Genomic DNA, 72,089 nt, shown 5'->3' on the forward strand with positions numbered 1-72,089 from the left:
TTCTTTGTTTGTGTTCCGATTTAAAAAAAATTACACCTCGTCGAGCACTACATAAAACCTCGTCGTAGCTATCAATTATCTCTTATAGCTTAGGAGATATTCGCATTTGAAAATTTAATTTTCAACATTTTTACCCACCCTACACCAGTTTTTTTTGACCGCGGTTCCAATTATTCTCCGATTTTATCCATTTTTGTTTTATAGGATTAACAATAGATCTACATATCAAATAAAGAAAGAAGTGTTTAAAAATCATGACTGAGTCTAAAGTTACATTCATTTGAATATAAAAAAAATAAAAAGGGCGATTTTTCGCAATTTTTTTGGGAAAAAGGTACTTTTATTCTTTTTAAGTTATCTAAAAATTTTCTAAGAGGATGTATAATGAATTTGTACTTTTTGAAAAGCTAACTTTACGCCAAATATTTTAAATGAAAAAAACATTTATAGTTTTTGATACCGACGGGATCAGGTTCATTCAAAAAATGCCTATTTTTTATGTAAAATTCAATTTTAGGGCAAAAATTCTCAAATCGCATACTCGATATCAAAATATGATAACCTCTTTTAGATGGCCCAATAAGTTCTTAATTATCTTGTAAAGGGTTCCGATAACCCCGCCCCTATTATGGATATTATAGCCAAAAAACGAAAAAATCCCATTTTTGGTATTTGCGCATGTGAAATTTCATTCAAATCGGCTTAAGGGTTTAGAAGTTACCACTGTGTGTCATCTGATTTTGCTCAAAATTTCAAATTAGAGCCACCCTAATAGACGTACATTACGAAATATTCTAACATATTATATTAGAACTATTTGTAAGTAACAGAAATACTACAATAAATTATTTTTGTGGTTTTCCTAAAAACAAATCTACAGACAATTGATAATTTTATTCTAAAATAAAAAGTGTATGATGAAGTATTTGATTCATATTACATGAAGTGAGTTTATTTTACTCTATATAGCTACTACGAAATTTATGTCGCTTCAGTTGATTTTATCATGGCGTTTGTAACATGTTGAACTATTGGTCGCAGGCCCATAAAATAGTACATTTCCCCAAATTTAAGGGCTTACTCGCACACACTTAATTCCGACAATATTTGTATGTTCTTTTTAAATTAAATGTACCATCTTCACTGTCTTTTTAAATTCTTATAAAAGTCTTTTGAAAATATTTCTTTTAATCAATAATGAAACTATAAAATTCCACACAGCCCTATAAAATCTTCTTATTGGTTTAATTTGGACATAAGACACCCAATAGATAGGAAGTACTCTTATCGCTTAATTTACACATTAAACGAAAAGAAAATCTAATAAAAAAATAAGTGAAACTGTTTTTATTGGTTTGTTTAGATGCATTAATACAATTGCATTATCTTCTGCGAGTACTCGTATCTAATCTCAACGACAATATGTCTATTTTAGTACATGTTTCACTTGCTACTACAGAATATAATCAACATTATCATTTTCGTAATAATAGTATTTATTTATTTATATAAATAATTACGTTGTAAAACTAAAGATGAGCTTAAGTAAAATGAGTAATGTACGAAGAGTGTTTGAGTGCAGATATTTAAGTGAATGAACGATTAATGATGATGGTTGCCTGACTATTACGATTTTAAAATTGGGATTTAAATAATATAAAATGTGTAAAGGCAAAAATCAGAAAACTAGTTAGTAGGATATTCGAATTATTCGATTTTCCTCTTGTTCGAATAAAACGAATAATTTGAATAAGAGATTTTAACTCGAATAATTCGATTATACGTTTAAAATTAATCGAATTATTCGAATAATTAAATTTTTTTTAAAAAGTAAAGAATGAGGTTTTAATGTAGGTTTTTTAATATTTTATTGTTAAAGAAAAACAAAAAATAACGTTAAAGTTAACCATTCAAGTATTGATAATGTTAAAAACATTCGAAAACAAAGTCCATCATTAAATTTTCATCAGAAATATTCTGATCAGATTAACTCCCGAACAATCTACTAATCTACTAACTAATTCTTTAGTAAAGTAATTATTCACTATTTCTAAATTATTTATAACAAATTGTATTATACCCTCAAGCTCTATCAACGTTGCCGTATCATTGCTTAATAAAGGGGTCTTGGTGAATTACACAATAAAGGGAATCTGTCCGAAGTTTGATATCATTGTCAGTGAACGTGGCTAATTTCAAGTCAGGCAGTGCATGATTGACGCATTTACAAAAAGTTTATTACCATGTTAGACAAAGATGTTCAACGATGTTCAAAATCATGAACAAGAGGAACTCCATTCATTTCTTGCGATTTATTAAATATTTTGCAACACTTTCGTACGCGGTTAATAACATCACTTATGTACACATCACTTATATTCATCTATTTCAATGTATCATTATAAATGTCATCCTCAATATCCCTTTCGATGACCGTATCAAAATCACATTCTCCATCACATTCAACTCCACTTCAATCTAAGTTAAAATTTTGATTATTAATTGCGATTCATCTAATATTTCGCCAGCTAAATAACAAATATTTTATTCTGTACCTTTTATTTTCATTGGTTCAAGTCCTAAGTTAAAAATTTTGAAAGATTTGTTTTTAGAATTGTAACTTCTTGCAGTAATATTTATATATTTATAGAAGGAGCAATCGGAACACTCATCTACAGTGATCGAAAGCCCCTTTGTCTATAGTTATTTGTCGAATTTCAGAAACAATACAATTTTTGTAGTCATTATTACTTATTTAAATTTGAAATTATGAAAAATTTTAAGCATTTTAATAAATTTAAATATATATGAACATTTATTCGTTTTATTCGATTATTCTACATAAAATTGTTCGAATTATTCGTTATTCGAAAATGGCCATTTTTAAATTGTTCGAATAATTATTCGATTAATCGGACGAGCATTACTCGAATGAATACCCTACTATTTGCCAATATTTAATTTAATCTTACCCTCGGCTGCTAATGTATGTGTTCTTAATTTTAAATATCTAGGACACGATTAAAATTTAATAACCAAAAAAAAAAAAATGCCAAATTTTACATTTAAAAATTTTTTTTAGGAAATTTCAAAAGTTTTTAAATTTTTAGTCGAGAAAGTTAGCCATTCGATGAGTGGTCAAAAAATTTGCAAAAACTATGTCGGTTATGGACAGTAAGTCTCCTGTGCATCAACGTACCGATCGGTTTCTTAGAAACATTGTTGCCGTAAACTAAGGTGACCATACGTCCTCTTTTTTAGAGGACAATCATCTATTTTAACTGGCTGTCATCTATAAAATTTGTGTCCTCTATTTGTCATCTTTTTCCATAATCTGCCATCTTTTGTCATCTTAATTTTTAAAAGTATGATCAATCAATATTTATTCTTAAAAACAAAACAAATTTTATTTCACGCCGATCACCGGTTTTTTCTGTCAAATCGTATAGAGAATGTCGTGCCGTGTTTGATATATTAATAAAAGAAAAGTATCTTCCAATGAAAAACACAAAAAAAGTTTCCACATGTTATTGCTGCAGATGATGCCGAAGTGTTATTAATGATTAATTTACATTTTTGTGCTTTTATTGTAAATACTAGACTTTATGCTATATTTTTCTAAAGTTTCATTAAAATTGGCCTAAAAATATATAACGTTTCGTTATCTTTCAATTAGAAATTTCAGATATTGAAAAATTTTCACTTTCACGATTAACACTTAACGTTTTGCGATTTTAGTAAAACTTTGAGAGTATGTGCAAGTGAAGTCAATGACAATTTTTCGAAAAAAGTCATCTTCTCCGATGAAGAGAATTTTCATCTGAATGGCTTCGTGAACCAAAAAATTGTCTAATTTGTTGCTCAGAAAATCCTCATGCAATCCATTAGAAAAAAAGCACCCATAACGAGCAACTTTCTGGTGCGGATTTTGTTCAGACGGCGTGGTTGAGCATTACTTTTTTGAAGATGAGGCCGAAATTACACTGAGTTTGAATGCCATTCGTTACAGGAACATGATAACGGAGTTCTTGTGGCCTTATCTGGACGGCATGGGTCTGGGCAACGTGTGGTTTCAGCAAGACGGCGCACAGTGCTTTGTTTTCATATAGGCAATGGCAATAGACGGAGTTATTGCAGACGAATAAAAATTAGTGGAATATTACCTTTTGGTAAGATTAAGAAAAAATATAATTCTTGAAAAAATCCGTGAAAGGACACGGGTACCTCCCATATATCCTGAATATATAATTTTGAATAAAATTCACAGTTATACTCCTAACATTTTAAAATTTGGTTATAATCATTTTAATAAAGTTATTGTTGTTTGTGAAAATTTGTATTACAATCGCAGCAAGGATTCGGGTGGCTGCCATACATCCTTTTCCTTAAAAAACCTATAAACCTGAATAAAATTATTCATTTTCAGAAATTATTGTTCTCTTATAATATCAGATTAATTTAGTTATTAACATTTCAATTCTAGCAAGGATTTACATAACTGCCATATATCCTTTTTTAAAAAAAATACTGAAATGTTGTATATATTTTCTAAATTCGGAAGGACGGATGGACGGACATTTCCAAATGTTGATAGCCTTATGGTTCAGCTGTAATATTATAAACTGGATGTTGGATTATACTTTAAGTGTTCCTAAGCTCATGCTAATATCTCAATCTAAGGATATGTAGGTTGTATTCAATTATTGAGTTACTTACATTTACGGTAAAAATTTATTGTTTATAGGTGCCATCAAAAATAATTTTATTTTAAAGTTCTAGTCAAAACGGAAAAATAATGATTTCACATTATAATAAAAAAGAGATAGGCATTAGATAAAATTAAAGAAAAATTAAAATTGATTAACATGTTTTTTTTTCAAAATCAAACTTTGGAATTTCTTTTGATTTCAGCGAAAAAACATACAACATCAAGAACCAAATAAAGTCCTATTAATACACAGTAACGCAATATTTCTTAGTTATTTAAAAGAAAAAATGGTATTATTTTATAAAAAACCAAAAATCTGGAGCTCTTTCCCCAAACCATCAAATTGAAAATTTACGAAATGGTAATTTATACATTTAAACAAAAACCAAATTTTAATAGTTTTCATACGAAAGGATAACTAATGATTACATTTTCTTATAGACATAATCAAAATAGATTAACACGTATTTTACTAATATTCCAACAAAATTTTAGAATTTCAGGCTTACAATAAAAAAATTTTAATTATTAAAAATTGCGCAGATTAAACTGTTAAACCTTTTTTGACAAAAACAGTAATTTCCCATAATTCCACATTCATATTCTTTCATTTACAGCCAATCGCGAATTTATATCTTTTAAAACGAACTTTTAACAATGATTTTAGTTAACCTTAAAAAAAATATATTTTTCTCCATAAAATTTATGTTGAAAATGTACTAACTTTAGCGACCTCTAGTGACGACAAGAAGAGATATTTATAAAAAAGTATTTTTTACACGGATGAGTTATTTAGTTGTCTATTGAAAAATATAAATTTCATTAACATCAAAGACATGATCTTGTTTTTGATTTTTGTCCATTGAACAAAGCACTATGCGGTGCCTCCTGCCACACAGCGCATGTAACAATCGATTTATTGCAGCAGCGATTTCCACAACAAATTATATCAAGAAATTCTGCTGGCAACTGACCAACAAGAACATGGTAATCATACGTTCCTGAGCTCAAAACCGAGATACAACTCGTTATTCGGGAGATACAGGCGGTCATTTCACGGATTTTTTATTCCATACTTAATCGGAACATGTCTTCTTTATAATAAAACCCTCACAAGTAATAAAACCTCAACTATCTCAAAAAAACTTGTATTTATTTTAAAATGAAAAAGAGCAGTATTACTGAGACATCATATATATTTGTTGGTTATAGGAGCCTAAACCACTTGACCGAACTGTATGTTCCTATATATCTGGAAGTAACAATAGGCTATCTTTATTTCGAAATTTCAATTGGGCGTGGCACCTACCATACAAAGTGAATTATTGTTTTGGAATATCTGGTGTACTATAATTGTGATGGCCGCAAAACGTTGCTTGATTTACTCCAGTAACATTGTGTGCAGCTTGTCTGGAAATAAGCACGATTGGATAAATGGGCGTGGCAACACCCCACATAGTTGTCTTCATATTTTACACTAACCATTTTTTTATTAACACGTGAAGTCTAACCATAAAAGGGAGGCATCTTAAGAGGGGGTGTGGCACGTCTCATATAATGTTAATAGTAATTTTTCTAATATCTGGAGAACAATAATTGTGGATGTCTTAAAATTTGGCGCAAATATCATCCTTAATATTTTACATAGTTTGGAAGAAAATGGGTGGTATTCCATTAGTGGGCGTGACACATTACATGTAATGTAAATAAAAGAATTTAAACTTTGTATGAATCAATTTCTTATCACTGTAAGGAGTTCGATTGAAAATGGCAGGGAATGGATTAAATAGTTATTTTCGAATATCTGAAGTACTATAATTATGAAAGTTTTTAAACTTTATATGAAACAATTTCATATCACGGCATGAAGTTCAAGGATAACTGGGAAGGAACAAGGGATGAGTCACCTCCAGAAAGTTATCTGTGAAACTTTGTTGCCGCAGTTTTTCATACAATTTTTTTTATGAAGTGAATACAAAATTCGTCTCAGTTGCATTGACTTGATTTAATAATATTAAATTTTTAATTAATATACAAAAAAAAACTATTTATAGATGATAATTTGATTAAAAACAAAACTAAAATAAACACAATACAACAAGAATTAATCACCATTTTTTGTGACCATTCCTAAGTAAACATATTCTTCCCCAGTCAACGTTAATAATCAGTAAATATTTGTCTAGCAACACAGACAAATAAATCAAACTAACGGGTTGTTTGCTTGAGACTGAGACAGATCAAGATGATCATATTTCGTTTTCATTTTCAACAGCCAACGAAAAAACTACGAAGCGCCGCGACGACGAAGATTTATTAAGAGATTAAACTCAAAAAATTAATTACACTCATTATCTGAATACTCTTAAGAAAACGCAAAAAATATGTAGTAAAAGCTTTATAAATAGATTACAGAGACTTTTCCAAACATCATTCAGTCTTTACAAATCAAAGCGTGTGTACGAACGAATTAAACAGCGGTAAAATTAAGAAATAAATTATAAATTACGATTAAAAATTGGGGAGAAAAAAGTTCAGTTACGTTCTAATTACTTTTAAAACGTGAATTTAACTCAAGTTCATAAGAATAAGAAAAAGATTTTGTGAATAAAAATCATAAATAAATTAAAGAAAACGTGAGATAAACAGAGTGAAATGACTACCTCAATTACAAGCCTCTTGCAAACTTTACGCATTGTGCCCATTGTGGGCCAAAAGCAGACAGCTCAACAGCCTCCCCTCAAAGTTCTAACCGCTCAAAAAGCCACTTTACCTGAAATATGTCTGGATGCTGTGGCCCACCATGATGATTATTGTGATTGTTGGGTCGTGATCTACGATCGTGTGTATGATGTAACAAATTTCTTACAAGATCATCCTGGCGGCGCTGATGTTATAATGGATTATGCAGGACGTGATGCAACTTTGGCATTCCATGGCACGGGTCATTCACGTGATGCCATCGAACAAATGCGTGATTATTTAATTGGAGAACTACCCGAACATGAGAAAATATTCCGCTGTACAAATGGTCAAGTTATAAAGACTGGTATACCCGAATAGTGTTATTAATAGTGAATAGAAAACTTAAATTTTAAAAGCTTTATTATCTTAAGGAGCTCACTTTATGGCGGCAAACATATGAAAATTTTAAGGATAAAATTTTAAATTAATTTAAAAAGCTTTAAAGCTTTTTTTATGTGAACATTTGTAAAAATTCTTAATTCTTTATGTTGTTTGCATGTTCTGTGAAGATGGCCTCTAGATGTTAGTATTTTTTTAACGATTGCATTTCTTGTCATTTCCTATTATTTTCTTGACTATATATTTCTTTTTTTTTTTTGCAACTATCATTTCTTGAATTGTGTTATTTTATTTATTCTGTATTTTTCTTATTTTCCTACGTATTTAAGTTATTTACTTAGTTTTTTTTTAATCAGCATTTTCTAGTTTTAAATAAAACTGATCTATTTTTTGTACTTATTATACGCACATGTAATAAATTAATTTTAGTTTTTCGTATTTATTTAATATTTACTGCTAGTTCTCTATAATATACACATTATTTTTAATTGATTATTTTAATATTTAATTGTAGTAAATATTTACTTACAAAAATAAAATATAATTCATTGAATTATTTAATAAATATAAAATTTTTTATTTGTACCAAAGATAAAGCCATTTAATTTTTTTTTTTAACTTTTAATCAGCTTACAAAAAAATAGTGAGACGATTATTTTCAGTGCCCTACTTTATATTGTAAAGAATATTGATTTTTTAAATCGGTTTTCAGCCCTAGTACATAATTATTTTATTTAGCTTCAAGTAAAGAAAGTATTTCGAATATGAATGTGCCGAGTATTATTTATTCGGCACAGCCTATACTTCAAGATAAATATTAAGAAACTATTTAGTGAAAAGAATTTATTGAAAATTTTTGTGAAATAAAAAATGTTGGTGAAAAAATTATTTGTTTAAAAAGATTTTGAAAACAAATGCATGAAAAACAAGTAAGAGTGATACACAGCTACCATCAATATGTATTTTAGTTTACTGTACAGAATTTGATAGAGTGATTAATTTCTTAAAACTAAATAGGACTTCAGTCGAAATTTATATTAATTACAGTCTGCTACAAAACAACAGTTTTTGTCACAACTTGAAAAGCGACCTATCCCTATGTGAGGACATAAAAAATCGTTTTCAATGATTTTGAAATACCCTCACTTTAGTACCTCTACTCACATACATTTTGAAATTTTAAACAATTATGGAAAGACAAAGAATTAAGCTTTCATAAAATGTATGCGTAAAAAATTAGGTAAGTTTTTATAAAAAGTTTCGAAATTTTTTTTTCCTAATTTTTCAAATTCAACAATACACAGTGAGGCAGAATCAACATTTTGGAAAATAAATCGAGTATTTCTAAACATCTGGTTCGCTCGGGATAAAATTTGAAGCGGCCGTAGCCAAGGAGTTTTCGAGTTTAAGATATTAAAATGGGTCCTACAAATGTTCCAGGGGCTCAAATTAGGATACCTTCGACATGTAAAATTTTTAAACACGTTTCCCATCAGATTTCAAAGATTTTTTTCCGAGCATTTCAAAATTTTAATTTTAAAATTTTGCCATACCTTGGGCCAATTTTTTAAAAATATATGGCGTACTTTTGGACCGAATGGATTCGATTTTTTTTGTTCGTTAGACAACTAAATTACCAATGGCATACAATAGATTTCAAAGCGATTATGGATACAAAAATTAAAGATTTTCAATTTAAAAATTAAAAAAATAGTTCTTTAAGAACATATAACAACTTTATGTTTTTCTGTAAAGCATTTTTAAGGAGAACATTTTGGTATAAAAAACATGTCCATGCCTTCCAGGATTTTGACCTATTTTTTATAAAAATTTCATCTTTGGGCCTCATTTTCTAAAATTCAAAAGCTAAAACGGTAAACCGCATTTGAAACCTTGATGTGTTCTCTATTTATACCAATGTACTTTTCCGGCCCCAAAGGAAATGTGGACCATATGGACAAAATTGTAAAAATATCATTTTTGGGATTTTTAGGAATTGCGGGATTTCCTTTTGACAAGTTTTTTTACAACTTGTTATTTATAATGACAAATTTAAAAACGTTGAAAATTTCTTTTAGTTTTTGTAAGAAATAAAGATTTTATTACATATTTATTGAGTTTCTAAAACTACAATTTATATAAAAATTTTAATAGGATTGCAAATATTAGGGCCAATTTGATCAGCATTTATTCTGAACTAATTTTTGGTTTTTTTAAAAAAAATGTCAAGTCAATATCTCAATTAGATTAAAAAAATATGCAACTTTAAAAATCCGTCCTTCAAAAAATTTGCACCTACAAAATTGGGTAAACGTTTTTTAACCCGAATTTTTTTAACAAACATTTTTTTTTTGCCATAATTAAATAATTTGGAATTTTTTTTAAAATTTTGTTTACCTAAAAATATTTAAAATTTGTATTTTAAAGTATAATTTGGTGAAGGGTATATAAGATTCGATACGGCCGAATGCAGCTCTCTCACTTGTTTTTATGAATTTCGTAAATCAGCTCATAAACAAGTACTTATGTATCAGATTATTTGCCAGCCATTACTAAATTACTTATGTGTAATGCAGGTGGTATGAAGTAGTCATTGAAAAGTGAACTGTTCAGTAATTGCAAGTCATTACCAAGTTTTTCCTGGGTAGTTTGTGCAAAGTTTTATCAGGATTGCCGCATAGTCAACGTATTTATGCCTGCTCAATCAGTGTTCCAAGGGGACATTTGTATAGGGGACGGACGGACGGACATAGCCAGTTCGCCAGAATCTTATGAGGACCCTGGTGCATATTCCTATAAACGCACTTAATTTTTTTCTGTAATTTTGTTATATCTCTGTTGTTCTAATCCAAAAGTAAAATTTAACTTTTTTAATAAGAGACAACTTAAGGTACTTTTTTAAAGTAAACAAGTTTTTTTTCTTATTTTTGTTGTTTGCCTTAATTATGCGATCAAATGTTCTTGGTGCTATTTTAAGTGGAAGATTCGTATAAACGCAAACGTGAAATTTGTTTTTAAAAAAGTTACCAAAAATAAAATATTATCAATTTTAGTTTCTTTTCAACCGAAGGTACGTTTCTAATAGTAACATATCAATTTACTGCAACTTTTTCTATTTAAATCAATAAATTTCATCACTTTTAAAGATGCCCAAGGGAACTTTTTTTGTCCGACCAAAAAAAGATTGAAATTAAATTCTTTCACGACCAAGGATATTCCAATAGAGAAATTGGACGTAAAATCGATAGTTCGGAAACCTACAAAGGGAAATGCAAAACTAACAAGAAGACAACTTAATCTAATAAAACAAGAAGCAACCCGCAACAAATTGAATTCCACACAAATAAAGAATAAATTGAATCTTCCAGTGACTTCCAAACACGTTGCACACATTTTACGAAACGATAAAAACATAAAATGGAAAACGCCGAAATCTAAATCAATGCTAAAATAGCACCATAAAGAAAATCGTCTAAAATTCGCAAGAAAATATATGAAATGGACAGATGAGTAGAAAAAAGTAATTTTCTCTGACGAAAAAAAATTAAATTTAGACGGTCCTGACTCATTCATACTCATGCTATTGGCACGATTTGAGATCAAACGATGTTCGGATGTGAAAACGTAATTTCGATGGTGCCAGTGTTATAGTTTAATCAGCGTTTTCTGCAGTTTGCAAGTCGAAAATATGTTTTGTTCCGACAAAAATGAATAGTGCGATTTATAACGAACTGTTGGAAGATGCTCTTCTCTCATTTATGGATGAAAAAATGGATGAAGATTGCATATTCCAACAAGATAATGCTGCAATCCATGTTTCTAAGCAATCGAAATCTTGGTTTAATGAACATATCATTCCTCTGTTGGACAAGCCGGCCAGTAGTCCGGACTTAAACACAATGAAGAACTTGTGGGGATACATGGCCAGTAAAGTTTATGCAAATAATGCCAAGAAAGAAAGCATAATGACTGTGACAGAGCTGATACTAAAAATTAAACAAGTCTGGGAGGAAATTGATTCCGATCTGCTTAAAAAATTACCCTTAAAAATTTCGGTTAGTCTCGAAAATTAAGTAAAAAAAATAAAAGAATTTTTTTTGTAAACAATATTTTAACTGAAGTCTTAACTAATTAAATAAACGAATTTGTAGCCCTCTAAATATGTTCTTGTTTAATTTGTAATTTTTTTTTAAAAAAAAATAGTGTGCGTTTATAGGAATATGTACCAGTGTATGCGTTGAGGGAGAAAATACTAAAAAGCTGAATAAATTGAATTTGATCGCTCCAGGATATATTTATATACCAATATGGGTCTGCGACAAATATGTAGATGTGTTACAAACAGAATTATTGTGGGTATAAAACCGCAAATGAGTAAATTGTTCGAGTGATCACATTTTTTTATCGTTCTTGTTGGATATCCTCTGGTTTCTCTGATATTTACGTTTTAATTGTTTTGTATAATTTCCAATGCAAAAAATCATAACAACTGACACATATAATAACAACAAATACTAATTAATAAATTTTAAATATTATAATTTAAAACCAAAAACAATTTATGTTGCTCTGCGTATGCAAACCCACATAAATTTAAAGTGTGTGCACAAAGTAATTGTGGCATTGACAAATTGAAATATTTAATTTCAAAAAGAGATAATTGAACGCATTACTATACAATCAACTTAAATACTGTTTCGTGTCTGGTCTTTAATTGTTTCATATAAATTTGGCGGTATTCTTTTATATGCGTTATATACGCAAATAATTGTTTTTATTTCTAAATATTTTTATATATTAGCATGACACACATAGAGGGTATCAAAGATTTTGACACGACTTTTTGACAAAACTTTTATTTGTTTTATTTTGTCAAAAAGAAAAACATCCGCTAAAATATTTTCGACGTATCTTTGCTGTCAATATTTATATTTTTTTGTTAAATTATTTATTATATATGTATTTCTTTATACTAAATATTGTTTTGTGACACAAACATTTCTTGGAAATGCCGTAGAAAACCCACAGGAGGCAGATCAGTAGGTGTGCAATGAAATCTATCACATATATAGGTATTTCATCAATTGCATACATACGTATATGCATGTATGGATTTGTTTTAGAAGATTAGGCCAAAAATATTTGTTTATACAGATTTCTAAAGAGGCTTTCATTAAGGCATTCATAAATTTAAATAAAACAAAGTTGGTGTGAGATTTCATCGACATTTTTTATTCGTTTGAAAGGCATATCGAAGCCATTATGTATAGTGTAAAATATTGGTGAGTGAGATATTGGACATCGAAATGTCCAAATTCCCATTACTCTGTCGCATAAATCAGGCTGTATTTGATCGGTGTCATAGGTTTATCTTGTCTTTTAAGGCCCCTGTAGTTCGTGGCTCATTTGTATAGAACTTTAACTTAAGAAAACCCTACAAGAAAAAGCCTAACGGGGTCAAATCATGATCTCGGTGGCCAGTTCACATCATCTCCACCTGAAATGGCCATGCCCTCAAATCGTTCGAGCAGGCCATTAACATGGCTCAGGCCACTAAAACAAGAATTATAGGAACAAAATTAACATAGTTTGAAACATATTAATTAGCTAGTTAGAAAAAGGAAGCCCTTAACGCATTTTTTCGATGTTTGGATGATTACGTTATAGATTTATCAAGACCTAGCTACAGGCGCGGATCCAGAGGAGGGTAATAGGAATTCCCCTGCTCCCTCAAAACTGAAAATTTTTCATATAAAAAAGGAAAAAAAAGAAAAATGTAGAACAAATTTTAAATTTCAAAACTAACAAACCAAACCTCCCCAAATGATTGATCTGGATACGCGCCTGCCTAGCTATTATATAGATAGTGAAAAGTTGAAACCACATATCTAACTAGTTGTGTTATGTTAACCATTTACCATCAATAGATCAACATAAGTCTGGCTTAATAAAAAATATTGTTACATTTGTTGATAGAGTAAAAGAAATTTAATAATAAGTCGGTAAAAATTGACAAAGTTCTAAAATTTATCGAAAATTCTTCAACATCTTAAAGTTTTAACAGTTGTTGTCTAACAATTATAAATGGATGAGGAAATTAATGACGCAAACAACAGATATTTTCCATCAGGTAAAAAATTATAATGTCTGATGAAAAATAACTAATGAAAAGACTGGTAAGTCTAAGAAGGAGTGTATTTATAAAATCTAAAGTTGAAAATAGTGGAAATATTGGTCTCCATAGTATACAACCATATGTTTGTTAATGAAGAGAAACTCTAGGAAACATATAAAAAATATATCGCACTGGTTCCTCTAAAGAGAGTTAACTCAAAATTTTTCCATTTTCACTTTTTGCAAGACATCGATGTCCAATGGTCATACCTACCCATTGTAAAAATCTGCTATCATTTTCTCTACTCTTTCGCCAAAAAAATACAGTTGTATCCGTACAGTTGTTTCATTGTAATGTATTCAAAAAAATAGTTTTTTGCTTCTACTGAACATTTTAAAATTTTGAGTTGACGCTCTTTAGAGGAATTGTGAATTTAGGGTTATTGGGAATTTCTACATCACTATTATCACGTATTCAACTTTTCTATGACTATTATTAAAATCATGGTGGTTATGGTAAAGTTTTCACAAATAAATAACAAATTGAGGAGGAATGGAACTCTCTAACAGTGCTGTTAGGCTTTTTTTGGAAAAAATCGACAAAATTATGACTAAAAATAGTCAAATTCGTCACAAGAATTAAAAAAATCGTCATAAAATCGTTAAGACTTAAAATCATGTTGTATTCATTCAGTTAAATTTTTATAAAAATTTTATTTCTTTAAATAAAAAGCATCAATAAAACACTAAAAACATAGAATTTAACAAAGATAATTTAACAGAATTTGTTTAAGTACATTAATATCATTCAGTACAGTGTTTTTCTTACATAAAAACTACTTTTGAAATACTATTTTAAAAATAAAAATTCTTTAAGGGTTTTTGTAAAACTAACTATTAAGTCATTTACAAAATCACATAAATTCGGAAACGCTGGTTTATTGTTTAATTTCTAGAAAATATTAAAATCGAAAGAACTTGCACTTATAAGCAAAGAATCGATAGAATTAATTCTTAATTCCATTTTCGAACTCAAATTAAACTGTATCTCTTAACCATTCCGGTAATGAATTCATTATGAATTAATTCATAGACTTAATTCATTTGTCCAAATTTATTGAATTCATTCCTATGAGAATCAATTCCTTATAGAATCATTAAAATGTTCCTTAATTCAAATCAATTACAAAATAACTTTAAATATGTTTTGAATTATTACATTTGTCTTCAATTTGATTTTGAATAGATTTGAATTGACAAAAATTTTGTGAATTTGTTTACATTATGATTATAATTACATTATGAATTAATTTAACGATTTAAGAATTCTATTTAAATAAAAGCCTTTGAATTAATTCGAAGCTCTGGGCCGAATTACCGCATTCGATATCGAGTAAAATACATCATAATTTTGTTATTTGCGATTATGGCATTCGAAATTATTTTTCGATACGATAGCTCACGAATGCGGTGATTTGCCCTTGCTTATAAGCCAGTAGCTTAGTTGAATATCAACTGATTTTTAGTATCTCAGCGAATTAAGAAGAAGAAACCTTGAGAAATCTTAATGTATTCTTCAAGCAAAAACATTTTTTTATTGTACTCGACAACATCTACCAGAAAACTAGTTCATTCTTATTTGTATCTACAACAAATTGATTATAAATTTCAATTGTACATTGAGAAATCTTTAGTTTTACATAAATTTCAAGAAAAACTTCCTCTCTTGTTTATATATTTATTTTAATTTCTAAAATACAATTTAAGTGGAAAAATCGTCGGCATGTTATCTAATTTACAAAAGAAATTGTCAAACGTCAAATCAATAAATTTACTCAAAAAAAATCGTCAAGATGACGTAAAATCGTCACACTTAACACCACTGCTCTCTAACACTACCCAGCAGTTCGAAAAGGACTCAATACACCCGTAAAATACATTAATTTTCAAACACCTGGTTGACTCTAACTTGTATGTATTGGGTCATTCGTCAAGAATACACTCGAAAAAAGTTTAGTTAGGTTATGTCAATCTTTCACCATCTACTCATGTATTCTCATACTTTTAAAAGTTTTTATTATGATTTTCTAAAAAAAAAAAATAAATATTTACTTGAAAAATTAAATTAATATTTCATATGTTTTAGGACCCACATATGCCGATGTGTTTATACCCAATTCACAAAATCGTACTTGTAGCTTAGGAAAGTGGGTCTAATCACTTGGTAATTTTGTTTACTGATAGAGGACATCTAAGACTACTAGACACAAGGAGGGCATGGGGGACTTCCACTCCCCCCGTTTTCTAAAGCTGCTTATTTTTGAATTTTGTGATTTTGTAAAATTGCTCAACTTTGGCCCACTAATTCCCCACCAAGGAATGACCTAATATTACCGAAAAAATTATTTTATGTAGTACGATTCTTACTTTATCTATTTCAAAAAAAAGATTTTTGATTTCGCTCTCCAAGAATTTTTCTAACCATTTGGAGAATCTGAATTAGTATCAAGCTTATATTCGTCTAAAATTAAGTGGAACTGGAATGTAGACAATTGGCAAAAATATGCATTTAAGGGTTAAAAATTTTGTTAAACAAATTTCAGAATTCTTTGATCATCTCATATGGTATTTATTGAGAATAAAAATGTGAAAAAAATATGAAAATATCTCCTATAGTCTTTCCGTACCTTGCAATTTTCGAGAAAAACAATTTATTTGGCCATATTTTGGCGAATGAACTCAATTTCCTTACTGTCATCAATTTTAAGTAGAACCTATTCAGATTAATATAGTCCAGATAATTTTAAATATACTCTGAAGCATTTACTAAAATTAGGAAACGTTAAACCTAAAATCGTGAAGGTCAAATGGAAAGATAGCGAAATGTTATGTATTTTTGGGCCGATTTTGATGAAACTTAGGAAAAATATAACATGAAGTCTCGTATTTATAATAACAGCACGAAAATGGAAATTAACCATTAATGGTACTTGGGGTTATAAAAAGCCTTATGAATTTCAATAGTGCTGATTAAAATTTGATTTTTAAAGAAAGAAAACTTATGAATATTATAGTGTGTATTATAGCCCTGATAGACATGTGGTTTCTATACCACGATATGTATACTACGTACATATTCATAGTATACGAACCATCTTTACACCATAGTGTTTGATGGTTTAATTATAGTATAGGTGGAAACACATGTAGTATACTGCGCTAGTATAGTATAAAAATCCTATGTCTGCCAGGGCTATTAGAAAGTAGTAAGTTAACCCAAGCTTTACATTATGATTTAAAGCTTTTCTCTTCTTGGTTCCCAGCAGTTCTAGGTCACAGTCCCGAACTAGTTATCTCACCCTTCATTTAGAGTGGGAACTAGTTACTTCAATAGCTACGTGACTAGTTATTTTAAAACATGCATGTCCTAAGCCTTTGACTTGACCCTTTTGGATTACAAAGAGACCGTCCGATAACTGGTCAAAAATAGCCAACGAATTGTATTCACATAAAGGTTACATAGAGTCAGTTACCTTATTAGCTACCCGGTTACTTGATCGTTGACGAGTTCTAATTGACCCCAAATACTCAGTTAAAAAGACATCTCATAGACAGTCTAATAACTGAAAGCTTGTAAACAAACCTTGCACTGTCAACTCTCCAATAGATAAATTGTGGTGGTTAATATAACTGCTTTCTGTATACAAAATAAATGTTTAAAGAGACTTAGAGACATTAAAGTGACAATTGTCTTCACGCTAGATTACATGGGATGTCAGTATACTTATGCAATAATTAAATAAACTGTATGAGACAACAAAAAAGTACTATACAAAATAAACGTTTAAAGTGGCTACACTCTTGATTACTTAGGAACAACTAAGTGACAATTGTCTTCACGCTAGATTACATGGGATGTATAAAATAGAGATCACATACGTGTCAAATAAGCAAATATGTACATAAATTGTAGTCAACCAAGTGATCAGATATTAGTGACACTTACTGTTTATAAGGTATACACTGACTACTTGCTTAACTGATGGGTTGTCCCTGATTTAGGGCCTCACTCATGAGTCAAAGAATAATATTTATTAGGTCTTTACTCCAAAGTTAGAAATATGAAGTATATTTTAGGTGATTTCTATTCCTCCTTTATATTAACGTCAGCTCTTAAAACTTTTAATCGGATTCGTAATAAATTAATTTTGACTTCTATTGCAAACAATAAATCTTCATTGTGAATGAGTAAATCATTATCGCAATGTAGAAATATGTACATTAATATGTCTATAAAATAATAATTCTTGAAATAACCAGTATTTAGAGTTTCAATAGCGTCCATCCAATTTATGTATCAATTTGAAACATATTGGAAAAATACATTTCAAAATTCATTTCGAAATGCTGTCAATAAATTGTGCGATCCGTTATCGTGATAATATATCGGTCTGATTATTGCAGGTTCGATTTCTGATATCGAGTGTGATGCCTCTTAAGACATCTTTATAGTCTTCGTTACTTTTTTTGTAAATTAATTTGAGTCAGACAATTTTATTTGAATTTATGAGTGTAGCTTACTGCTTTAGCTTCTATAAATGTTCTATTTTGAAGCAAATCTGATAAAGACAGAACATCTGCATTAAAAGAATTGCAACAAAAGTTTATTCTTGTCTATTTGGAAAAGACGCAATAAAAAGTGTCCAAGAATTTCTTGAAGAACCTTTGACAGTATTTTATAAAAAAAAAATTAAATAAAATATAACAAATGGAATCAATAAAATGCTTCATAAGATGAATGATGATGACTGTATAATTTTTATTTTTTATCAGGCATGAGTTATAGAGTCAAAGTGTTATTGGCAATTTATGTTCATTTATAATTATTAAAATTATATATAAAAGCCTATAAAAAGTTAAGCGAACGAGTATAATTATTTCTATAATAATTCAAGGCTGTGTAGTGAGAATACAAAAATTATGTATTTATAAAGTGTATTAAAAATACGAATATGTATAATTAAAATATGAATAATTTTTAGATAATTCTAAAATTTTAAATGAGCCTTTTTAAAATAACCAATATTTGTTGTCATTATTTTAAATTTCATTTAAGTAACTAGTATAAAAATTCCTCAAAGCTTTCATGTTTCAATAGTACGACTAATATTATGCGAAAGCTATTTTGTTGTCCAAAAAAATCTTTTTTAATACAACTGCCATGTTACCAGCATTGTTTTTAGTCGCAAAAAGCTTTTCAAGTGGGCATGTGCCAAAAAACAAGTTACTTTTCCACGTTTGATTACAGCAGACAGCTGTTGCTTTACTTTGGAGAAAAACAAATGAATACAAAAGAAAATGCGTGACAAAAGAATCACTGATGAGTAAAAAAATATGTACCGTAAATGGAAGTATTATTAATACTTTGGATATTTAGATTCATTCAGAATAAATTTATTTTGCAAAATATTTTGAAAATAAATCTGTCGCTTCTAATTTGCTGATACGTTTGACATGAAATTTTCCATAGGCTTAGCAGAGGAATATTCGATTTTAATCTTTGAATGATAATCGGCGTCTCAAAGTATGGAACCTCAGACATGCAAACGCTCGATTCTTGAAGCCATCGATTAGGCTTTAAAAGAAAGTGTGCTATTAAGATATTATAGTAAGAAGATCACTATATTTCGGTTTTCTCATAATATAAGACATAATTCATAACCGATTTCATTCAAAATGTCATAGGTAGTCAAACAATAAGTATGAAAAAACATATGAAGACAGTTTCTAAACAATATTTTTAAACAATTAATTTTAAATTTCAATATTAAGAAAATGTTGAATATTCACATTGCTTTATGGCTAGGAAAAATTTTTAAAGAAACTTATGCTGGGTATACACGATACTATTTTTCGTACTAATCGTAGTATGAGTTGAAGTACGATTTTGTGATAGACGTTACTACAAATCGTACTATTTCCTTTGGAAAAAATGACAAGTAATAAAAATATCACAAAAATCAAAAATTTTTGATTTTCATACTTCGTTAGTACGACAACATGATACACGTTACTAATTTCATACTTATACGATTTATCGTACGACTTATCGTAACGTGGTTTCTTCTTAGGTTTTTTATATTAAAATATTGGGAGTATGACCAAAAAATGAGATTTTAAAATCGATAGCTTTTTTGTACAATATAAATTTGTTGAAATTATGAAACATTGTTGGCAATGACTTTTTTCTATCTTTCATGATTCCGCGTCAAATAAACTGCACATATTATGAGGCCAGAAACAACTCAAGCCAATTTCGGATATTTTGTTCTGAAGTGAAGCGTATCCCAGAGAGAGAGTTCTGCATTGCTCAAAACAAATAGTAGTCAGACGGGGCAAGGTCCAGACTATAAGGCGCTTTTCGGCCAATGTTCGCTTCGAACGAATCAGTTGGGATATCAGCAGCTCATAATAGTTAGGGTCCTTTTGGTACCACCAAATACAGAGCATTACCTTAGCGCCATGGATACTTGTCTTTGGTGTCGATTCGGCTGGTTTGCCGGGCTTTATTCTTGGGCTCTATTCATAATTTTTATCCACCCTACTCCATTTTTTTTACAATACATATCGGGTCCAAATATTTCCCGATTTTCTCTATTTTTATTTTATCAGACTAACAACAAATGTATATGTCAAACAGAAAAAAGAAAAATCATGACCGATTTAAAACTTATAAGCAGGGAAACCAAAATATGCAAATGCATGTTTTTCTGGTGAGTCTAATGGGCACATGGATGAGATATTTACACGTTTCAGAACTATTTAAGAATTTTGGCATCGATTTGTTAGTGCATATTTTTGCATATTTTACCCTTAAATGCATATTTTTGCATATATTTGTTTTAAGAGCATATTCATGTCATATTTTTGCGTTTTTAGAGCATATTTTAATGTTTAATAGCATATTTTGACTTTATCAAAAATAAATTTTGTCTTACTTATTTTTCGCTTGTGTTACAGGTTTTTACTTCCTTTGTTTAAAATTCAAAATTGATAAATATATGGCTTTTTTCTTCACCTTCGTGAGAAGGGTATAGATTAGTTTGTAATTCCGTTTGTAATTTCTACATTTTTTCATTTCCGACCCTATAAATTATATATATTCTGGATCCTTATAGATAGCGGAGTCGATTAAGCCATGTCCGTCTGTCTGTCTGTTGAAATCAATTTTCTGAAGACCCCAGATATCTTCGGGATCCAAATCTTTAACAATTCTGTTAGACATGCTTTCGAGAAGTTTTCTATTTAAAATCAGCAAAATCGGTCCACAAATGGCCTCGATTTAAAAAAAAAAATTTTAAATTTAAAAAATTTTAGAAAAAAATTTTAAATAACTATTCAAAAAAACATTTTTAACAAAAAATTAAAAAAACAATTTTGGAAAAAAAAATAAATTTTGTATTTTGTAATATAATTTGGTGAAGCGTATATAAGATTCGGCACAGCCGAATATTGCTCTCTTACTTGTTTACTATAAAATAAGCACTATTTTAATAATAGTTCCATATAAATATCAAATGTTAGTTCTAATTCTTTCTTTAATATTAAGAGAATGTACAATAGCACTATATATAAAATATAATATGAGAAACAAATACAGCAATATTCACATTAAAATTATAACTTCCGTTGTGAATATTGTGTTCAATGTGTCAATGTAATTTGATAAATTTAATAAAGTGTAGTCACTAAAACAATAGCTTATTGCTTTTATATGTGAAATTTTGACTGTTTACTGTCAAAGTTAGTACGAAAAAAATATACGTATATAATGTTTTCAGATCCAAAAGACAACGATTTTTATTTGAAAGTCAACATTTTGTAATTTATTGCAATAATAACCTTAATTGAAGAAGTGACTTTATATTTATATAAAATATCATCAAAAAATATCTCTCGAGGCCTATCATAACTTAAGTTCCTATTGTTTTTATGTTGTATTTATTTTTTGTTATACTTGTTTTAGTTCCTGTTATTTTTGTGTATTTCTTGTTACTTTACCTTTTTAGAAATGAATTGTATTGATTTTTTTAAATAAAAGTATATTTTTTGGTTAAAACTTATGTAGAACTTGGTTTTTTTAAGATCATATTTTTTAAATTTTAGAGCATATTTTAAAGTTTTTACTGCATATTTAAAGCGCTTAAAATGCCTTTTTAGAGCATATTTCCGGTTTCCCTGGTTATAAGCATTTTAATTTAAAAAATTAAATCGATTTTTCGCTAGTTTTTTGGAAAAAAAGTACGTTTTTTCTATTTAAGTTATCTAACAAATTTCTAAGGAAGTTGTACTTTCTGAAAATCTCACTATACATAAACATTCTTAAATGAAAAAGAATTTAAAAATTTTTGATACTGAGGGGACCAGGTCCATTAAAAAAACGCATATTTTTTATGTAAAATTTAAGTTTTATTGCAAGAATTCTCAAATCGCATAGTCGATATTAAAATATTGTAACCCATTTAAGATGTCCAAATATCTTCTTAATTATTTTGTAAAAGGTTCAGATAACCCCGCCCATGGTATGGATATTATAGCCACAAAACTAAAAAATCCCTTTTAGGGATTTTTCAACACTTTTTTGCGAATTTCGGAATTCCTTATAACACCGTACGACACTCAATTTAAAAAAAAATGTTTTAAAATACTTGTGATCATCCTACTATGTCAAATTTGGTGTCAAATGATCAATAAGAGTTGTAAAATATTTCGTATTATTTTCATTTTATCCTGTAAGGATCAAAAGATGTCAAAAATGTCCTTTTAAATTTTTATCCTTGAATATCCTTTTAGATTTCCAATAATTTTTTTTTTAAAAAATAGTGAGTTAAAGATCCACATATTGAATACCACACGCTAAATTTTCATCCTTCTATCTTAAAAAATATTTTATATTTTATTTTAATATTTCATTCGAAAAAAATATAACAAAATCCGTTATGAAAAGCAACAAAGAAGACTTTTTAATAAACAAGTAAAATGGTATAGCCGACCTTATGATACCCTACACCGGGTATATGATTATAAAGAGTTTTCTTTTGATATGAAACTTATTTGTGTTGAATCTTATTTGAATACACACATTTTCGGTAGTGAGCCTTGTATGGGAGCTATGACTAATTATGGACCAATCGTCACACAATTTAGTGGGATGAATGAATGAAGAGTTTTCTTTTGATATGAAACATATTTGTGTTGAATTTTTTATGTATTTTAATGACATTTTCGAGAATGTTGCTTATATGGGAGCTATGGAATATTGTTGACCGATCGTCACGAAATCCTCGTTGGAGAGTTTGGCTTACATAAAACTTAATTGTGCTGAATTTGGTTTGAATATGTTTATAACAAAGAAATTTATAAGAGCATAACTATTTTTAAATAGGCCAATTGTATGGGGGCTAGGATAAATAATGGGCTGATGCTAACCAAATTCAATAGACTTAATCCTTGGGGCAATATAAAGGTTTGTGCCAAACTTTGTCAAATTATCTTTAAACCTGCGACCTGTAGTTTGACTATAAGGTTTAAATGAATGGACGGACAGACAGACGGACATCGCTTAGTCGACTCAGAATTGGTATAATTTAAGGTGGCTGTTGGGACAATATTTAGTATGTTCTAAACAACAGCCGTAATCCATTATACCTCCCCCACTATGGTGGTGTAGTTTATAAACATGCACTTTTCTTAATAAAACATTTTTGTATACTAATAAATTTGACATCTTTTGATCCTTACAGGATAAAATAAAGACAATAAAAAATATTTTACAACTCTTCTTGTTATTTTGACATACAATTTGTCATTGTTGGAATAGCAGGAGTATTTTAAATATTTTATAGTTTCAGACGTATATCATCCGGTTCGTGTCTAACGAATTTTTTCTATATTTGCCGGACGGTGTAACTAGTTTCAAAATTTGCTTTTAGTTTTCCATTTCTAAAAGAAAAATATATAGAACTGTAAAACTTCATTAAATAATATTCATAAATAACAATTTAATTTCAATTTGAAAAATTTGTATCTTTGCAAAACCTCAATAAAAAGCATTTGCCACGTAAAAACATATATATCATTTGATAGCGATTTTTTTCTATTTTTCAAAAATATATAATACAACTTTTGAAAATTAAAAAATTCATGAATACCTTTTTGAATAATATGACAACAAAATGCTTTTTATTGAGTTTTTAATTTGAATTTCTCCAGAATTTTGAAATTCGCTTTAGATTGTTTTTATATTATTTAGTCCCAAATTTAAGATAATTTTATAGACCTTATCAGACTAGGACCAGTCCCAATGTGCAAAATTGCAAAAAATTTCAATTCTGTAGGATTTTTTTTAAAAAAAATGTTTGTGTTCGATTTGTGAATTTGTGAGAAGCAGTTTAAAATGGGTAAAAATAGTTAAAAATAATAAAAAAAACGTATTGTTGAATGATAATATTTATTCATACAGGTTGGAGTTATGTTTAATGTACAATGAATCTTATGGTCATAGAATAAAATATACATAGAAGCGTTACTGAAAGACAAAGAACTTAAGTCTGTTGTCAAAAACCTTAGTCTTATAGTTTGTATATAAGTAATCCAATTTTGGTCTGAATTATGAGTGATCACAGATCGAGCTCCTTTTCTTGATTTAACGTTTATTGGCCAAGTTATTATTATCGATTTAAGCTATTGTGAGTTTTTATACAAGGTGGCGCAAAAATGCCAAGATAAATTTTGCGATTGGCCCCTAATGTCAGTTCTGTTTTGACATTTGTGTAGTAAACACATGCGAAATACACGTTAATAAACAATGTTACGCTACACGGCTCCAGAACCAATAATCGGTTGGTGACTTTGGCACAACATGAATTTCGTCGCAGATGAGTGATGAGGCCCATTTCCATCTTAGCGGGTACGTAAATAAGCAAAATTTACGCTTCTGGGCACTGAAAATCCGCGTGTAACCCACGAAGAGCCATTACACCCGCTCAAAGTCACTGTATGGTGTGCTGTTTTCGCTGGAGGAGTCATCGGACCTTTTTTCTTCGAAGACGTCGCGGGCCAAACGGTTACTGTGAATGGTGAGCGCTACTGAAATGATCAACGAGTTCTTTTTGCCGCAACTTGATGAATTGGGATTGGAAAACATGTGGTTCCAACAGGACTGTACTTCTTTTTGTGCTGCTTTTTGAACTCGCGGGTTTATGTCAACAAGCCTTAGACTCTTGCAGCTCTTAAAGACAATATCCGTCAAGAATGTGAGGACCTTTCGCCGGAAATTATGGCCAAAGTGATGGAAAATGCCATAAAAAGGGCTCAAATGACAATCAACTGTGGCGGCGGCCATTTACATGACATCATATTCTCGACTTGATGCAAAAAAAAAAGACCAAATAAAAATAATCCACAAGAAGAATCAAAGTTTTTAATTTTTTTTTAATTACAGCCAAAAAACATCGGAAATTTACTTTTGCGCCACCTTGTATAAGTAATCGAATTTGCGAATTAAGATATTTTCAGTTTTTATATAAAAAATCGATTTTTGGTCAGAAATATGAGTGAGCACAAATCGAGCTCCTTTTCTTGATTAAACGCTTATTGGCCAAGTTATTATCGATTAGTTAAATCGGTCCAGGCGTCCTGCGATTTTCGATATATCAGAGTTTAGATAAATCGTTTTCCGATTTTAGATAAATCGAAAAAAGTGGGCGTAAAAGTGGGTGTGTTCAATTTTTCATTCCGTAAAAACCTAAGTTGGGCTATGACCAACATTTTAAAAAAAAATTGTTTAAATCGGTCCTGCCGTTCTCTACTGATGCAATTACCAACGAACGACATTTGATTTTTACTTATATAGATAGATAGATTATGGGATTCACATTCTGTTATTTCTCCCACCTTTTACGGTATAATTTACTGTTGCTTTTCCTTTCAACTTTCAATAATCTCACACTAAACACATACAATGTAACAACTTTAGGACAAATAAAAAAGCTTGAGAACGAAACAATATGTTATTGGACAACTTTACATTGAGGGAAAACGAAAGTATATAATGTACCGCTACACACAAGTGATAAGCGGTCATAGGGTTTGTATTTTATTCGTAGTTATAATTCTACCTCAGAGGCAATAACAACATATATACAGAAGAAGAAAAAAAAATCAGAAAAAAAATAAATACATACACAAAAAAACAATAAAAACACACAACTAAACAACAACAAAATAATAAAAAAAATAATACAAATATTTATTTATTTGTTTAATAAATTATTAACCGATAATAATAGTAATAATAATTATAATAACAACAACAAATAAACAGTAATAAATTATTTAGTTGATGAAATATTTTGCACAAATTTGTTGACTTTATTTAGAGTGATTTTTGGGTGTAATTTTGTTGGTAATGACTTTGAAATGAAAATGAAATGTTAACATATTGTCAGGATTATTAACAATATTCGAAGCTGAAAATAACAAATTATTAATAAAAAACTAAAGAAAAACAACAAAAAGGGTAAGTTTTTTTTTAAATAATTAAAAATTTTCTTTTGAAAAATTTTAAATTTTTTAAAATTTATAGGAATTTGTTTATCTAAATAAACTCCCCCACTACATCTACTAGACTTCTAGAACCATAAACATTTGTACATAAGTCTTTGTGAGAGATTTGAGATTTCCTTTTCCTTCAGCTCTGAATAAGTGTGAGTCTATTTTTGTTTGTAAATGTAAGCTGCAATATTGTTTTCTACAATAAATTATTTATTAATGCCTTTAGGATATTTGAGGCTAAAAATTACTTGTAAATTTGTTGTATCTGTAGTTGCCTTAATAAGTGTACATTTGACCAACTGAACTGACAATATTTGTTTACTAAACAAATAATGTTACACAAAAAAATGAGTAAATAAATTTATATGTGAAATATTTATTTAGCAAATACCTATGGAAACATGTGCGAGCTTTTCTCTATTTTACAGGAATTTCGTTCAGTTGGGAATTTATGGCCAAATGAACATATGTTCAATTAATATGTTATTAGATGCTGTGATGCAAAAGGTGAGAGAGAAGAAAAATATGTTGTCCATATTTCAACATGTGTTCAACATAGAATTTGTGGACTCGTCACAACTTAAGCTGATTTTGTTTTAAGAAAAGAATCATTTTAATAACAAATTAGAAATTGAAAAGATATTTATTTCCTTTAATGCTCAATTACTTTAACTTGATATCAGTAAAGATAGGCTGATTGATTTCAGCATAGTTTTTACATTCACTTCTAAGTCATAAAATCTTAATTTTTTCTTACAATTTTTGTGTTTAGCCTGTAAATGAAGTTGTTGTTGTTCTTGATGCGAGTTCTTTCCAGCGGAAAAAAACTTTCGTTTGATACTGCTGTCGCTGGGCTGACGATCTTTGGCCGAGCGAGACTCGAGTTATTCCGGAGCCTATATCGTATGAACGCATTTGTAAAGAATTTGAAATTTATCGAAAAGTATAAAAATGTCTAGAAAATATATAGCCCTGGTAAAAGCCTAACATGTTGGTATTGAAAATGCGAATCTCTGTCTCTGTCACTAAAACATATGTAACACTGAGATTTCTCTGTGCCGATAACAAATAGATCGAATACTAATAGAGATAATATTGTCTCTTATGCTCTTTCTAAGTCCACAAAAATTTTCCAAATGCTAACTCAATAGAAGAGATGTGATTGAAAGTCAATGTCTCTCTAAAGGAAAACTGGGTTCGCTCAGAAATTTTTTTACTGCAGCTTTCTTTTGAATACTTCTAAAAATATGTCGGAATTTGTATGGAAAATCCAGTGGAATGATTTCACTGTACCGCACATGTATTCTGCATCCTTATAATATAAGGATATTTGGTGAATTAAATGGATTGATAAATAGTCATTCGGATCTTCTTCGTTATCATTCTCCGTTTTCAACTGAATAGCCTTGTCTTCTATGTGCTGAATTTGATTTTACTATCACTTACTTTGGATACCATTTTGTCCACTTTATGTAGTATTGTTATTGAAAATGGTCAAAATCGGTCTAGCAGAACCAGAGATATTAGAGAAACTTTCTTTACTTTAGTCCTATAATAAAAGAACAAACTTTGTTTAAAATGATGATAATCGGTTCATGATTTCTCTTGACCCCCTTTTTTTGCTTCGAATATGTCGAATTTTGTACCAACAGAGCGTCATATGCAGGAAGTTTCTTTACTTTAAAGTAAGTGACGCCGAAGTACTCCGATTGCTCACCAAAGCTTATGGTGAATGTTTCAACGTGCGAGAGATAGTTTGTGTGGTTCAGAAGTGGTGATTTTGACACGAAAGAGAAATACTGCCTAAACCAGCCAAAAAAGTTTGAACAGCAAGAATTGGAGGAATTGCTCCATGAAGATTGTTGTCAAACTTAAAAAGAGCTTGCAATATCATTGGGAGGTACTCAATCAGCAATTTAAAAACGTTTGCGAGCTGCAGGATTCATCCAATGGTAGGGAAATTGGGAATTGAAGCCGATCTAACTTCATAGACGATGTTGCATGTCCGAAATAATGCTCGAACGCTATAAAAGAAAATAATTTGTGCACCGAATAATTACTTGCGATCGAAAATGGATTCATTACGAACACCCGATGCGAAACAGATCGTTTGTGAAGTCCGGCCAAACAGCTGTATCGATACCAAAGCTAAATATCCATGGCGCTAAGGTAATGTTCAGTATTTGGTGGGAGACCATTACAGTGAACCTGTACCGAACTCAACTCATTCGTTTGAAGCGAACATTGGCCGAAATATGCGGCCAGACATGGAACCGTAATATTCCATCATGACAATGCTAGACCAAATGCCTGCTAAAAACTATTTAGAAAGAAGTGGTAGTAAAGTTCTGCTTCCTTATAGTCCAGACCTAGCCTCGTCGAACTACTATTTGGGATACGATTCACTTCTGAACAGAGCAGCCGAAATTGGATTGATTTGTTATTGGACACAAAATTTGAGCCGTTCTTTTGGCTCGTAATATACTTACATATAAAAGATGAGAAAAGTTCATAGCAAAACAAAAATTAAACATTTGAAAAAATTCTGCAATTTTAAGTTATAAATTTATCCAAATCATCCAAAAATAGTTTTTATATACATAAGTATTAAGGATTGTAAAGGAACTTAATCCCACGAATCCCACTATCACTTCCGTTTTATCAGATCACACTACGGATTTTGAGATTATCAATCCATAGTTATTTATTCACTTTTGTTCGGTTTAAACACTATTGTTACGAAATTGTACTTGAATTCAAATATAACGATTTTAACGGCTGGTTCAAAGTTTCATAATGCTTCTCAAACACCAATTTTTCTCAAACTTTAATCCTGCTGTTAGGTTAAGCCCATTTGGTCCAATTTTTTAATTGTTTCCTTTGTAATTTTTGAACGGTGATATATACTGACTTTGATTTTTAGCGCTTTTTATAAACCAATGCTATATACAAAAATTCAAGGATCTGACTTAAAATAGGACTGAGAAAAATAAAAAATTACGAATCTTAGGTTAAGGGACCATTTGGACCATTTACATTTATTTAAATAAATGTCAGCTTTACAATGAATTTCACAACATTGTTGAAATTTGAGCAGTTTGGAAGACGGCCGCACAGTGGTATAAAAAAAATAGAGGGAAATAAATCTGTAACTTCTAAATGCTTAGTCCAATTTGAATGAAATTTGGCATGCGCAAAGTGGAAGTCTGGTCGAGTTCAAATTTTGAGTTTGGATCAGTGGCGCGTCCAGGGTATTCCAAAGTGGTACAAAACGAATCTATTAGTTAGGAATCCGATTTAAAAAATTACATATAAACAATATCCCCGTCAAGCAATATAAAAAACCTTACAAGTGTTTTGGACCAATCCACAAATTAAATCCCTAATAACATTTATAAATAAGCAAATAAATATGTACTTTCATCAAATTTTTATAATATTCTGATGTTTTATTAATTTTTTAATTTCGAATCACCCATCAAGAACACTGATTGGGATTATATGTCCCACGCAAAATGATTATATGTCCCGGGACAAAATGACGACTTGAGAATTTCTGAGTATGTAGAACATAATATTTTTTCCACAGCTTTTAGAATATGCAAAAATTTCTACCATAATATATTGGTTATCAAAATAAAACTCCGTCCCGAAAGGGTTAAAGGAAATAAACCATAGTTTTTAAAAGGTAAAAATGTAACAGTATTAATTGTGAAATTTACTACTGATATATTCTAGTAATAGAAAACTAACCAAATGGGGTGAACCAGATAAATGAAGACTGGACCGGACTAGACGCCGCACAGTGGGGTCAAATGCCCTTTTTTCATAGATTTATTAATATTTCAACAACCACAATAGCGAGGCTCAAACAATTTTACGTGGCTCCCAATATCAAATTTTATCATACACAAGAGTGAGTGCGTGAGAATTAAATTGTTACATTCCCGCATGCTATTCATTCACGATTAGAAACTCAACGGATGGAAAACTAAACTTAACTGAAATAAAGAAAAGTATCACAAAGGGCTTTTTGTTTGTAGACTTAGCATGTAAAGCTGCTACTAATTTGCATATAATTTATGAGGCGCAACCTAATTTTTTCTAAACCAACGCTTAACTATATATTAAATTATCTGCCCAACTGAGTCCAACTTATAACTTTATACCCATTTGAACTGATAAAATACATTTTTCTTTCACTTCCAATATAAAAACTACAATTTAACCGAGACATATCAATAAATACCTGAACTTGATGATTGCTTAATTAGATTTATTAATTTTTGGAAATTACTTATTATAAATAGTATTTATTTACGCAGATTTTTTATTTCAACACGTGACTATAAAAATACCATTTCATATTTGACATTAACTTATTGCCCGCTGATGTAGAATGTTGTGCTCTTTAAGCGGGTTACTTTCAGTTTTCACGATACTTGAAATTTATTTTTTCAATTAATCCACAAAATGAGTACCTTCGGCACCTCTGTGTGCCGGTTCTGAGTTATTTAGGCTCTGCACACCAATTTCTATTATTTGGTCTGGGATTGGTTCAAGACCCCTGGAAATTGAATATTGTAAACATTTTAAGATGATGATCTTGGTAAGATCATAAGGATATGGTGTTCCTCTCAGTGCACGTGCAATGTGACGCAACTCTATCAAGATACTATATAATTTGTTGTAATTATATATGGTAAAAGCATTTTTAAATTGAGAACTGGAATAACCCTGAATATTTTGTATTTCTTTGCTGTTAAATTACTATATTTGATGTGCGTGTTGCTTGCTTTATTGTAGTATACTTTTTTGTTCATTGCATTAACATTATTTTATTGTACTTGTAAAATGAAATCAAAAATGTTTTAATAAATTAGTTTGAAAAATGGATTTATTTCTTTTGATATTCAGTTCATAAATACTTACATTAGACTATAGCTTTATATGTTCTCTGTTTTAGTTTACGAGAGATGCGCATTTGAAAATTATAATTTCAGAGTTGTTAAAAAATCACTACTTTATCAAAAGTTATGTGGTTTTAAGTTAGACAAATTTAAAATTATTTTTTCGCCACTTTTTATATTAATACTAACCCGTTACGTTTTGCCACTCCTATCGTATATTCGGCTGTGCCGAATCTTATATATCTACACTTCACACTACACTTAAAAAAAGAATTTATGACAAAAAAATGTTTTGATAAAAAATATTTTTCCCGATTTTTACCCATTGTAGGTCCAACTTACTATATATAGCCTTATATACATCGTAGCAATGGACTTTGAAATATTTATCATTAGATATCCATATTGTCTATATTAATGACTTAGTAATTCTGATATAGATCGAAAATAGGGCAAAAATCGAGGTTGTCCCGGTTTATTCCTTATATTTCAGCCAGTTATGGGCCGATTTTTGTCGATTTTAAATAGCAACTAGGGTTTTTAATTGCCCGACCTTTTTTGATTACCGGGAATCGGTAAAATTTGTCTCTACATTCCCGGGTACCCGGGAATATAATACTAATAATACTGTAAACTATGAATATTATAGCAAAATTTCATATAAAAACTTAGTGTTATAATCATTATATATAGAGCTTCGTAGTAATTAATTAAATTTTAGCTTAATTCACTAAAATCTTAATCCGTAATTAAAAAATGTCAGCCTTTCATTTCATAAATCCATTCCCAATATCTAATTCTTTAGCTTCCTTCAAAAGCTGCACTTAAATTGAATTAGTTTTGAAGTTAATTAATAACAGAATTTATTCAAACTTTGAATGATTAAATTTTTGTTGATTCAAATCTACTACAAATTGAGTTAAAATGTTTTTTCTTCATTCAGTTTTATTTAGCTTTTAATCATTTTCAAAATGAATTGAAAAAAAATTTTTTAAGCCTTTTAGTAAAAGGAATGAATTCAATACATTCAATTGAATAGTACTTACACAGAGAAAACAGATTTGTGATAGCAACCGAATTTGTTGCCAATCGAATGATTCGGTTGCACACATAGAATTTTTCAGTTCTAACAACAGAAAGTCAGTTGATAAAGAAGAATTTCAGTTGGGGCAACCAAACTTTAGTTGCCCCTTCCAAAATATTGTAGCCACAACTGTAAAAATCGGTCACAAAGACAGAATCATTCGATTGGCAACAAATTCGGTTGCCATCACGAATCTGTTTTCTCTGTGTAAGAGATATAATTTATGTTGATCTCGAAAATTTCAAATTATTGGATTCAAAGTTGAATTTTTATAATACAACATCTGTAAAACACACTCATTATAAAGCTATCATTGTTACCAAGGACTATTGCTGTGTTTCCTTTCAAGGCCAAAATCTATTCTATACTTGAATCAATCTTGACATTGAAGATTATTCATCATTATTTCTAGATCGTGCAGTTTTCCATATGCTTTTTTAAATGTTCATTGGAAAAACCCCAAATAAATAATAATAATAGGTGATCTAGTATTGCCGAGATACAAACGAAAAACTGTAAAAAAAACTTTTCACTTTTTTGTTAAAAAAATAGAGTTCTAACTTACTTTTTTGTAGTTTTAAATTTTTAATTCTCGGGAATCCCGACTAAAATGCCCGGGAATCGGTTAGTAAAAAATTGACAAAATTCCCCGAAAATTTGTACCGGGAATTCCCGGGATAAAAACCATAATAGCAACCGAGCCGGAAAAATTCCCGATATATTGATGTATGAACATGTATTTAAGTTATATGGAGGCTACGGAAAGTTGATTTAAACATACAGACGGACAGACGGGCATGGCTATATCGACGTTGGTATCTATAACGATCCAGAATATACATATATACTTTGTGGGGTCGCAAATCAAAAATGTAGAAATTGTAAACGGAATGACAAATTTATATATACTCTTGCCACTCATGGCGAAGGATAATATCAACCACTCACTTTTAGAAAAATTCAATTTTAATATCAAGATGGGTGAAATTTGACCCGGAGACCTTATGAAGGATAACAAAAACATTGCTTTGGTATTTACCTGGGAAAACCCGGAAAATATATGATGAAAAAGATCGATATATATTGTTGCTACCAAAGATATATTGTAGTGCTACCAAAGGTCTTTAAACATTTAACTTAATTGTGCGTATCTTCAGGTCAAATATGACCCGAAGATATCAACCACTCACTTTTAGAAAATAATCAATTTCAAAATGGGTAAAATTTGACCCGAAGACCTTATGAAGATTAAACCACATGCAGTAATAAGAAATTGAATCGTTTAAATTTTGTAGACTTTCACAATTGTAGCAGGTACTCCATATAGTCGCAAACGAACTCCGTACAGTAATATAAATCAATTACACATAATGAAACTTAAAAATAAATTCCGCATAATTCTATAAGTTTAGACTAATTCTTACTAATGCTGCAGTAAAATCTTAGTGATGATTTTACCAAACGTTAAATTGATTTTCACCTTCGTGAGATAAGTTTGTCATTCCGTTTGTAATTTCCACAATATAATTTTCCGATTAAGCCATGTCCATCTGTCTGTTGAAATCAACTTTCCGAAGCCACCAAATAACTTACATACACTATTTTGCTATTTAAAATCGAGAAAATCGGTCCTGAGATATTAGGAAAAAACCAGGACAACCTCCATGTTTGACCTATATCTGTATTACTAAGTCATTAATATAGACAATATGGATATCTAATGATAGATATTTCAAAGACCTTTGCAACGATCATAGATCATAGTAAGTTGGACCTACAATGAGTCAAAATCGGAAAACATATTATTTAATCCGAATTTTTTTTTCACCAAAATTTTTTTTTTCGCCAAATATTAAAATAAAAAAAAAATTTTAAAAAATTAAAAATCTTAAAATTTAAAAAAAGAAATATTAAAACAATTCGAAAAAAAAATTTTCAAAAAAATTAAAAAAACAACTTTGGAAAAAAAAATAAATTTTGTTTACCTTAAAATATTTAAAATTTTTATTCTGAAGTATAATTTAGTGAAGGCACTGCCGAATATGTGTAGCAAAAACGTTCTGAAACCCTTGATTTTAAATATTTTTGAAATCTGTTAATGTAGTTTTATCACTTATTTTGTATGATTCATAATGACAAACAATCACAGTTAAGATGAAGTGCGTCTGCATTAGGGTATTCATTCGACTAATGATCGTTCGATTAATCAAATAATTTCTTACGAATAATTATTCGAACAATTTAAAAATGGCCATTTTCGAATAACCAATAATTCGAACAATTTTATGTAGAATAATCGAATAACACGAATAAATGTTCATATATATTTAAATTTATTAAATTGCTTAAAATTTTTCATAATTTCAAATTTAAATAAGTAATAATAAGTCACAAAAATTGTATTGTTTCTGAAATTCGACAAAGGGACAAAGGGACTTTCGATCACTGTAGATGAGTGTTCCGATAGCTCCTTCTATAAATATATAAATATTACTGCAAGAAGTTACAATTCTAAAAACAAATCTTTCAAAATTTTTAACTTAGGACTTGAGCCAATGAAAATAAAAGGTGCGGAATAAAATATTTGTTTATTTAGCTGGCGAAATATTAGAAGAATCGCAATTAATAATCAAAATTTTAACTTAGTTTAAAGTGGAGTTGAATGTGATTTTGAAACGGTCGTCGAAAGTGATATTGAGGATGACATTTATAATGATTACATTGAAATAGATGAAGACCATGATCTTAAAATATATATATGTGATGTTATTAACCACGTACGTAAGTGTTGCAAAATATTTAATAAATCGAATGATAAACACAAATATTGCCCGAACAAACAATGATTGTTCGGGAGTTAATCTGATCAGAATATTTCTGTTGTAAATTTAATGATGGATTTTATTTTCGAATGTTTTTTAACATTATCAGTACTTGATTTGTTAACTTTAACGTAATTCTTTGTTTTTCTTTAACAATAAAATATTAAAAAACCGTCATCAAAACTTAATTTTTTACTTTTTCAAAAAACATTTAAATTATTCGAATAATTCGATTAATGTGTGATCGAATTATTCGAACAAGTTAAAATCTCTTATTCGAATTATTCGTTTTATTCGAACAAGAGAAAAATCGAATAATTCGAATACCTTAGTCTGCATCTTTTAGGACAGAAATTAAAAAAATTATGATCACATTTTTTGGTTGAAATTTAATGAATAAACCAATAATGAATTTAATTTTAAAATCGGATCACGAACGGATATTTGACATCAAATTGCATATATGCGATGTACTCGGCTTCACTCATACCTCCCCTTTTTGTGTTTAAAGTCCAAATTCATCCAATTTTCATTGTTTCAATACCAATAAAACGAAGTAAGTATAGAAATTTTCAAATTTATTATTGAAATAACTTTATGTAGTGCCATGAATGCATTCGTTTATCACTAAAATAACTTGTTTTCTTTAAACTTCTCACAAGTTCTTTAAAAAAATGCAAACAAAAATTCTCTATGCAAATTTTATGCAAAAAACAAAAACATTTTCCCCTTTTGTTGTTTTACTTAATTCTATGTTTAAATTTTCACAAATAATTAAACCCGGCAAAAGGGCCGGAGGACAGCTTGTTGAATTGTTAATGAAAAGAAAGGACAATATGTAAAGAATTTAGCTTTCATTAAACATGCAAAAAAAAAATTATAATGTCATGTTTAGTTAGTATTTAAATTTCAATATAATGAAACATTTTCTATGGGATCAGATAAGCGCGAGCACTGTGAAAGTGTTTAATAAATTTAAAATTTATATTCTGTGTATTTAGATTAAAAAAGCAAATTATTAAAGAATTTAAATACCTAGAAATATTAAACGTATAGACAAATAAACAAACAAACAAATAAAAAAAAGAGTAAATAAATATTTATGGCTTGTGGCCAGTTAAGGATACAAGTTCATGTTTATGGCTTTATTATCCTTTCAGTTTATATTTTTTTATAATTTGTTTTCTTTTTCTTTTGTTTTTTATTTTTTTTTGGTGCGTTAACACCCCCAACAATACTTTAGTTTTATGTGTAGCAGCAAAATGTAAATAGTTGCAAAACAGGGAGTGTAGGCCACACAACAGCACATAAAGTTTCATCTTTAGATGAAAAACATAAAAAAGTAAAAAACAGAATTTATTTCGCTATTTCAAGTTTCCTTAACAAGTGTTAAATAAACAACTGAAGGGCTAAAATTACTTGTTGGGTTCTTGTATTTGCAAAAATGGATTCATTCACTCAGTCATTCGTATTAAATAAATGTGAATAAAACCTAAAGAATACTACTAGTCTCCTCTAGTAAAACATAGTACCTATTAAGGATAATAAATGGACAATGAATGTCTTAGGAAGACATTTATAAATACACATTGTAATACCATTACAACTATACATACATATTGAAGTATATTCTTGAGACTATCATATTATATTTTATTGTATTTTCTGATACTCGCTTTCCTGTTTGGGGAGCAAAGCAGAAGTGCGTGTTATATAATATTTGAAATTGCAAGATTTGAATGGCATTGGAATGCATGTGATTGCAAGAAAACTTTAATAGGAAATGTCACGAGAGAAAGTTTCACAGCAAGATGTTTAAGGAAGAAATGTTTAAAAATTTAACTTATATTGCACTTGTTAAATTACATACATATTCTTTTTGTGTCACAGCAATTACACAAGTTTACACAAAAAAAAAAATGAATGAAGCAACATAGATTTTATAGCCACCACCAAATAGATGATTTTGTCATTCCGTTTATAACATATCGAAATATTGGTCTTAGGTCCATAAAGTATATATATTCTAAGGCGATCTAACTACGTCCATCAGTCTGTCCATCTGTTGTTTGCACGATAGAGCCTCGAGGTGAGGACGTACATGGATGATATTTTCATTTTATACTGCTACATATTCTTATAAACGCCCACTACTTTTTTTTAAAAAAATTTTAAAAATTAAACAAAAACATATGTAGGGGGCTACAAATTTGTTCATTGAATTACTTAAGACTTCACTTAAAATATTGTTTACAAAAAAAAATTCATTTGTACTTTATTTTTTTTTCACTTAATTTTCGAGATTAACAGCCTTTTTTTAAGAGTATTTTCCTATAAACGCACTTTAATTTATGGGCCACTGTAGCATTATTAATAATGTGTGGATGATCCTTTGTTATGGATTGTTTTAAAAATACGGTCTGGCATTGATTCCACTAATTTTTTAAGCAGATCGGAACCAATTTCCTCCCAGACTTGTTTAGTTTTTAGTTTCAGCCCTGTCACAGTCATTATGCTTTCATTCTGGGCATTATTTGCATAAACTTTACGGGCCATGTATCCTCGCAAGTTCTCCATTGGGTTTAAGTCCGGACTACAAGTCCAACAGAGGAATGCTATGTTCATTAAACTAAGATTTCGATTGCTTAGATACATGGATTGCAGCATTAAAGAATGGATGAAAAAATGGAATATGCAATCTTCATCCATTTTTTCATCCATTCTTTTCATTTCATATATTTTCTTGCGAATTTTAGACGATTTTCTTTATGGTGCTTTTTTAGCATTGGTGTACATTTCGGCTTTTTCCATTTTATGTTTTCCTCGTTTCGTAAAATGTGTGCAACGTGTTTGGAAGTCACTGGAAGATTCAATTTATTCTTTATTTGTGTGGAATTCAATTTGTTGCGGATTGCTTCTTGTTTTAATAGATTATGTTGTCTTCTTGTTAGTTTTGTATTTCCCCTTGTAGGTTTGCGAACTTCACAATTTTGACCTTTCTTGAAGAAATTTCGCACCACACTTTCCAAACGATCGATTTTACGTCCAGTTTCGCTAAGAAGATCCTTGGTCGTGAAAAAATTTAATTGGAATCTTTTCTTGATCGAACAAAAAAGTTCACTTGAGCATCTTTAAAAGTAATGAAATTTATTGATTCAAATAGAAAAAGTTGCAGTAAATTGAGATGTTAGTATTAGAAACGTAGCTTTGGTTGAAAAAAAAAACTAAAATTGATAATATTTTATTTTTGGTAACTTTTTTAAAAACAAATTTCACGTCTGCGTTTATACGAATCTTCCACTTAAAATAACACCAAGAACATTTGATCGCATAATTAAGGCAAACAACAAGAATAAGAAACAAGTAAGAAAGTATGGTCGGTCAAGCCCGACTATATAATACCCTACACTAAGTAAAAGAGCAAAAAAAATGTTTCTTTTAAAATTTAAATAATTTATATTTTTGAGTGATTTTCGGAAGTGGGCCTTATATGGGGGCTATGGCCAATTATGAACCGATCACCATGAAATTAGGTCGTGTGATTTATGTCTATATTAAAGTTGAATTTTGTGTGTTTACCAACATTTTTAAGCGATTTATGTACGTTAACGTGATTTTCGGAAGCGGGTCTATATGGGAGCTATGACTAATTATGGACCGATCGTAACAAAATTTGGTGACATGAATTTTGTGTATATAAAACTTATTTGGAGCGGAATTTGTGGAGATACATATATAAATTAAACATTTATGACCGATAAAGTCCAATTTCGGGAGGACATTTCTATGGGAGCTAGGTGAAATAATGGACCGATTTCAGCCAGTTTTAATAGGCTTGGTCCTTGAGCCGAAATATCTTCAAAATTGCGACCTGTACTCTGCGCACAAAGTTTACATGGACAGCCAGCCAACCAGACGGACGGACGCACATCGCTTAATCGACTCAGAAAGTGATTCTAAGTCGATCGGTATAATTTAAGGTGGGTGTTAGACTAATATTTTTGGGCGTTACAAACATAATACCCTCCCCACTATGGTGGTGTAGGGTATAAATACAGACAAAAATTAAGTGCGTTTATAGGAATATGCACCAGTGTAGATCAGAAATATATTTCTATTGAAAATGGTCAAAATCGGTCAAGTATAACTAGAGTTGTGGACCAACATGTGAGAAAACTTCCAAAATAGTTGATATTTTTCGAAAATGTTTTGCAATTTTCTTTAAATATATTGAACACATTTTTCTTTTGATAAAAAGACGAGCTCTATTGAAACTGGGAAGAATAAGTCCAAATAGTCCGAATACTGAGCTAACCGGGCTGCTTTTCTACCGTATGTGTTGGACCATTCCTTCTACATGAACCAGGTTTTCTATCAACGGACAAATTTTCCCGCTACTGTTTAATAACATTTGGAATCATTTTGACGGCAGATCATTGATTGTTTGGCCAACTTTTTGTAGGAACAAGTTGAGTTTTGTTGAAAATATTTAATAATTTTAGTACGCATTTTTATATGGTCACTTATTTCAATCAGATTAACATCGAATAAATATACATAATTCGCATTAAATATAACAACTGACAAGCTTTACAAAGGTAACTTGATCAAATAATACTTGTGTTAATAGTTTTAATGAAAAACTTGTGTTAAAAAATTTTCGATCTCAGTCCTTAATAGTATTCACTAATTCGATTATTCAAACAATCGTCTTTTCACTGAAGTCGTTTCAAGTTTAGATGAAAGATTTGAATTGCAACCTTCAAAAGCACTTGTTGTCCTTACTTCCACACCATGAACACAAAATCCCGAGGGTGTTTCCTGAAGGAAAAAATTTTACGAGTTAGAGAATCTAGTTTAACTTTAATTGAAATATCATACGACACGTTACTGCAGTCGTTTTTTTTATCATTTCTTTTAAATCTCTGCAATTTAACATTTCACATAAGCTGAACAAATATTTATCACACGATACGTTATTCGAATCGTTTTGGCTTACCTTTGCCATCCACTACTTTTCATGTATGTTTTTCAGGCATGTCTGAAAAATAGAATAGCAGAAATTCGAAAGGGACACTGGAGGTGCATCACATGTTCGCTCACAGCTTAAACCTAATAGTCCAATCAGCAGTAGCAGAGATGTCGGGCGCAATGACAAAAATAAAAAGAATTGTTAAATACTTTCATAAGAGCTCATGAGGTTTGAAAAAGTTGATTGAAACACAAAAACAAATGCAACTTCCTGAACAGAAACGTATGAGATGCTTCAAATAATAGTGTGTATAAAAAATTCTGTTATTTCCACATTGGCATTAAATAGTCCTGATTTATAACTGTGATTGGACGAATTAGAAATTTTAGATTAAATAATACCAATATTAAAATCTTTTGATGAAGTGAATAATGGAATTTGTGCAGAAAAAAAAATGTAAAGCTTTCTAAGGTCACAGTTTTACTCAATCTATTATTTTTCAAATGAACGAATAATACCCATGATTCGAATAATAAAAAAACGGACTTATTTCTCGCTTTGAAGAATTGGAGAGAAGTCAACTATATGCTGAGAGTACTATTCTCGACTCTAGAAATGACCTAAAAAACATTTCCTCGTATGAGAGAAAAAATTATGACATTTTCAGTTTTATTCCGTACACTTCCAGTGAATGCAACTTTCACTGGGAAATGAATACGTTTGAACTGAAGGAAATTCGCGGAATTTGATATTCCTCTGCCTTGAAAAGCCCTTTCAAAATCCTTGCCACAATCACATTGTTAATTACATTCGCCACTATCGTCAGTATCGACGCATAAAGATTTCGTATCATAATGATGACATATCCAACTTAAAGACGCAAATAATGAGGCGGCTTGCCAGGCAAATCCAAAGAGTTTAGGAATTCCACAGGATAATTGACGACATCGTCAAGCCCTTTCAAAATCTTTGTCACAATCACATTGTTAATTACATTCGCCACTGTCGTCATTATCGACGCATAAAGATTTCGTATCATAATGATGACATATCCAACATAAAGACGCAAATAATGAGGCGGCTTGTCAGGTAAATCCAAGGAGTTTAGGAATTCCACTGGATAATTGACGACATCGTCAATTATCCATCAACGAGATTGATCAATTTGCAATGTTTGGTATACATTATTGATGAGTTCATCTGTCGCTAATGGCAGGTGGAATCAATATTAAACCTCTCTAAATATCTTCCGCAATTTGTCCATTTCCGATTCTAAACAGTTCCTTAGAGAAAACTACTGCGGTTCTATTCTGTTGTCTTTGGAGAAAACAAGGTTAAACTGTGATAATTTTTCACCAAAAACTGATTTTTATATGTGAATTTCAACCAAGACGTTGAAGCCAATGTGGAGGCATCCAGTGTTTTCAGATCTTGTTGCACCTGGTCATTCCAACGGAGATTGGGCTGCGTTGCCCATCGGTGGCATTCGTTGGATTTTAATGCGCTTTACTACATATATGTCGGCTTATAGTTCGTATAGCTAATTCTGAATCCATCAGCAATACGTACATATATGGCCGTAAATCATACGGAGAATTTTCCTCTCAAACATTGCCAACAATGACTCGTCTGATATTTTCATCACCATCACCAGAACAGGACGATTAAAATGAGCGATTGGTACAGTATTATCTTCGTCCTTCGAGAGAGAACTTTACTTCGCAATAGCGTACGAAGCCCAAAGTAACATCTATTGGCAAAAGTTATTCTCCGCTTGATTCTAATGATAGATATTTCAAAGATCTTCCCAACGACGCACAGTGGTATGAGAATAAAAAAAGAGGGAAATAAATCTGTAACTTCTAAACCCTTACGCCGATTTGAATGAAATTTCACATGCGCAAAGAGGAATTGTAGTCGAGTTTAAGTTATGAAATTGGACTTCATGACCCCACCAGGAGCGGGACCAGGGTTTCCCAAAGTATGACACCTCGGGTATGTTCAATTTTTAAAATGATCCGTAGCTATCAATTATCTCTTATAGCTTAGGAGATATTCGCATTTGAAAATTGAATTTTCAACATTTTTACCCACCCTACTCCAGTTTTTTGGTGACCGCGGTTCCAAATATTCGCCGATTTTACACATTTTTCTTTTATAGGATTAACAACAGATCTATATATCAAATAAAGAAAGAACTGTTTAAAAATCATGACTGAGTCCAAAGTTACATGCATTTGAATATAAAAAAAATAAAAAAGGCGATTTTTCGCAATTTTTTTGGGAAAAAAGTACTTTTATTCTTTTTAAGTTATCTAAAAAATTTCAAAGACGATGTATAATGAATTTGTTCTTTTTGAAAAGCTAGCTTTACGCCAAATATTTTAAATGAAAAAAACATTTAGAATTTTTGATACCGACGGGATCAGGTTCATTAAAAAAATGCCAATTTTTTATGTAAAATTCAATTTAGGGCAAAAATTCTCAAATCGCATACTCGATATCAAAATATAGTAACCTATTTTAGATGGCCCAATACGTTCTTAATTATCTTGTAAAGGGTTCCGATAACCCCGCCCCTATTATGGATATTATAGCCAAAAAACGAAAAAATTCCATTTTTGAGATTTTTCAAGATTTTTTGGGAATTGCGGGATACTTGATAACAAATTTCAAAATTTGTTTTTATTTTTCCTTTTTAAATAGAAAAATCTACATAACTGTGAAATTTTATTAAAAAATATTCATAAATAAAAATTTTATTTCAATTTGAAAAATTTGTATCTATGCAAAATTCAATAAAGAGCATTTTTGGTCATATTTTTCAAAAAAGTATCCCATGAATTTTTTAATTGTCAAAAGTTATATACATTTTTGGAAAGAAGACAAAATCCTCTATCCATTGATATATAACATGTCTACCTTATATTTTGTACGTGTCAAATAAATTAGGGAAAACTAAACAAAAGTTTGCCATTATTACTTGATCTCTCGCATACATGATTCATGGAAAGAATTCCGCTGAGCACTTTTCTCAATTATTGTAAAATTATTTTTTGTATTGGGGTATCAAAACTGATGTCAAATCCGAAGAGAATAAATTAAACCTTTTTACCAATCTTGGATTATAAAAATGTTCTGATTATTCACATCTAGCTTAAATTACTTTCTCTAACTTAATCCTAAAACATAATTAAGTTTTCTATTAATTTCTTAAGCTTGTCATTACAAAGCTTAACTATAATTATCGCATAAATATTCATCTAGCAGCAAACAATATCTCCATAATTATACACCTTTAATTTGTTCTATCCTTCATTCTGTTGTTCATTTTCATTTTCAAATCCAATTAAAATTGTATGTATTTGTATTGTGTACATGTGTATCTGCGAGCGACACATGATGATGGAAATTTATTGTTACACATTAATGATGGCAAAAACTGTTACAGATTAACACTTTCTTTCCCTCTTTAATCGAAAGCACACGCTTCACTTTTTCTATATTTTTTTCCATTGTTATAAATGTGCGATTGTGTATCTTGGTTTTTTTTTATTTTTATTTTTATTTACACTAAGACGTTGGAAATGCAGAGAAAACCTACTACAATACAAATTTACTAGTTAGAGAAAAATAGTGTAATTTGCTTGAATGAACAACTAATACACAACTACTATTACATACACTCATTCACTCACGAGGATACGTGCACAAACATGTTATAAATAATGTCCTGTATAGTTTTAATGATATGTTTACTAACTAGCGTTTTCCACAATACAAGTTGGCAGAGCATTAACCCATTAAGAAATAGAAAACAGTATTAGTTATTGTATGCATTAGAGTAAGACCATGTCACCGTCCAGCAGATAAGCAAGCGGTGCTTAAGATCAAAATTGACATAAACATTTATTATAATATTTTCTATAGCAAATTGTTCCCTTTGTCAAAAGATATTTTCTATATTTTGTTCTAAAATTGTTCTCTTTTTCAAGAGCTATTTTCTATAGAAAATTGTTCTCTTTTTCAAGAGCTATTTTCTATAGAAAATTGTTCTCTTGCAAGAGATATTTTCTAGAGAAAATTGTTCTCTTGCAAGAGATATTTTCTAGAGAAAATTGTTCTCTTGCAAGAGATATTTTCTAGAGAAAATTGTTCTCTTGCAAGAGATATTTTCTAGAGAAAATTGTTCTTTTGTCAAGAGATATTTTCTAGAGAAATTTGTTCTCTGGTCAAGAGATATTTTCTATAGAAAATTGTTCTCTGGTCAAGAGATATTTTCTATAGAAAATTGTTCTCTGGTCAAGAGATACTTTCTATAGAAAATTGTTCTCTGGTCAAGAGATACTTTCTATAGAAAATTGTTCTCTTTGTCAAGAGATATTTTCTATAGAAAATTGTTCTCTTTGTCAAGAGATATTTTCTATAGAAAATTGTTCTCTTTGTCAAGAGATATTTTCTATAGAAAATTGTTCTCTTTGTCAAGAGATATTTTCTATAGAAAATTGTTCTCTTTGTCAAGAGACATTTTCTATAGAAAATTGTTCTCTTTGTCAAGAGACATTTTCTATAGAAAATTGTTCTCTTTGTCAAGAGACGTTTTCTATAGAAAATTGTTCTCTTTGTCAAGAGACGTTTTCTATAGAAAATTGTTCTCTTTGTCAAGAGACGTTTTCTATAGAAAATTGTTCTCTTTGTCAAGAGACATTTTCTATAGAAAATTGTTCTCTTTGTCAAGAGACATTTTCTATAGAAAATTGTTCTCTTTGTCAAGAGACATTTTCTATAGAAAATTGTTCTCTTTGTCAAGAGACATTTTCTATAGAAAATTGTTCTCTTTGTCAAGAGACATTTTCTATAGAAAATTGTTCTCTTTGTCAAGAGACATTTTCTATAGAAAATTGTTCTCTTTGTCAAGAGACATTTTCTATAGAAAATTGTTCTCTTTGTCAAGAGACATTTTCTATAGAAAATTGTTCTCTTTGTCAAGAGACATTTTCTATAGAAAATTGTTCTCTTTGTCAAGAGACATTTTCTATAGAAAATTGTTCTCTTTGTCAAGAGACATTTTCTATAGAAAATTGTTCTCTTTGTCAAGAGACATTTTCTATAGAAAATTGTTCTCTTTGTCAAGAGACATTTTCTATAGAAAATTGTTCTCTTTGTCAAGAGACATTTTCTATAGAAAATTGTTCGCTTTGTCAAGAGACATTTTCTATAGAAAATTGTTCGCTTTGTCAAGAGACATTTTCTATAGAAAATTGTTCGCTTTGTCAAGAGACATTTTCTATAGAAAATTGTTCGCTTTGTCAAGAGACATTTTCTATAGAAAATTGTTCTCTTGTCAAGAGATATTTTCTATAGAAAATTGTTCTATAGAAAAGCATTGTCTGTACCAAGAAATATTTCTATAGAAAACAATGGTCTATACCAGAGAATTTCGTTTAAATTTTATTTTCCTTTAGGTTTTATTTTTACGCCTTGGATTTCTTCAACGGTTAAACATAATGCAAGCACAATCAACCGCATTTGAACGTTGTTTAATGTTTATTTAAACATTTGTTGTTGAATGCTAAAAATGGAATGAAAACATTTGTTTGTTTAACTGATACTCCTTCACACTGAAAAGACTGACAGCGAGTGCGAATGAAGAATGTTTTTATGAAACGCAGATTGTTTGTTAAAGTTCATAAAAACATGATGTGGAAATGGAAAGCATTTTTAACCTTCAACTTGGTCTGTTTCTAAATTTGTTCTATTTGTTTGTGTGTTTTTGACGTTTGACCACAGAAACCTAAAGCCAAAGCCAAATATTTTTAATTAAAAGATCAAGATAAGTAATGATATAGATTTTTTAATTGAAACAATAAAATGTTGATGATATGTAGTTAATGAAATTTTTTGCGAGACAAAAAAAATGAACTTTTGGAAATGTGAAAGACTGATATATTTTTGCTGTCTATATAAAAACCTATTGAATGTGTTACAGATACATTTTGTAATTTGTGTATGCACTATTTTCGCAAATGAATTAAAACTTAAATATCTAATGAATATGCAACGTCATTCAATTATTGCGCAACATTTAATTTTATCTACATATACATTTCAGTGTCAATCAATCAATCAATTAAATAATAAGTCATGTTAATATTATCATTCCTTATCATCAATTTATCTTAATTATTATTGTTTTTTTTTTCACTTAAACTCTCATTGCATTTTATCATAAATTTGTTTGTTTCATTCAAACCCTCTGACACATCAACACCATCATCTTCGTATATCAAACGTATCATTATTTAAGTATGTTCCATGTGAAAAAATATACATTTTGTATATAAATCATTATTATAGTTATTTGTTTTATTTTTCTCTCAACAAGTATTGAGATTCATGGTACCTTTGCACCTTTCAGTGTTTTAACAGAATTTTATGATGAATAAACATGCTTACACTTGGATATTCATTCACGAATTTATACTACAAACAAGTGGCACGTGCTACACAATCATAAACGTCCATTATCGTTAGTAAGAATTTGTTATTCTGCTGTTTGAAATTGTTTTTATATTTACAACAAAATGTTTATCTATATTTTGCCATTCAAATAGGTATCTTTTACAAAGATTCTCATTAGAAGTTGAACGATTAATGACCGGGTTAAGGCTGACGGCTTTTGTTGAACTCTACTAATGTCTATGTCTAAAACAAAATCATAAATAAAAAAAATATAGAAAACAATTCCGTATATAAAAAGTTATTATAAACACAATTTATGGAAAAGTGATTAGTTTCATTTAGAAAATATCTCTGGAAAATTCTCTAACAAAGAGACAAATTTTATTTTGCAAAGGCAACAATTTGAAATTGTGAAATAATGGACCAACTTCAAGCATTTCCAATACATATACAAAAATTAGCATTCAAATACAATTTTCTATAGAAAATATCTCTTGACAAGAGAACAATTTTCTATTGAAAATATCTCTTGACAAGAGAACAATTTTCTAGAGAAAAAATCTATTGGCAAGAGAACAACTTTCTAGAGAAAAAATCTATTGGCAAGAGAACAACTTTCTAGAGAAAAAATCTATTGGCAAGAGAACAACTTTCTAGAGAAAAAATCTATTGGCAAGAGAACAACTTTCTAGAGAAAATATCTCTTGCCAAGAGAACAACTTTCTAGAGAAAATATCTCTTGCCAAGAGAACAACTTTCTATAGAAAATATCTCTTGCCAAGAGAACAATTTTCTATAGAAAATATCTCTTGCCAAGAGAACAATTTTCTATAGAAAATATCTCTTGCCAAGAGAACAATTTTCTATAGAAAATATCTCTTGCCAAGAGAACAATTTTCTATAGAAAATATCTCTTGCCAAGAGAACAATTTTCTATAGAAAATATCTCTTGCCAAGAGAACAATTTTCTATAGAAAATATCTCTTGCCAAGAGAACAATTTTCTATAGAAAATATCTCTTGCCAAGAGAACAATTTTCTATAGAAAATATCTCTTGCCAAGAGAACAATTTTCTATAGAAAATATCTCTTGCCAAGAGAACAATTTTCTATAGAAAATATCTCTTGCCAAGAGAACAATTTTCTATAAAAAATATCTCTTGCCAAGAGAACAATTTTCTATAGAAAATATCTCTTGCCAAGAGAACAATTTTCTATAGAAAATATCTCTTGCCAAGAGAACAATTTTCTATAGAAAATATCTCTTGCCAAGAGAACCATTTTCTATAGAAAATATCTCTTGCCAAGAGAACAATTTTCTATAGAAAATATCTCTTGCCAAGAGAACAATTTTCTATAGAAAATATCTCTTGCCAAGAGAACAATTTTCTATAGAAAATATCTCTTGCCAAGAGAACAATTTTCTATAGAAAATATCTCTTGCCAAGAGAACAATTTTCTATAGAAAATATCTCTTGCCAAGAGAACAATTTTCTATAGAAAATATCTCTTGCCAAGAGAACAATTTTCTATAGAAAATATCTCTTGCCAAGAGAACAATTTTCTATAGAAAATATCTCTTGCCAAGAGAACAATTTTCTATAGAAAATATCTCTTGCCAAGAGAACAATTTTCTATAGAAAATATCTCTTGCCAAGAGAACAATTTTCTATAGAAAATATCTCTTGCCAAGAGAACAATTTTCTATAGAAAATATCTCTTGCCAAGAGAACAATTTTCTATAGAAAATATCTCTTGCCAAGAGAACACTTTTCTAGAGAAAAAATCTCTTGGCAAGAGAACACTTTTCTAGAGAAAAAATCTCTTGGCAAGCGAACAATTTTCTATAGAAAATATCTCTTGGCAAGCGAACAATTTTCTATAGAAAATATCTCTTGGCAAGCGAACAATTTTCTATAGAAAATATCTCTTGGCAAGCGAACAATTTTCTATAGAAAATATCTCTTGGCAAGCGAACAATTTTCTATAGAAAATATCTCTTGGCAAGCGAACAATTTTCTATAGAAAATATCTCTTGACAAGAGACTAGTTTTCGTATAGAGAAAAATTGTCTGGCCCAGAGACTAATTTTCTTATATAGAAAATTTCTCTGGCTCAGAGACTAGCAAAACGTCTGCTGCTATTATCTATTAAATTCTAAAAATATTTTCCCACAAAAGTCTGCTCTTAATGCGATTTAATAATTTAAGTGTTAAAATAGTTGATGAATTCAACTATTTTTTCTTTGTATTTTCTTTAACTATGTATTTAATAGCTTTGGTATTTGTAGGGATTTTCTTTGTTATAATCTTTTAATCTTCTAATAATGAAAATTTAGTTTCAATCAAGTTTCCCCTCTCAATCTCAACAAAGTACCATAATTAAAAAACAATCTTCAACGTTGAAAACAGCAAAAACATTCTAAAATTAAATATTGGTGGGGTGCTTCTGCTGTATTTTGTGTTCTAGGGATCAATAAAAGGAACTTCAAACCTTTAAAATTTCAGGAAGGATGTGGGGGTTGCAAAAAAATGTGTGGCATACATTCACAAAGGAAAACCCCAAAAGAACTGTTGCTCATAAAAACCATAATACTCGTACCAATATGATGCCCTCACCACAAGTAAACACGAAAATGTAAAACGCTGAGTTTATGAAATGTTTTTACAGGGGTATAAAGGAATGTCGACAGTAAAATATAATCATTATTGAATGTTGGTGGATAGGTGGAATATTTGTGGTGGAAATTACATTTAGAGAAAACTACCACATTTTTAATATTTTAGACAACAACCATTTACATTTATTAGTGAAGACAACCTCTCAATTAGTATCCACAATTCATTTGTATAACATTTTATTTTTCTTATTACAGTTTCATTCTTTACTACATACAACTAAAGTTTCTCACCATGGATATTGTTATACGTGAAGAAGACATTTCATTGGGCCAAGTGGGTATTTATGCATCCTTGTCATTTTTAGTGGTTTCAGTATTGGGTTTGGGATTTTATGCCACTTGCTCGAGAAGATATCGTTTGAATTGGTTTGAGAAGACTCTCTTAGAGTCAGCTAATAACAAAGATGATGAAGCCGATTGTAGAGATGCCTTGGTGGCAACGGCTTCTGGTTACAATGTGGATAATATTAGTGAATGCTCACGTTCTGTGGCCAAGGGCAATGTTACACCCACCTCTATAAATACCGAAGATCCCACTTTTTGGGTGCCACCACCTTCGAAGACCATACAACAACAGGTTTCCACTTCGGCTGATGAGTCGCCACCCTCAACACCCACCTCCCCAACAGGCAGCTTGAAGTCCAATACTTTATCGATGTCGTCCTGTAATTCCGTGCCTATTGCTCGTTCCGACAAACATGTGGTGTTGGCTATGAATCCTGCACGTCCCAAGGTTTCCTCGATGAATGCCAAATTGGATCATACCAAAATCGACATGTCACTATATAGAACGGTAATTATTTTCGAAACTTTATATTAACCATAGTTTATTTATAATTTCTATGTGATTTCAGAACTCTTTACAAAAGGGTCCAAATCCAATTGAGGACATTAAGGGCAGCATTCATGTCAGCATAGTTTATGATCCTCATGCTGGCATTTTGTCGGTTCGCTTAATAGAGGTTAGTTGTTTTGGTATGTTTATATGAGAAAGTTATTAAGATTTAACTTTTAATGTTTCTAGGCTCAAAACCTTCAACCTCGCGATTTTAGTGGCACTGCTGATCCTTATGCTAAGATACGTTTATTACCCGAAAAGAAGAATTTCTGGCAGACTCGTATACATAAGAAGACTCTAAATCCAGGTTGGTTGAAATTATTGTAACACGATCAGGAAAATTGGTTTTCTGTACAAAATGTTTCGAACGAAGAAACTAGGTTTCAATAAAAAATGTGTATTACCAAAAGATAGGAAATTTCCTTTGTCAATAGAATTTTCTTTCTATAAATTCCAAGAGACCCGATTTCTATAGGAAATTTCTTTTTCAAAGAGACTAGACTAGAAACTCAACCAGAGGGTTGAAAATTAAATAGATTTACAATGAGGAGATAAGAGCTGTACAATACGGTGCTTGGAATGAGTGATGGAGTTAGCGGATGTCTACTTTTGGATTTATTTTGATGCCCAAAATATAAAACAATTTTAAGTTGTTTTGTAGTTGTAGTTAGAACAGGGGCCTATTTCACTAAACTACAAGTACACAATTACAAGTGTTTTTGCCTCTAAAATTGTGAACTTGTGAATAATTATGTTTCATCAAAATACAATTACAAGTTTGTAGCTACAAGTGAATTTTACAAGTCACAAGTCTACAAGTCATACTTCTACAAGTGGTTTTGTTTCACTAAACTAAATTTGCACTTGTACACTTGTAGAATTGTAGGAAAAAAGCTTAGGGTCGACGGAGACCCTCAGAAAAATTTTACAAGTTACATGTGAATGATAAATTGAAATAAAATTTGATTTTTAACTATTTTTTAATAAAAATTAGTTAAAATAAACACAAAATCCAAAAATTTTAATATTAATTAGGATGTGGTTACATTAATATAGAAAGGCCCTAACTCGTGTTTTTTAAGTCGATTTTTTTAAACAAAATTTGTTGTTTTATTTCATTTTTTGGAAAAAATATTTGTCAAGTTTTTTTCTTTTTTAAATTTTAAAAAAAAATTTTTGTTTTTTAAATTTTTTTTGGTGAAAAAAAAAATTTCGGGTTAAAAAATATTTTTTATATAAGAAATATTATTGAAATATGTTATATTGCGTTTTTATAGGATATTTTATCATTTTGAGTAATAAATAAGAATTTTAAAATTAATATCACAATATATATGTACAAGAACTTGTAGTTTACAAGTGCAAAGAGCTACAAGTGTTGTGAAAATCTTAATGAAACACAATTCATCCGCACTTGTATGAAATAGACTTGTAATTGTAACTTGTAAACTTGTAGAATTGTAGTTTAGTGAAATAGGCCCCAGGTCGTTGGGCTAGTGAAATAAGATTAGGGACTCTATACGGAAACATTTAAATTATACTAATGCAGATAGTCATGTATGTAATTTGAATGTGGGTCGGAATTTGAGTTTGATGGTAGTCGAATGTTTGAACATTTTATTATTACGTTAACTGGTCGAAATACACAAGGGATACATAAGAGGATTATACATGATGAGCTGGAAGATACTGCGACATCTAGAAGATTTATCAGAACTCAATAGGTGGAAGCAAGGAACATCGTAGTCGTGCTAGTGGAGATCTGATTCTGAAAATTAATTTTCAGGTGTTGTTAGTAGAAAAGAGAGTGGTACTTATGCAAGTAGAGTATTGGCATGGTAGTTAGAATCAGCGGAAAAAGTATATTTTGGACAGGGACAAGAACAATGTGATGGCTCAATGTTTAGCCACTGAACATATTAACCGCCATAATGACCTAGTAAAAGAAGGATACGTGGGCATGGTTGAAACGAAAAACTAAATATATTCAGGAGAATCTGGAAAATGCATCAAATTGTATTATGAAAAGTGGTAAAACAGTAGCGATGAGATTGCTGTTATATTTCATGGAAGGTGTGAATACAAAAGTATCTACGAAATCGGATATAGAGAGATAACTACGACGACTTAAACTTTGACTTTGTGGCGTCTTTACCACGGCAAATAATTGTGATCGATTCATGTAACTTAACGTTACCACGGTCAAAGTACGGTAAAGCAATGTTAGTGGTTTACTTTTATGAATTCTCAAAAGGATAGAATTGGTGGCAGTGAGAAATCCTATGAGAAGGAAATGTGATGTTGCTTGACGACTTCACTATGAATTTACTTTAGAGTTTGATTGGGCTTCGGCTATAACCATTTTTGTTGAATTTGTATAGGGTGATTCATTTAGAGTTTTTTTTTCAATTGGATGTCGTAATCTTTATTATGAATCTTTGAAATTTACGTTTTAAATATAATCTTTTTCAAATATTGTTCGCGACTACTTTACAGGTGGTTTATTCGGAAGTTCTAATTTTCAGTAAATCTTTCCAGCTACTACTTGCTACTTGTATCTGGGGAAATACACAATCTGCAAAACAGGGTCCATGGAGGAAATAGATCCCGCAATCCACAGATTGGTAGTCCAGCACAATTGACTTGAGGTCTATACTTCCGAAACAATGGAAATAAATTACGATATGGTGTTGGCCGATCCGGGATTGAAAGTGCGAGAGATTGTGGAATCCATCTCACATGGCTCAGTAGTTTAAATTTTGAATGATCACTAGGGTATGAGAAAGCTTTCGGCAAGATGGCTACCACGTTTGCTCACAATAGGATGTACAAAAGAGTACAAACATGTGCAGTTACCATGGCAAAAATCCATAAATTAGGCTACAAAATGCTCCCTCTTCCGCCTCATTTCCCGGATTTAGTCCCGAGTGACTATTTCATGTTTTCAAAACTGAAGAAATTTTTCGGCGGAAAGAGATTTGACTTCAACGACGAAATCATCTAACAAAAAATATCTATTTTGATGACCTCGACACATTTTACTTTTTGGAAGGTAAAAAAGTTGGAGAATCGTTGGGCAAAGCGCATAGATCTCGTAGGAGACTATGTTGAAAAATAAAATAATTTTGTATCCAAGAACTTGTGTTTCATTCAAAAGGGCATGAACTTTTTGACTAACCCTGATAAAACTGTATAATTTGGAAAAGTAGCTGCTTTGTGAGTCTTTCCATGATGAATTGTCAAACAATACAGAATAAAAATAAGGTTCCAGTGATCTGGATTAAAAACAAATAATACACCCTATAGAAATAATGCCGAAGAATCAATGGTCAAAGGTCAATGGTTTTTGAGATCTTCAACTAACTAAATATTTACATATTTGCACCCTTAAAATAGATCGTGCGATTTGCAGTCATAGGTGTGCCAATAAGCCGATGCCTCGAAGTTAACACACACCAGGCAATCGCTCAAATTCAGCTGGATCTAAGTCATTGAATCGGATTCGTGTCGAACTGAGGCATGAAATATTCCATTCATGTCGACGGGACGTTTAAATAAACAATTCTTTTGTTAATATCTCACACACGGCTTCTTTTATTGCATTTCAAAACTGACTAGCCTGTTTTATTTCATTTAATAATTTAAAATAACATCATTTAACTATTTATCTCTATTGCAGTGTTCGATGAAGACTTCGTTTTCGAAGAAAATCCCAATGCCATTGATAAACGTACCATAGAAATTTTACTATACGACTTTGATGCCTACTCCCGTCACGTTTGCATAGGAGGAGCACAAATTCCTCTAAATAATTTGGATCTAACTAAAAAGGAAAAATTCTGGACACCTTTGGGAACATGTGCTGAACAAGTAAGTATAACAAAATAATGAAATTTAAATCTCAAATATACTAAAAAAAACTAATTATCATAGGACATGAAGGTAGATTTGGGTGATGTCATGATTACTTTGGCCTACTTGCCCTCGGCTGAGCGTTTGACAGTGGTGGTTATAAAGGCTAGAAATTTGAGAATTGTAGATGATTCACGCAACTCCTCGGATCCCTATATTAAAGTGACTTTAATGGTGCCGGGTAAAAAGAATAAAAAACGTAAAACGGCCGTTATACGCAACAATATCAATCCGGTGTATAATGAAGCCTTGACATTTGATGTGCATAAGGAGGCTTTGAAAAATGCCACCATAGAGTTGCAGGTGGTGCATGATGGTTTATTGGGTAAGGAGGGAATTTATTTTTTAAAAATAGCGATTTGATGACCTTTATATTTTACCAGGTTCTAATGAAATTTTGGGCAGAGCTATTATCGGTTCGGGTCATGATGTTCGCCCCGATGAGAAAATTTTCTTTGATGAAATGTTTCGCTCTAAAAACGCCACTGCTCAATGGGTGCCACTGCAAGATGTTAATAATGCTCGCACTAACAGTGGTAATTAAATTGGAATTTATTTGTTATGTTAGACTATTTGCTATGGTTTGTGTCTGAACTAGAAAAGGTTCTTAACTAAACCGAAAAAACATGGAATACCTTCCACTCTTTGTTGTCTAATATAGTTTGAGAATCATGGCATTTGATTAGTGCTGCTGCTGAACTACTAATGTTAAATAACATTTCAACTGTTAAAGCTGATTAACATTTTGTGTTTTCTCCCAAAATACTTGAATCAGAAATTGTTGTTAGAAAAATGTTAACCAAAATCAAAATTTTTGCAGGGATATTCAATTCATACAAGAGAATAATTTAAAATTAAACCTTAAAACAATTATTAAATGTGCTTTAATCTCGGAAATCGTAAAATTATTTAAATTAAACAAAATCAAATTAAAAGAAAAGAAAAATTGGATTTTTTTTTTATAAATTATAAATATAATTGGTTTTTTGCTATTGATGTTTATAAACAATTACTATCACATACATACATCCACTTATATACTTATAAATATTTAAATGTTTTTTATGTAGTAGTTTTAGCAACAAATAAAATATATATTTGAAATGAATTTAAAAGAGATTTTGTCTACATGTCCATAAGTACCTAAAATAGTAAAACTTCTTTGTAACTTTAAATCAAATCGAACAGTATTTTGTCAGTATCTTCTGAACCTGATGAGGGTGGAAGAAAAAAAATAAATTTTTTAGTAAAGTTGGTTTCCTTTAAATGTTAAACAAAAATGAAACAAATATTTGCCAGTACTTAAGTATGACTACAATAAATATATATTTAAATTAATGGTTTATAATATAAATAATATATTAAATTGACTATATATAACCATAGATACTACAAGTACATAAAACACTTATACTAAAAATACCAAGAAAATATTCATATACTTAATTATATATTGTACTTATTATAAATGTTACAAAATAGTATTAATATTAATATTTATTTAAATAAATTCGTATGAAAACCATTAAAGTGATTTTATTTAATTTATAATTATAATTGGTAAGTGAAAGCTTAGCTTTAAAAAAAAATCCTTCACCATGAGTGGCAAGGGTACACATATATATGTATGTATGTAAGTTTGTCATTCCGTTTGTAATTTCAAAATTTTTCATTTACGACCCTACAAGGTATATATATTCCGGATCGTTATAGAAAGCGAAGTCGATGTCTGTCTGTATGTTGAAATAATTTTTCCGTAGTCCCCAAATAACCTACAAACATGATTGATACATCAATATATCGGCTTCCAATTCATCCGGCTCGGTTGCTATTTAAAATCGAGAAAATCGGCCCACAAATAGCTGAGATATAAGGGAAAATCCGGGACAACCTCGATTTTTGGCCTATTTTTGATCTATATCTGGATTACTAAGTCATTAATAAACAAATTTGTAAAAAAAAATAAAAAAAAATTTACAAATTTTGAAAAAAAAATTTTTTTTTAAAATTTTCAAAAACAATTTTGAAAAAAACAAACGATTTTTAAGTTTAGTTTGGTGAAGGGTATATAAGACTCGACATAGCCGAATATAATTCTCTTACTTGTTTTTTAGTAAATAAGTAAATTTTCATTAATTGTTTATTTGGTCTTAGATAGCCTTTGTAAGAGTACACATGTTCATTTTGTGTACAAATGTATTAAGAATGCTTTTATTTGAAACATTCGTACAATATAAATTTATTGTTAGCTATACCTTTGCTGAACCAAAAGCAATGCTGATCTTTAGATGCAAATAACGAATCAAGCCAATATCGGAGCTATGTTTCAAAGTGAAGCGTATCCCAGGGAGAGCGTTATGCATCTATCGAAGCAAATAATGGTAGGACAGGGCAACATCTGGACTAAAAGGCGGGTGAGGCAGAACTTCCCAACCACTTTTTTCTAATTAGTTTTGTAACATGTGGTCTAGCGTTGTCATGATGGAATATAACGGTTTCATGTCTGCCGCATATTCTGGGCATTTTTCGCCCATATTCGCTCGCTTCAAACGAATCTGATGCGTTCGGTACAGTTTCCCTGTGATAGTCTGGTCAGATTTCAGTAGCTCATAATAGATTTGGCTTAGGTGTCGTTTCGGCTGTTTGGCCGGGAAAATGCAAAATCGTCTTTCGACGTCTGTCGGCTTCAATTTCCCTGCTTTTGTATGTATCCTGCTGCTCCCAAATGTTTTGCTGCCTGAGTATCTGCCAATGATTTAGCAAGCTCTTGTCGAGTTTGACAACAATATTCATTGAGTAATGCCTCCAATTCTTAGTCTTTAAACTGTTTTGGCTGGATTCAAAATCTCCACTTTTGAACCGAACAAACCATTTCCCGCATCTTGAAACCGATGGAACACATTCACCATAAGCTTTGGTGAGCAATCACAAATCAGAGGCACGTTTTTCAAATTAATGTAGTAAAGCAAAAATTCTTGCATATGACGCTTTGTTGGCACAAAATTCGAAATTTTTGAAGCAAAAAAAAAAAAAAACTTTGTTGTTTACACTATAATATAATAGTTCAATAACTAAGTGGGAATAAATTACAGAAATATACCCTTCAAAATGACATCATACACCCATACGAATAGTGGGTCTAAAAGTCCGCGACTCTTTGAATTTCGCGACTCTTAACCGAAAAGGCAACACTGCTTCTGTCAACAGGCATATGCTAATTGACTCCTGTAAAAAATTAAACAATCTGCATCATTTAGTTCGTGATTGACAGCCATTGATAGCAGACTACCTCGTATTTAGCTTTAATTTTTATACCCTACACCACCACAGTGGGGAGGGTATTATGCGTTTGTGCAGATGTTTGTAACGACCAAAAATATTAGTCTAACACCCACCTTAAAGTATACAGATCGACTTAGAATCACTTGTGCGCAGAGTACAGGTCGCAATTTTAAAGATATTTCGATGAAATTTGATATATATTATTTTTTCGGCTCAAGGACCAAGCCTATTGAAACTGGCTGATATCGGTCCATTATTTCACCTAGCCCCCATACAAATGTCCTTCCGAAATTGGACTTTATCGGTCATAAATGTTTAATTTATAAATGTATCTCCACAAATTGCGCTCCAAATAAGTTTTATATTCACAAAATTCATGTCACCAAATTTTGTTACGATCGGTCCATAATTAGTCATAGCTCCCATATAGACCCGCTTCCGAAAATCACTTTAACGTGCATAAATCGCTTAAAAATATTGGTAAACACACAAAATTCAACATAGTTAACTTTAATATAGACATAAATCACACGCCCTAATTTCATGGTGATCGGTCAATAATTGGTCATAGCCGCCATATAAGGCCCACTTCCGAAAATCACTCAAAAATATAAATTATTGAAATTTTAAAGGACAATTTTTTTTTGCTCGGGCTTGACCGACCATACTTTCTTACTTGTTATAATTCAAATGAAAATGTAACAAACGAAGCCGTCGGAGTCTGCAAAGCCCGCGAAATAAATTAAATAAAAATTTAGGATTTTTAACATCCAACATTCAAAATACTTAGTCGAAGTTCTACTCTTTTGGAATACAAGGCGAGATACAGGGTGTCAAAGTTGACCACGTCTTGGTTGCTAAACTTTGTACAGCTCGTAACTCGTACAAATATAGACAGATTTCAATTACTTTTCTATGCAAAAAAAAGCAAATAAAGAAACTCCTGTTTATTTTTTTAATTTATAAATGAAATGTGTTCACTAAGGTGGACCTTATTTTTTATTTTCGATTTTTCAAAAAGGGCAAAGAAGGGCAGTTTTGTATTACGTTAGCATAAAAAAATGTTGACAAAAGTTTGAGCTCGGTCGGTTATAAATTGTCGTGCCGCTCGAGGGTTAAAGTTCGTGAGAACATTTACAAGGGGAAAAAATTCAATTTTTCAGTTTTTGTAAAAAAGTTGCTATTAAATAATTACTTTTGCAATTTAATTTAAAAGAATCGAAATGTGTACGTAATTATCCTTATAATAAGATATAAAAAACAAAAATTGGTTAAAAAATTTTAAAGTTATTAAAAAATCGCCAGACCATAAACGTGTCTCAGGCCACTAGAGCAAGTAATATTAAAACAAAAGTTTATTTTTACTTAAAATATATCCATATTTACTTGCTTTTGTTATCGTAGGATAACGTTGACCTATTTGCAGGTATGACCAAACAAATTTAAATTTTTTAACGACACACAGTTGTATGAGAATAAAAAAAGAGGGAAATAAATCTGTAACTTCTAAACCTTTACGCCGATTTGAACGAAATTTCACATGCGCAAAGAGGAAGTCTAGTCGAGTTTAAGTTTTGAATTTGGACCTCATGAGCCCACCATGAGCGGGACCAGGGGTTCCCAAAATAGGACACCTCGGGTATGTTCAATTTTTAAAATGATCCTATTTCGTCGTTTGTGTTCCGATTTAAAAAAAAAATACGATAGAAGATTTTGTCTACTTTTCAAAAATGTATATAACTTTTGACAATTAAAAAATTCATGGAATACTTTTTTGAAAAATATGACAAAAAATACTTTTTATTGAATTTTGCATAGATACAAATTTTTCAAATTGAAATAAAATTTTTATTTATGAATATTTTTTAATGAAATTTCACAGTTTTATGTAGTGCTCGACGAGGAGATTCTTTTTTTAAATCGGAACACAAACAAAGAAATAGGATCATTTTAGAAAATGAACATACACGAGGTGTCATATTTTGGGAACCCCTGGTACCGCTCCTGGTGGGCTCAAGAGGTCCAAATTCAAAACTTAAACTCGACCACACTTCCTCTTTGCGCATGTAAAATCGGAGTAAGGGTTTAGAAGTTACAGATTTATTTCCCTCTTTTTTATTCTCATACCACTGTGCGACAGCTTCAAAACTCCATTTTCAAAATTTTAAAAATTTTGTTAAACAAATATCAGGGATTTATTGAGAATATAATAGGGAATAAAAATATGAAAAAAGATGTCCATACCTTCTACAGTTATTCCGTACATGCGACATAAATTATGCGATTTTCGGGAAAAACTAATTTGTTGGCCATATTTTGGAGAATGATACCAATTTCCTTACTGTTGAATTTTAAGTAAAACCTATAGAGAATATTACAGAATATGAATACTGTTCACACCATTGTCGGATATCTGACAATATTGTTATCAACTAGCAGTCGGTCAATGATCTAACAATGCTTTCTCTGACAATATTTCCAGAAAAATTGTAAGTTCCCACGATTGTAAGATATTTTCTGACAATATTGTTAGATCTGACTGCCGTCTAAATAAGGCTTTTCTCTTTACTCCAAGAAAAAATTGTCTTAAGGAACTTATAATGGTTTTGTATTTTTATTGATAGCTTTTGTATAGATTTAAACTAGAAAGTGGACTCTACCCCCTGCTGATGTCGTAAGGCTGTACTGACAGCTCTGAAAGAGGTAACAGGGTCGGTGGTGGATTCTTCATTGAGGACTTTTGGATAAAATCCTACTTTAGGCAACCTAACTTCTACACTGCATTCCAGGCGGAAATAACCTCTATCAAATGCTCATCCAACTGTCTTAGGTATTATCGAATATCTGGAGATATCTGTTAATGATTAATAGCAAGGCTGCCATTACTGGATTATTGGATATCTTCACGACATCCAGGTTAACGGAAGAATGCTACTTATGTGTCCTTAAATGATATCGAAAGACATTCAGGGTTATTGTATAGCAGAAGATTTGGCCAGAAGGAGTTTGATGATGAGTGATGAGGCGATCGAACCATTTTCTAGTAATTCACTTGCAAAGTGCAAGGCAATGGACAAATGAATCAGCCCGTGTTATTGCGAAACAGATATGGATGGCAGGACGAATCTTCTTATATATTTCCCATCTAATCTACCATAAACAGGATATGTCCAACATGAGGGAGCGCATATTTGGAACCTCTTAACACCTTTCCTCTCGTATCTAAGAGAGCTATTGAGGATGAAGCTCAGACTCATATATTCCTTCATCAGAAAACCTGGTTGGTTCAATTTTAATCTTGAGTATCACAAAGGAATGAATTTTTGAATGGACCCAAGTGAACTGCTTGCTTAGTGGCTGCCCATGGAACCTATCCTTACCTATATGGCCCTGTAGCAAACTGAAAGCAATGATTGTTCTGTTTTTTTTTTTAAAATATGGGAGAAGTCAAAAGGGATTCAGTTGATATCGTGTGTAAAATAAATTAAGCAATGTATTTCACTTATAAAGGGTGGTCCATTCAAAACGCATGATTTTAATTGAAAATAAAACAAAAAGTTTTCAGAGAATTATCTTAATATTTTTTATTATGATAGAAGTACAATTATGTGTGGAATAAAATATCGGTATGCCACGGCTTTGGTGGCATAACTCTATCCGATGGTCCACATTTTGAATATAAGGCATAATTGAGGTTCAATATCATTAATTTCTGTGGCAAAAGATCCATTGTTTCGTTGGCTGTGTGGCATTTTGGAACCACATATCGTCCAGGTTCATATCATGAATCTGATGTTCGTAAGATGTTAAATTGTTGGGCATGACGATGAGTCACGGTTGACTGCTCTTCTGCGACACTATCGCTAACAACTGCAATTTTTTCCGCAGAAAGAACTTCGCGAGCATGCACAGGTGTTTTAACATTTCCTACAGACCCGGTTTGCTGCAGTTTGCGCACTTCTGATTGTGGACACATTTGATCGATTATGCTGACCAAAAAAATCACAAATGCATTTCGATTTGAACGTCCATTTTTGTAAAAGGCTTCAAAAATCTCAACGCGCTGCTCAATTGTGTATTTGTCAAACACTGAAACAAAGAAATGTCAAATTAAGTTGGGCAAAAAACTTGATGTTATGCTGTGATTCATAATCAATATCGTGCACTTTCGTTGGACCACCCTTAGTTTTATTCTAACACTTAGATTAAAAAACTACAAAAAAAATAAATTTTCGTAAATCTGTTTTATCCAAAATTTTCTCCTTCATTTCCTACAAATGACAACCAACACATTCTACTTAAGATCAATATCTGTTGCAAAATTCCTTTAACAAGTTTAATATAATTTCATCACATTGTCTGCTCTTTTGTCTATTTGGACACTCATTGTTTAATACTTTGTCTTTTTATGTTACTTGAACTTGTGACACCATGAGCGGATGGATGGACAGACGGACGGATAGTAAATGACTTAAAACAATGACACAGCTTTGTGATATTGTTTCGCCTGCTTTAGTTTCTTAAGTTTCGTTTGTTTTATACTCTAAATACGTTGTAGTTGTTTAACTTCAAATTGCGGTAAAAGTGCTAAAATTGAAAAACAACTCAAGCGAAGTTTTATTCAATTTTACCAATCTGCAGCTAAGTCCAGTTGCAATCTTTTCAATATCGCTTTTTTGTTTTGTTCCATTTTCTTAAACAATGTTTTGGAAATGGGAGTGAAAGAGATATATTTAGTTTGTGTAAACGAATTTCGTCTGAAGACATGCCCTTTTGGCTAAACCTTAATCTACCGAAGGACATTTTGAAGTGAAATATACATACATTCGCATGCAGTAGGAGTAGTGGTTAGTTTATGAAAGTCAAAGACTTATTAAACAGTGGGGCAAGGGAAATAACTAAATGTTTTTAAACTATTAGTAAAGATATCCAGCCTTAATAAAATATTAAAAAGGTGTTCCAAATTGCTCAAATTTAACATATTTTTTGTTACATTGCTTATCTAAATTAGCATATAAAATTTACCTTCCCCACTGTGCATCGTATATGTCTGAATTTGTGCATCTAAGAAAAACCCAACAGAGCATTTAAACACCCTCAAAAAATAGCAGCAACTGACAATTACAAGCATCCAGAGGCACAGACAGCAGGACAGACGTACGTAAATAAACTGCAGCTAAAAGTGTAGAAACTTTGACTTAAAACAGAAGACATCAAGTCAATAAGCAACCAAGGAGGGAGAAGGAAAAGTTTCGAGCAAAAAATCCATACAATTTAAAGGAAAACAAAGTAAAAGAAGAAAGGAATCAGCACTTATCTAACTGAATGAACAACTAAAAATGTTATTATCCATTCGATAACTCAAGCAAGTCACTCAGCCAGCCAGCCAGCCAGTGGGTGAATGCTGGCTGCATTGATGATGCAAACAACAATCAGCTGCTAAGATTATGAATGGTTGGTTACGTTGGTTTTATCCTTTTAGCAGTGCTCTTTATCTGTGTACGTGCATGTGGTAGAAAGTGTTCCTGATGATTTTGACATGATTAGGTTACGCTGTTTCCCTACAAACACACATATGTTGAAAAGTCTTTTGTGTTTGTGTTGCATATCAAATGGCTGCCACGATTTTGGAACAAAGACTATCGCAACATTTATCGACAGTAAAATTGTCTTATAAACGGAACTGTAGATTTAACAGCAGTTTTAAAGACATCAGAACAATGTTTATATTTATAATGTTTCCTTCGTGTTTGGTTTCTTAGTTTGTTTAAATATGTTTTCTTTTTCATAAATGGAGCAAAAAAAGTTCTTTAATCAGCTGATGTTTCTTTAAGTTTGTAAATGAACTTGGTAATCATTTTAAAGCAAAACTATCTAGTGACACAAAAGAGAGTGAAAGTTGATTAGTTGTTGCCAAAATGTACTTTATACTAGAGACGAACATTAAGAAAATAACTAAGAAGTGACCAATATTTATGATAATGTTTTAGAAATTGGCAAAACACGATTTTTATTAAATCCCAAAACTTGCCAAAGCTTTACATACTTCTAAACTGAAGGTTTGATTGATGTTTCTGAAAAATCAGGAGAACAACCAATATGAATAGTATAGGCCGATCTAGAAGCTGCATTCCTCGTTACCGCACTTCCTCACCAAACTAGTCGATGGACCTTTCCACAAACTTTTGGCGGTCAGAAGTACATCATTATTAAATAGCGTCTGGTATAACAATATATTCCATGCGGACAGGAGTCAAAATATGGATAGAAAATTCCATGAAGACAAGTGTTTTGAATTCACTTGCTTATAAAATTTTCATCAGTAGCATTTTGTATGAACAAAAAGAAGTACTTCAGTGTGAAGTGGGAGGCTCTCACCAAAGTAAGTCAAGCTTACTTCACAGGTTTTACACCTATAAACCTGACCACTGAAAATTCCCTTTTGCCTAGAAATCATGAACAATGTCATCTTAAAGCGATAATCAAGAACATTTAGAAATACAACATAGTCCATAATATTCCCTAACACCACAACACATGATTATATTACATTGAAAGCTGGTCAGAATATCACTTAAAAACCATATACTCCCAAATCATGTCCATCTAACAAATTCCTGAGACAGTGGCTCAGGATCGTTTTTCATCGGCCAAAACTCTGTAACTTTTGAACCGATAGAGATATTTTAGAAAAAAAATTTATGGACAGATATTTTCTTGAACTTTTCTCCAGTTTTAGCGATTACACAGGTCAACAGCTAAAAAGGCTTCACTAACCACCAAGGTTACCTAAGCACAAAAATGGTAAAATTTTTTAATTCTATGGATAGATTTTTTTTAAAATTTTTTTTTTCTGTAATTGCGATTTTAGTAGATGTTTCACACAAAAAATATATTTTTTACGTGAAAATAGCAAATTTTTTTTTTGTTTTAAAAAATCATGAAAAATCGAAATCGGCAAAAACTCTTCAGATTTATTGCATTATCGAAAAGCTACATGTAATAGGAACCAAATGGATTGACTTTTTTCGAATTTATTCACAGTTAAGTGTACTCTAATAAATTTTCATGTAAATTTCCTACATTAATAGTAGGAAACTTTTCTCCTTCTATAATTAGGGTAAAAATACATGTTGTGTGTAAATTCAAATATTTTTTTTATAATAAATGATTTTTGTTTTTTTTTAGAAATAAAATTTTGACAATTTGTATATTAAACGTTTGAATTACTTTACACACTTTATGTGTAAAACTTCAATTTATGCACAATATATGTAATTTTAAATATAAAATGCTTATTATATTATAAAAATTTAAAATAAAACATTTTGTTTGTATTTTTGCTGAAAAAAGTATGTAATTGATTTTGATAAACATATTGTGCTTAAATTTACGCATATTGTGTAAGTTTACATGAAAACTTACTTACTTTATAGTAGTAGATTTACATGCATTTTTTAGAGTGTGAATTCGCTTATTTTCAGAAAATTGCATGTACTTTGAGAGTACATTTACATGTGTTTTGTTAAAATTTTTGTTACAATAACAAAACACATGTAAAATTTGGTATATTGGATCTATCGAAATATATGAATTTCCTAATGTAACTGTCCAATAGTTTCTCCAACGCTTCTGAGATTTATTGGTCTATTCTTTCAGTTACTGTTTTGCAAACATATCTTTATTTATTTGTTTGTCTGTGACTTATAGTAATATCTTGAAGAAACAATAGGATACTTTTTATTTTGAAATTTCAAGTGAGCATTTCCCATAAAAAGTTAATAGTTATTATGGAATTCTCCAGATACAATTGTAAAAGACTAAAAACTTTGCCGAATTTGCTTCAGTAACATTGTGCGCTACTTGGCTAAAATGGGAAGAATTTAAAAACGGGCGTGGCACCACCCATACCAAGTAAATATTAATTTTCGAATGTTAATTTTCTTCTGATTCAGACGAATCAGAAGAGGGGGTATTAGTGGGAGTGGCATATCCCATACAATGTAAATCCTTAATTTCGAATATCTGAACAACTGTAATCGTAAAAGGATTTAAACATTGTACAAATGAATTATTTATCACTATACGAAGTTTGAATGAAAATGGGCGTGGCACTTATTTTACAAATTATATAGATATTTTCCAATATCTCAAAGTACATGCAACACTTCAAAAAAAATCAATTGCGTAACACTGCATAGTTTACAAAAAAAAAAATGGGAGGTATCGGTACATGGCACAGTTCAGATTTGAGTAATCTAGAGGGACTAAGGTCTGAATTTTAAAAACGGGTAAAGAAAGTTCAATGATTTTTGAAACATAGTTTTCCTACGATTTGATACATTTTTGGAGAAAAAATTGAGGTGGGCGTGGCAATATTACGCCTACCTCCCATACAAATGTTAAAATCAAAATTTTGATATGTATACCATATAGGTGGTTATTTTTGCTAATGTTTGTAATGTGCAAAAGTATTGTCATAACATCCACCTCATAGTATACCAATCTGCTCAGAATCACTTTCTGAGTGTATTTAGCGATGTCCGTCGATCCGTCTGTCCATCCATGTAAACCTTGTAATCAAACTACAGGTCGCAATTTTAATGATAATTCGGAAAATGATAAAACAAGGAAAACGCTTATTGAATTTTGTTAGAATCGGTTCATTATTTCTCCTAGCCCCCATATGATTGCCCTATCTGAAAATAGTTAAATTCTCATAAATATCTTACTTATATAGATATCCAAATCAAATTCAGCACAAATAAGTTTTATATAAGCCAAACTCGCACCACCAAATTTTGTGATGATCCGTCCATAAGTAGTCATAGCTCCCATATAAAGCCCACTTCCGAAAACCACTTTAACTAGCATAAATCTCTTAAAAATATTGGTATTGCTATAAAATTTAATACAAATAAGTTATATATATGCAAAAGTCATTTCACCAAATTTTATTACGAACGGTTCATAATTTGTCATAGCTCCTATGTGAGGACCACATCCGAAAATCAACAGCAACGTCTCCTAGACTTTATGGACTTTCTAAAATTCATAAACAAAAGTTTACAACATTGTCGTTTCCAGTACTAATATTTCCACATATAAAATCAAAAACACTGTCATGTCTTTTTGCTTTTTTGAAAGCCAAATTTCGAAAATTTCATTACGAAGAACTTGTTTGGTCATGATGCTTCTATGAGTCAAAATTTTCCGGGGGTGAATTGGGGTGGATTTTCTTTTTTGTCTCTAGAAATAGAAAAGATGGTAAACGAGACAGTAAAACTAAATTCACTGAACTCAACTGAACTCTGTAACTTTTTTTCTATTGAAAACTTAAAATTAAAAAAAAAAATCTTACCTAAAATGAACGTCTTGAATAACACTGCCAAACTAATTTAGCTGGCTTTATTTTAAAATGCAATGAAACTGTTAGCTAATAAAAATAATGTAGTATAATATTCAGAAAGAATTTTAAAAAAATATCAAAAAACAACAAAATTCAACGTATTCAAACATTGATTATTTTGAGCAAGAACTTAAAAAATGTTTAATGTCAATAAAACATCGCACTATCTGATACTGTTAAATTGTTGTTTACATTACATTTCTTATTGTTTCTTGTTTTTGTAAATACCGGTTTTGTTGTTTATGGTATTCAATATTTTTTAAAAAAAAAAATTAGTTTTTTATTTTAATTAAATCCCGCTAAAACAATGAAATCTGACACTGTGCAGGGGTGAGTTACCTTCCACACAAAGTAAACAGTTATTTCTTAATATCTTGAGAACTATAATTATGAGATTATTCAAACTTTGTCCGCATAAACCTCTCATTTTACATATATTTTTTTAACCCTAAACTTATTATTTCATTACGATACGGGTAGCGTAGCACCCCGGTTTTTAGCTAGTATATATAAATTATGAAATTCAGTTGTTTGTTATATCGCTGCACACCAGCAATACATTAGAATCGATATTCCGTTTTGACAATGTAAAAACTGGAAATTCACAGAGAAGGTGAAGAACTGTTTCTTCATTTGCATGACCCAGACATTAACTGTTGAATGAATATCTAATAGAGATGACAATCGGGTCTAATTTTTAAAAATCTAGGGCACAACAAAAAATTACAATTTCCCCAATTTATTTATGAAAACAGAATTTTAAAAATTCCGACATTTAAAATTAAAAAATACCGATCATCGGTATTTTCGAGTACGGGATTCCCCGTTTGGCATCTCTAATATCTTAGTCTGATTGCATATTTACAGATCGCTGAATGACAAGCTAACCGGAATCACATTAACTTGTTCCTATTCTCAGTTAGTGATATTGCTACAGCATCTGAGATATTTATTTTTAAGCGGATCCTACCTTTCCATTACCGTAGTAGTCTCTATGTCCATTCTCCCAATCTAGAAATTGATATCAGGAAGATGTCCTAGGCTTAGCAGGCTTGGTCGTAGTATAGGACTCAAGTGACCGCTTGACTGTGGACAAAAATATCAGTACTCAGTTATAATCATCGTAATTCTCAATCTACCAATTATCCTTAGAATATTTTGTATGAAATTTCGGAGTTTTTTCGTTTCAAAAATCATAACTTTTGAATCAAATGAAATAAACAAAAAATTTAAAAAGCAAATGATTTGTTTGAAAATGTTTCTACGCCTTTTAGGTGCCTACTTATGGGTTAGCAAAGTTGAAATTTGTGGAAAAATCAATTTGAGGAAAAAAAAATGATTTCAAATTATTCCAGAAAAGATTAAAAAAAATTAGTTTGAAAAAAATTGTTTGGTTGATTTTTACACGGTCATATGTCATTTTTGCCATAGTTGGGGGTAGTGCACTAAATGTTGATTGAAATCAGCATTGCACCATCACTCACTAAAATTGCAAAAAAATTAGTTTGCACTATTTTTTATCAGCGTTAGTGATAATGCTTATTTCTTAACTAGCACTAATAAAAATAGTGATAGTGATAATTTTTTAACTATCACTAAACGAAGATTTAGTGCAAAAATCTGCACTACAATTAATAAGTGCAAAATTTTAACCTGCAATCAAAAAAAGCTGCATTAAACATACTATAACTAAATTTTCAAAAATGAGTAGTCATGAAATTGTTGAATCCAAATTCGAAAAATAAAAATTTTAAATATTTTTTGTTATTTTTAATGAAATATTAGTCTTAAGTTTTAAATTAGTGTACAGAAATAAACTTAAACCATTTTGAACTTAAAAATTTAGTGCACAATTTGAAGTGGCATACAAAAAAGTTGCAATAAACTGATGATTGCATTTTTTTAAATCAACTAATTTAATTTTTAGTGCAAAATTTTTTAACTCACTATCACTAATGTATAGTGAGGCTGCTAATTTTCAACTCATCGCTAATTATGAACAAAATGATTGCACTAATTTTGCACTATCACTAACAATTAGTGCAAACTGCAAAATTAGTGCACTACCCCCATCTAAGATTTTTGGAAGCATGTCTTTTTTCAAAATTTTACCTAGACTGGTGCATATTCCTATAGACGCACTTAATTTTTTTTTCTATATTTTTGTTATATCTCTGTTGTTGTCATCCAAAATTTAACTTTTTTAATAAGAGACAACTTAACGGTACTTTTTGAAAGAAAGCAAGTTTTTTTTTCTTATTCTTGTTATTTTCCTTAATTATGCAATCAAATGTTGTTAGTGCTATTTTAAGTGGAAAATTCGTATAAACGCAGACTTGAAATTTGTTTTTAAAAAAAGTTACCAAAAATAAAATATTATCAATTTTAGTTTTTTTTCAACCTCAATTTCAACCTCAATTTACTGCAACTTTTTCTATTTGAATCAATAAATTTAATAACTTTTAAAGATGCCCAAGGGAACTTTTTTGTCCGATCAAGAAAAGATTCAAATTAAATTTTTTCACGACCAAGGATGTTCCAATAGAGAAATTGGACGTAAAATCGATTGTTCGGAAAGTGTGGTGCGAAATTTCTTGAAGAAAGGTTAAAATTATGGTGTTCGCAAACCTACAAAGGGAAATACAAAACTAACAAGAAGACAACTTAATCTAATAAAACAAGAAGCAACCCGCAACAAATTGAATTCCACACAAATAAAGAATAAATTGAATCTCCCAGTGACTTCCAAACACGTTGCACACATTTTACGAAACGATGAAAACATAAAATGGAAAAAGCCGAAATGTAAACCAATGCTGAAAAAGCACCATAAAGAAAATCTTCTAAAATTCGCAAGAAAATATATGAAATGGAGAGATGAGTGGAAAAAAGTAATTTTCTCTGACGAAAAAAAATTTAATTTAGACGGTCCTGACTCATACTCATGCTATTGGCACGATTTGAGATCAAACTATGTTCTGATGTCGAAACGTAATTTCGGTGGTGGCAGTGTTATGGTTTGGTCAGCGTTTTCTGCAGTTGGCAAGTCGAAAATATGTTTTGTTCCGACAAAAATTAATAGTGCGATTTATAACGAATTGTTGGAAGATGTTCTTCTCTCATTTATGGATGAAAAAATGGATGAATATTGCATATTCCAACAAGATAATGCTGCAATCCAGGTTTCTAAGCAATCGAAATCTTGGTTTAATGAACATAGCATTCCTCTGTTGGACTGGCGGGCTTGTAGTCCGGACTTAACCCTAATGGAGAACTTGTGGGGATACATGGCCCGTAAAGTTTATGCAAATAATGCCCAGAATGAAAGCATAATGACTGTGACAGCGCTCAAACTAAGAATTAAACAAGTCTGGGAGGAAAATGATTCCGATCTGTTTAAATAATTAGTGGAATCAATGCCAGACCGTATTTTTGAAACAATCCATAACAAAGGATCATCCACACATTATTAATAATGCTACAGTGGCCCATAAATTAAAGTGCGTTTATAGGAAAATACCCTGAAAAATGGCTGTTAATATCGAAAATTATGTATAAAAAAAATAAAGTACAAATGAAATTTTTTTGTAAACAATATTTTAAGTGAAGTCTTAACTAATTTAATAAACAAATTTGTATCCCCCTAAATATGTTCATGTTTAATTTTTAAAATTTTTTTTAAAAAAAAGTAGTGTGCGTTTATAGGAATATGCACCAGTGTATAGCAAAAAATGGGGCAAGGACGGGCAGCTGGGAATTTTTGTATTAGGTAAAGGTATAATCAAACAACTTATTTTGAAAATATGGTAAATATAGAAATTGATAGTTATTTTATTTTCCTTCAAAGTTGAGAAATATTGCAAAAATGGATAATTGGTAAATATCGATTTACCTGGACCAATATAAAGCAAACAGTACAATTTTTATTCTATTCTTAATAAATATATCTATAAATATAATTAAAAATAATGACGATCCGTTACATAGTTTTCGATATATTTGGGGGATTCAAACGGTCTGCTATTAGGTCGTATTGTCATAATGTCATAAAATATTTTTTTAGTTTAAACAAATTCTTGTTGTGCTGCAAACAAAAAAAGTTTTATTTTATGACAAACCAATAAACATAGTTCTAAAAGTCTTATTAGTTTATAACTTTTTTGTTTGAAACCCAACAAAAATTTATTTAAAGTAAATTGTATTTGAAAACGGACCAAATTACCTAAAAATTATCTGTTTTTTTAAAAACTGAAAATCAGTCAACTTTGAAATGCTATATCTTCTGAACCAAAAATCTGCTTGTAATAAGAGTAGCATATTTGAAATCGCTGGACAATTTACTGAAAAAGAGCTTTATTCAATATTTTTCAGGGGCACATGCAATTTTTATTTTTGCGACAATTCATAGAAAGTCTTCTACAAAATATAACTTTACTGATATTCAAGTTCATCAGCATTATAAATTCATTATAACTAATCTCATTTTAAGTTTTATAAATGAAACTGAAATAGTAGTGCGTTGATTTGTATTTATATTTTCCTTTTACGCTTTTATGAAGCTCGCCGAATGACTATAAAGGACTAAAATTCGGCATTCTTTTGATAATGTTCAAGCCTTAAATCACAACAGAGCTATAGTTTTTAATTTTTATCAGAGAGCGAAGGCGCGACCAAAGGATCGCAGAAAAAGAGTCACAGCCTTTACTATCTCAGAAATATATGTGAACTTTTGTAAAGTTATTAGTCACATGGCTGATGCTTTATAAAATATGGACAGTTTTCATTTCACAAGTCATGGATCCAGTAGATTTTAAACCTTAATACAATTAAATATTTGTTGTGTATATGTAGGGTACACTTTTAAATTGGCTAGAAATATTTAACAAAAAACAAGCTTTTGATTAGTAAACAATATTTTGTATTTCTGTGACCTAAATTCATGTAGAATACAATTGATTGATCTTAAGCAAATTGTGTGAAAAAACTGAAAGAAAAGAAAAAGTGAAATCAAGAAAGAACAATGACATTTAAAGATTTGTCAATATCATTCATTTCTAATAACTTGAAAAATAAACCAGCAACATTTGGGAACATTTTATTTCATAAAATTTCTTTGAAATTCTCATATTTTAAACAAAATCTTAATATGATAAAGTCAATACTACTGACATATTATAGCACGAAAATGTGATAATCTT

At 30.4% G+C, this 72,089-nt stretch overlaps 2 protein-coding genes across 3 annotated transcripts; both read left to right on the forward strand.

The window, feature by feature from the left end:
• The first annotated feature begins 7,120 nt into the window (after window positions 1-7,120).
• Window positions 7,121-7,794, forward strand: LOC135951122 (uncharacterized). Its single transcript, XM_065500703.1, has one exon. It carries the CDS (start codon window positions 7,364-7,366, stop codon window positions 7,769-7,771), a length of 408 nt encoding a protein of 135 aa, XP_065356775.1. The 5' UTR covers window positions 7,121-7,363; the 3' UTR covers window positions 7,772-7,794.
• Window positions 7,795-26,085: 18,291 nt separating this feature from the next.
• Window positions 26,086-55,644, forward strand: Sytalpha (Synaptotagmin alpha). Of its 2 annotated transcripts, XM_065502059.1 has the most exons (8): window positions 26,086-26,486; window positions 26,553-26,673; window positions 49,646-50,243; window positions 50,305-50,412; window positions 50,475-50,595; window positions 53,968-54,158; window positions 54,222-54,525; window positions 54,584-55,644. In XM_065502059.1, exons 3-8 carry the CDS (start codon window positions 49,683-49,685, stop codon window positions 54,742-54,744), a joined length of 1,446 nt encoding a protein of 481 aa, XP_065358131.1. In that variant the 5' UTR covers window positions 26,086-26,486; window positions 26,553-26,673; window positions 49,646-49,682; the 3' UTR covers window positions 54,745-55,644. The 2 variants fall into 2 exon arrangements, with proteins under 2 accessions (XP_065358131.1, XP_065358132.1); XM_065502060.1 differs by lacking the exon at window positions 26,553-26,673.
• Window positions 55,645-72,089: the final 16,445 nt, after the last annotated feature.

Source organism: Calliphora vicina, chromosome 2 (genome assembly GCF_958450345.1).
Source record: "Calliphora vicina chromosome 2, idCalVici1.1, whole genome shotgun sequence".
NCBI lineage: Eukaryota > Metazoa > Arthropoda > Insecta > Diptera > Calliphoridae > Calliphora > Calliphora vicina.

What these genes read in the sequence shown, in the direction of transcription:
- LOC135951122 (XM_065500703.1), top strand. Translation starts at nt 7,364, where the DNA reads ATGACTACCTCAATTACAAGCCTCTTGCAAACTTTACGCATTGTGCCC.
- Sytalpha (XM_065502059.1), top strand. Translation starts at nt 49,683, where the DNA reads ATGGATATTGTTATACGTGAAGAAGACATTTCATTGGGCCAAGTGGGT. An exon ending in TGGGAACATGTGCTGAACAA is followed by an intron (nt 54,159 to 54,221) that starts GTAAGTATAACA and finishes TAATTATCATAG; the next exon opens with GACATGAAGGTAGATTTGGG. An exon ending in GGTGCATGATGGTTTATTGG is followed by an intron (nt 54,526 to 54,583) that starts GTAAGGAGGGAA and finishes ATATTTTACCAG; the next exon opens with GTTCTAATGAAATTTTGGGC.